Below are 72089 nucleotides of genomic sequence, written 5' to 3'. Positions count from 1 at the left end.
GCAGAAATAAATACACTGATAGGGAATTAGATGATAACATGCAACAGGTGACACTATTGTTAACACTATTTCCTTCCAACAAGTAGGATTTAATACTCCCATGGTCACAACACACCTGCAAGTACTGAAAATGAATTGAAAATGGATGCTAAAACCTTCATTTATAACATATTACAGACAAAAACAATGCCTCTACTTTATCCAGCTTAGGCAAGAAGAGGTAACATTGTTTGTTGGCTATGCACATTTCTGTAGACAAGTGACGGACATAAAATAGAACATAGGGGGAAAAATGATAAACAACTGGATTGCAGTGGCATAGCAAAGGCAGGTACAGAAAAGTTGGAGTACAATGTTAAACTAAGGATGTTTCACACATTGTATTAAAACAAAACACTTCTTAATGTTTAGTTCTTGTTCTGGGTATGCAGTGTAGACTTAAGCTAGAAGACCTGAAAGTTCACAGCAGTTCATACACTGATGCTAAGCCATTCAGTAACTTAAAGACTAACAGAATTGTTTTAAAGTCTATTTTCGAAGAATGGATGGAAAGAGCCAGAGTAAGGACTGTAGGACTGGGGAGATGTGCCCTACTTTCTTATCTTATTTGCAATGAGGACTTAGACATCAGAATTCTGGATCAGCTGCAATTGTCGGATTGTGTTTTCTTTTTTTTGAGGTACTTTACTCTTTTAGGACTTATGATGAAACAGTTACAGGAATTAATTTTACTAAAAATAAATATGTCTAAGTTCTTGCTGGGACAATGTTTTTTAATCCTAAAAATGCTCCTAAACTGATAAAAGGGAGAATTTGTTATTGGCATTATGTGCCAAGTCCAAAATTTGGGTCATTAGTTTAAATCTGGATAACTGAAGCTGGTGCTGACTTTTCATGGCTCCAATAATATTACTTCACTGCTGTTTTTACTTAGCTGAATAATATTTTTTAACATTCATTCATTCCTTCTATGTTCCCAGAGCTCAAATCATATTCATCGTTCATCATCACCTGGTAATATTGTAATATAGAGCTGTCTTTATAATTTTGGTAAGCTCATTAGCTTTTGTTATAATCTGAGCTAGGAGGAGCATGTAGATGTTGAATGTGCAGATTTCTGTGGTCTCTGAGTTAAGGTGAACTAATGACACAAAAGTCTCTGGCTTTCAAGTTGGAATTTAACCAGATGAGAGCCATACCAGAGCAGCTTATCAAGTTATTCAGGCACTATATTAGATAAAGGTGATCAGTTGTATGGAATACGACACTGAATTTTGTTTCTTATTGAAAAATTTTTTACAAAAACATTATAAATCTGTTTCAAGTGACAGCCTATGCATTGCACAAATATAGAGCTAACATTTAATTTCGGGGGAATCTTTCATTAAAATCAAACACATTTCTCTTTCTATGCATGTTTCAATTTATTTATTCTTGGACTGAATACCTTTTTGTACAAAGTGCTTACATGCATCTACCATTCTCTTTGAAATGAACATGGTTCTTGATTTTAAAATTGAAATAGTCTGGTCTTTAGAATTAGAAAAGATATATATTTTTAATGACTGGGGCTGAAAAGAGACTAGTCATTGCCAGCAACCTAAGATCAAAAAAAAAAAAAAATGAATAATTAAAATTAATGAGAATAATCATAATAATCATCACCCTAAACACAATAAATATAGAATGTCTTTTGTTTTTTTCAGTCTACATTTGAAAAAACTATACCAATTTAAAAAAACTACAATTATGAAATTTTTAAGTGAAACTTTAACAAATATTTTTCTGTGTAGTGTTTTTTTTTTTTTTTTTTTTTTACTTTTATCCAAATACCTTTTGGGCAATGTTTTTTTTTTTTATTCTTTTTTTTCCCAATCGCTTCCTCAAAGGCACTTCTCTTTATCACTGTCTAGCTTTGTATAGAACAGCTTTTGTGTCAGGCACAAAGAGCAGTACATTTTCTTGAAATCCTACCAATTTTACTGAATGTCTGAAAGGTTCATTAAGGCTGTTTATAATGACTTAAAGAAAGCAGCCCCCAATCCTATTCTTCTATGCCATCCTTCACTTTTTCTTTTACAAAACTACATAAACATTATTTTCTCAACCAGCAACCTTTATACATCAACAGGCTATGCTTAGATATATCTCCACAAACTGCAAGCAGTGACTTTAAAATCTTTAGTTTCCTCTGACTTTCAACTGATGACCTGGGAATGTCTATGCACCTTATTTATGTCAGATCAAGCAGAAGTCAGGGGTGTTGGCATGCCACTCTGCCAGCAGCTGCTAGATTAAGTCGTATCGCTGACATCAGCTTGGAACTGTTTCATGTCCTGAGTGTTAATGCACACAGACAAGGAAAGAGATACTCATCACTGTTCTACGTTTCATCCAAAACCAGATTGTGCAATTGAGCCTGTCTCCTGTTAATATTCCACTGTTCTTGGCTCACCTATGCACAGCATCAAATAAGGCGCATTTGAAAAGAAGAGATGTTTGGTTTTGCAGAGAAAGCAAGCAAGCAGCAAAATTGAAAGGCTAAAGTTTGTAAGGTGATGTGCAAAAACAGTGTTTATGTAAAGAAAATAAGAAATGATGCTAACAGCAGCAAGAAGAGAAACATTTTTATCTTTTACTTTATCTGTTTGCAGTCTCCACACATATTAAGGAATAAATTATTCACAAACTTGGACCACAGCTCCCTCTTGCATAATTGAGATGACTGATGCTGTGCAGAAGGATGCAACATTCTGAGTTTCATTAAAAAATACAAAAATCTAGAAAACACACAGGGGTAATAAGTAAAAGTGGCATCCCTGAAATATGACCAGATAGGTCCCTTGTTCTCCCTTAATTCCCAGAACAAACACTCATAAGTAAGTTATTTGCAGTTTTACCTATCTTTCACCTTTAATCCACAAAATAAAAGCAATACTTTTGGTTTTGCTACCTTTTTTTAAAGAGATAAACTCAAAGATCTTAAATGTTTTCATATACATAACATAACCATTCTTTCAAATATTGTTCAGAAAACAGTCTAAATTTGTGAAAATTAGCACTTCTGGTGTGCTGAGATAGCCCATCCCACCTCACAGGTGTGCCATTTCAAGATGGTGATTAGACTGAATGATTATTGCACAGGTGGGCCTTAGACTGCAGGAGGAAACACTCCACCTCATTCTTGTTCTCATCTAGTTGGGACTATCATTAAATTTCAGTCATTTACTGATTGACCTTTTGCTTTATCTGTTTGCAATTTAATCATTAGCCTAAACAAAAACTCAGCGAACATCTTAGTCCTAACCTAAACTTTAGCAAAAAAAAAAAAAAAGAAAGTGAGAGTGACAGTAATGTTACAATAAATCTCCCGCTTCCAAGAAAGCTTATTCAAAGTGACAGTTGTGATGACTATGTGGACAATGGTTTCACTTCAAACTTTTAGAAATGCCTGGGTCTGGTTTCTTGATCATGCCAGTGTTAACCCAGTCTGGACCCAAGTACATACCAGAGAACTGACACACACTGGAACAGTTACAACTGCAGTATGCATTGCATGCATTATCTGCACCCTGGAGTGTTTCCATTGCTGTGTGAATGGGAGTTGTGGCCTAGTGGTTAGGGCATTGCGCTTGGATCCCAGAGGTTGGACTGCCACTCTAGGTCCCTGAGCAAGACCCTTAACTCCACACTGCTTCCTCCACGCCGCACAATGGCAGCCCACTGTTCCCCAAGGGGATGCGTTAAATGCATCCCCTTGGGGAACAGTGGGCTGCCATCCCCTTCACTTTAATTTGAATGAATATGGTTGCTTTTTACTGTGACAATGTAATGACAATAAAGTTGAATTCTGTTCTCTGAATGCTAGCCAGCCAACAGCAAGAGGAGAGAATGAGAGTTAAGGGCAGGCACATTTAGTAGTAAAAAAAAAAGCAAACACTAGTTTGTATGTAAATAAGAAGATGAAGGTGGTTATAAATGCCTCACTGGACTACGTAGAGTAATAGAGGTGCAGGTCCTTAACTACATTTTGCACTAAAGCCACAACATAAAACCCATTAAGTTAAATAGCAATGACAAATAAACATCCTGAAGTAAAGAAAGTAACAAACCAAAACTCAACATCTAACCATTTAGTCAAGAACCAATATAGGGTAAATAATCTGTATATCAGATGTTTAATCAAATGTGCAATTTCGCTAGTAGGTTAAGACTTACTTTTATCCATAGATTATAGAACCAGAACTTTTAGGGTCACCAACTATATTTCTGCATTAAACCACTTTGGTGTTCTTGTGAATAAACAAATTTGCATACTAATGGTTGTTCATTCAAAAATAGACCCTGCGTAGTTATTAACAATACTGCATCCCTGCAGTCCAGGTTTCAAGACTCACCTGCTGCATTTCTCTGTGATGTTGGCATTCTATTACAGTTAATCTATGGATTCTCTCTTGGTGCTCTGTCTTGACCATTAGTCTGTACATTGTTGTTTTCCTGTTTGGTGTGTCTCCCATGTGGTAAACTTTAAACCACACTTTTTATGGATGTCTTAAAAAAATTGCCTCCTTCCATAAAGGCCAGATGTGTGCACTATGCAACTGATTGTTGTCCTATGGAGAGTCCCCCACCTCAGCTGTAGATCTTTGCAGTTCATCCAGATTGATCGTGGGCATCATGGCTGAATCTCTGATTAGTCTTCTCCTTGTTTGAACTGACAGTTTAGAGGAATGGCCGGGTCTTTGCAGATTTGTAGTAGTCTGATACTCCCTCCATTTTATTATTATCACTTACACAGTGCTCTTTGGAATGTTTAAAGTGTTTTGTATCCAAATGAGACTTTAAGCTTTAAGGTTCATGTTTTTCGTGATGCTCTCTTTAAACAGACTTCAGAGACTATCACAGAGCAGGTAAATTTATATGGAGACTTGATTACACACAGGTGGATTCTATTTGTTACCATCTGTCATTTAGGTCAATGTTGGATCATTCAGAGATCCTCACTGAACTTCTGGAGAGGGTAGCTGCACTAAAACTTAAAGGGGACGATTCATGTTGTACTCCCCACTCTTCAATTTTTTTAATTCTTTTTTTTTAGTTGGAAATGTCCAATAAATTTTGGTCCACTTCATCATTTTGCCCTACTTGTTGTTGATTATTCACAAAGAATTAAAATGTTAACGCTTTATGCTGAGTCCTGAAATTTGGCATACGGTCTAAAAGTAAAAGTTACTTTTGCAACGCACTGTAATTGCCCGGAAATGTAATTGCCACGGATTAGTGTAGTTCATTACTTGATTTGTGATAATCAGACTGACTTATTTGGCCTCACATTAACCTGACTAAGTTATTTGAATTTACACATAGTTAGAAATTCTGGGACAAGTGGAGGAATAGCAACAATCCAATAAAATTATTAATTGACCATTCAATCTATTGACTATTGATTAGTCGAGATATTAAAATTTCTCTACATATCAATCCGAATTTCTATTTGATTTGTTTATTAGTCCAAAGCCATAGTTTTAAATACCTAATTCTTAGTAATGCCACTCTGAAATGTAAAGCTCTAAAACTATTCGTTGTGTCATAACCTGAATCAGGCATACATTTTTAGATTACTCAGATCTATTTTGTTTTTATGCAAAATCTACATCATCTGGATGGTATTAATTTGGCCTCAGATATTAGATTAAGAACTCTTTATGCTATTTTGGGTCATAGCTTGCCATTAAAAACTCGGGTTTTTGTGAGTTTCCTTTTTCATGCCCCAAATTAGCAATATCTTGTCCAGAGGCTGTGTCGCAGTAACACGTTACAAAAGTGTTACTAAAGCAACTTCACTGGACCAGGGGTGATGAGAAACTAGTTTATGCTTTAGTTACTTTAAAGGTGGACCATTGTATGTATTACTATAAGGAAGTCCACTAAATGTAGTAAAACATCTGCAGCTAAATAAAAGATTCTGAAGCCAAAGTTCGGATGAAAATTAAAAGTAGAAATCATATTTCATATTTAATTCTGCCTTAAACCTGTACTTTTAGTAAAGCAACAACAGTTTGTAAGGAATAACAGGTTGTCAACAGCTGCTACATATGCAAAATGATTTGAATATTACTCCTACTATTTATTTACCTATTTATTTGTTATTTTTTTTTTTTTTTTTTTTTTTTTTTTTTTTTTTTTCTTCCTCGGTGGGGGGGAGCGGTTGCGGGCGGGTCGGTGTCTGGTGTCCGCTGTCGCATTGTGGGGGCCCCTTTTTTTTTTTTTTTTTTTTTTTTTTTTTTTTCTCTTTTTTTCTTTGGGGGGTTTGGCATGTCTGTTTTCTCGGGGGGCAGGCGGGCCTGCTGGGTGGGGGTCCTGCTGGCGGCGCGCCGCTGGTGTGTGGGGGTCCGGGCGGCTCCGGCGGGGGTAGTGTTGGGGGGCCGGTCTGGGCGGGCTGGCTGCGCTGGCTGGGTATTCGGGTGGGTTTTCCCTCCTGGAGGCATGGCGGGGCTGCTCTGTTCCCACTGATCGCGGCGGGTGGGGCTGCGGGGCGGGTGTGGGCCTGGGGTGGCTATGACCGGCGCGTGGTGGGGGGCCGGGGCGGCAGAGCTGCTCTGGCCGCGTGTCGGGGCCTGGTGCGGGCTGCGGGGGGGGGTGGCGGACGTGGCTGGGCTGCTTTGGCATCGTCCGGTGGGGGGGCGGCGCGGTTCGCTCCGCTCTGGCTTTGTGCTGCCCCCCTGTGTTTCGTTGCGCGCTGTTGGCATCGGTCTTGGTGGGGTGGGGCTGCGCTTTTGGCCGGGGGGGCGTTTTGGGGGGGGTCCCGCGGCGCTCGTGGCCGGTTCGCGGCGGATGCGCATGGGCCCCGGCCGGGGGCGGGGCCGTCTTAGTGTTTTCCTGGGTGGTGCGGTCGCGGTGGGTGTTGCGGCCGGTCGCCGGGGCTTGGTGCGGGGGGGCGGGGCGTGTTTCGGTGCTCTGTGGGGCTGGGGCGTTTTGGTCGGCGCCGTGGGGGGGCTGGTGTTCGGCGCCCTGCCCTACTTCGGGGTGGCCGGCTGCCGGCGGGGCCCGCGGACTCGTCCCCGCGGCTCCCCGGGGCGCCGGCATGGCGGTGGCTGGGGGGCTTCCTCGTGGCTGTCTCTCCTCCTGCCTTGGTGGGGTCTGATTTCCGGGGCTGGCCCCGCCTTGGTGCCTTCGCTTCTGGGGTCCCCTTGGGCGCCTGGGGCTTTGGGTCTCCCGGCGCTGGACTCAGTGCTCTGGGGGGTGTGCCTCTCCGGCTCTCCACAACCACTATTGAGCATTTTTTCTATGGTTAAAACTTTACATGCACAAGTTCACCCTCACAAACAACTACAGGTGCTAGGCTTCAGGTACTTAGAGATTCACTTCCAAACAGAAACCCCACATTTATATCTTCAGGTAACACAGAGTACATGTCAGACTTAATAATATTACTTTAGTGATAGTTTCAAGGTGTTTGCTTTATTGTATATCTCGTACCATGTTTTTTGGTTGTGCTGTTCTTTTTTCTTTTTTTTTTTTTTTTCTCCATCTCATTACAGGTGTTGAAGCAGACTGAAAATGTTTTGTCATTGTCTCCTTCCTATCTCCTCTTTCTTTCATCTTTTGTCCTGTTTTTTTCTTTTTCTTTTTCCTTCTTCTTCTTCTGTTTTTCTGCTCTACTTACATTGCAGTGTCCATATGAACTGTAAAACTCCCTGCATAATTATAATAAAGCAATTTATATACATGAAACAAGTGGAGCGGTATGGCAATTGCGATACCGCTACACTTGTGAAAGTAAAATCTGTTGGGCTCCTTTTGGCATCAAGACAATTATTCTTATTGCCACCTTGCCAGACAGGACACTGTAAAAAAAAAGAAAAAAAAAAAAAAAAAGAATATTACTCCTACTACAACAGCGTTGCATGCTATTTGTTTAGTAATTAGTAAAATGTCTTTTAAATATGAATATTTTTAAGATCTTTGAAAATTTTAACTTTCAAAAAGCAAATTCTACAATTACCTTAGGTAACCTTTCTTTACCTATTATTATTTTTATAGGTCTTACAGATTTTGAATTTATAAATTGAACTGATCCTTCATTATGTTTTTATTTAATAATGAAATTATACTTTACTCATAGATATTATTATGAGGAGAAGTTATATCAGAAAACAGTTACTTATATTGTAACTATCCCTGGTCTGTAAGGGAAGATTAAAAAAAGAAAAGTGGTAAATGATTTACACGAACACAGTTTACCTTTGAGTTACACATGAAGTCAAAGTGATACAGAGAAGGACAAGCGAAAAAGAACAACAAATACTACATTAAAAGCTATTTATACAGAGTTAACTTTCATATTATATATATTTACTATAATCTATCTCTATTTTCCAATTCTGCAGTTTTTGATTATTTAAACCCAATGTTAATGCTATCGCTGCTGTTTCACATTATAGTTGCTTCATCTGGTCAGGTCTTGTTTGGCTCAGACAATATCCTGGAGGGAAATGTTAGCGGGGCTACTGCCATCAACAAATCTGTATACAGATGATAGATTTGGTCCCATTTTTTTTTTTTTTTTTTGTTGTGCTCATTCCTTTTCACAAGAAAACTGATTCCAAGCGCATCTTCCTAACTGGTTATTTCCTAGACCAGAAATAGGCAATTTCGGTCCTTCAGTGTTTTTCTCCTGTAACTAATGCATGCATCACCTCTTCGACAGAAGTGAAACAAATAAATGGTTAATGGCCAGGGCTCTGCTAAATATACAGACATGCCAAGGACATAATTTAGCCTTTTATATTAGGTGTTGGTGTTGATGCATGCAAAAGTTGCTGGACAGGGGTACTTGAGGACTGACTTTTTTTGTGATAATTTCAACTTTTAGTGGTACAGGAAGAAGAGGCAATCAACATGATCCAGAGAAGCCATTTACTTTCATGTAGAAAGGCAAAGCCATCATTATCCATGTATTACACCACCTCTTGTTTGATGTCAAATTCCCCACCCTTTCCCAAACCCCTTACCACAGAAAGTAAAACCAACAGAAAAAAAAAAACAGAAACTTTCTCTCTGTTCTCCTCTAACTTCTGTTTGCGTGTCTTCTTCTGTATCATTGAAGCCCCTGCTAACCTTGGCAGAAGGCTGCTCACACTGAGCCTCATTCTGCTGGAACTTTGTTGTTGTTGATCAGAGTTTATCTTCTACACTATTGCTGCATGCGGTCTGAGGGATTGATGAAGAATCAAGATACAATGCAAGCGAAAGTCTATTGTTGCTACATGCTCACCCAGGATGAGTAAATCCCTCAATATCAATGCTTGTGGGTTTCCTTAGATATAAAACCTTCAAGTGATCTACGTGTGGCACATGTTGTGAATTGGCACCATATAAAGAAATTGAACTGAATCAACAACACTATTAGTTAGTCATTTGTCCCTTTGGTTAAATTAACTGTAACTTCCAACTTCAGTAAATGTTGCTCAACAGTTGAATTTAAATATTAAATATAGTTAACTCTGTATAAATAACTTTTAATGTAATATTTGTTGTTCTTTTTCGCTTGTCCGTCTCTGGATCACTTTGACCTCATGTGTAACTCAAAGGTAAACTGTGTTCGTGTAAATCATTTACCAGTTTTCTTTTTTTTTATTCTTCTCTTACAGACCAGTGATAGTTACAGTATAAATAACTGTTTGCTAATATAACTTCTCCTCATAATAATATCTATGAGTAAAGTATAATTTCATTAATTAAATAAAAACATAATGAAGGATCAGTTCAATTTATAAATTCAAAATCTGTAAGACCTATAACAATATTAATAGGTAAAGAAAAGTTACCTAAGGTAATGCAAATAGCATGCAACGCTGTTGTAGTATGAGTAAGATTCAAATGATTTTGCATATGTAGCAGCTGTTATCAACCTGTTCCTCCTTACAAACTGATGTTATTTTAATTCTAACATTTTAGTACAAATTAAATTTGAATCAATCAGACACTTCAGTTAAGTCCAGTGATATATGAACAATTCAGCTACAATCACATATTAGTGGGTGGGTAATAATCTTCCTAATAGGGACAATGGTAAAAAAAAAGTATCTTAATTAAGGCAATAAATATATACATAGTATTATTCCCTCTAGCTACTGGGTCTGAATTAGAAACACAGCAGGTATAGTGGAACATGGTCTATGCACATACAATTACAGGTTTAAACATTAGATAATCAAATGCATTTCTATATCTAACAAGGACAGTAATCATACTCTCCTATGGTGTAAGCATTTCTGAAAAGCTTCCCTTCCTTACTAATTATTTATACATTTCTGTCTTTCTTTCCTAAAAAGCTTTGACAATGTGTAAAGATAATCTGTGCCAATCTGACATAGCTGGCAAATACTTTAGCATCAGTTAAATAAATGGGCAAAGCTAGAATTCAATTCAACTATTATTTTCACACATGAAATAATGAAATTGTCAATAACAGTTTTTACTGAGGCAAGCCTCTTTTCATACAATTTTTTTCAAATGCACATAGTAATATTCAATATAGAAAGCTGGACTTGACCTTAGCCCATAGTGTTGCCACAGATGCACAAATATGGATGAACATGGATCAATGTTTAACTATCACATTAAACAGGAGAGTTATGATTTGTGGTAAGGCGTGACACTTATATCAACAGCCAGAAAGCAAACATTTGGGGGCCTTAGAGATGGCAATTACAGAGAGAAATTTTAAACGTTAATGAAATTAGAGCCAAAACTCTGTAGAACAACCTCGTTCTTGCAAAATAGCTCAACTACACTGTTCAACTCCTGCCATAGATTTTTTGATTAATTTAGGTCTGGACATAAATAACCTTTGATTTAAACCATTTCATCACCCACTCCTGTATTTTGGTGTTGTCTATCTGGAAAATAAGCTTCTGCTCTTGTCTCAAATCTTATACCCCATCTACAACATGTTCTATTAGGTTTGCTCTGCAATTAGCTCCACCCATCTTCCCATATCTGAGAGCAGTTTTTATTGCTGAAGATAGTCACTGGGATAATATAATGCTGCCACCAAGATATTTTGGCTTGTGATAGGACAGACTTGGCATAACTTGCGTCAAACTTGCATCATAGCATTCATCAAACTTCTTCTCTGTAGCTTTGACCTGCATGGTGTTTTCCTTGTGGTTTTTAACAGATTTGTCTTAATTTTTCTAATGCATTTTAACAAACTTCTGGATTATGCATTATTAATCTCAAGATTTCATTTCATGATGTGAGTGCAAAGGCAGCTAAATGCATAATATGAATTTCACTTTTTTTGTGAACTTTTTGAAAATCATGTACACTTTCTGTTCCTTTCCAAACGAATGCACTCCTTGTCATTCTATTACTTAACATCCTGGTACAAAATGAAAATTCTGTGTGTAACAAGGAAAAAATGGAAATAGGTTCAGAGGATACAAATACTTTGACAGGGAGCAGCCCATATACTGAATCAATTCAGTATTATTTAAACAGACATAGAAAGTAGGTTTTATGTGAATATTAAATAAATGCTATTAAAGCTACATGCAATTAAAGTTTAATTTTAGAAACTCTGAGTGAAATTTCTACAATTGACTAGCAGATGCAAAAGCTGCAAAACTCAAAGAAGATATCAGTTTTTCTAAGATAATAATTTGTCAACTGTAGAGCGGCTTTACAAGGTTGGGGCAATAAAAACTGTTAATCTAGGGCAACTGATAACCAAATATGGAAATCATATGGATTTTCATAGAAGTCTCCACGTGTATTCGAAAATATTTTTCAGTCACAACTATGTATTGTATAAGTGGATGTCCAAATAACATAACTTTTCTATAAATTTGCAGATTGTTAAAGTCAGCTTATGCAGAGAGGTTCTGCATGTTTGTTAGATATGGGAGCAATGCTAGTCACTCTCTGCACAGCAGGAAAAATCAGTCTAGTAATGTTTCATCTTGAAAGTACGTTTTGCCAGCCAAATTCAATAACCTGCAGTCTGCTCTTTCAAACCGCATTATTCTTAAGCTCTCTCAGTTTTTGCATGTTATTTCTCTACCGCTCTAATATTCTACAATTTGTACTTTACCAATCTAAGTTGTTTGTATGGATTTCTCAGTTTTCCTTTGGACTGCTTAAATGAAACACACTCTCTGCTATTAAGGAGGAGTTTTACTTGACACCGTACCAGTTTGCTGGTTGTAAGCTGAAGTTCATTCACTTTACTATTGAAAATGTACTTTAATTAGTACATGATTATTAAAGTGTCTGAAGAGTGTTATTAAGTAAACAAACTGATGACTGCAGGCAGTGTTTTTTCATTAGTAAACCCTTAGAAACATGTTAATTTATAGGCTTCATTATCAGCTGCCCAAGCGGCTGTAACTTAAACAATGTTATGATGAAGATGAACAATATCATAGGCAGACATTCAGATCATTTATACTGTACATACACCTTAGAAGTGAGCAGAGGGATTTCCCACATATTTACACACATTTTCGTTCTGAATGCAAATGCATGATGTAGAGTCACAAAATAAGAAATGATCTCTTATTTAATGATCATCATTTTGCTCCATGGTTATTTACTTTAGATAGATGATATTTTTAGTTTTAGAGCTGCTGAAAATCCCTTTATTTATTTATGTATTGCTGTGTAGAAAACTAAAAACTACTTATAGCATCATAAGTATATCGAAGTATATATATTTTTTTTCTAAGAGGGGCTGAGATTCAAACCCCACCTAAATAACAAACTAGCAAAGTTCAACTTTCACTGCCCACTGCTTGCTCTTCATTGATTTTATTCAACAAAGGCTCCAAGTTTGTTCCACATGGCTCCAAAAAACTAGAATAGAAGATCAGTTTCAATTGACCTCATTCTCTTTAAATGAACAGATTTTAATTATATTTGTAAATCGGTTCTGTCATTTCAATGTTACTTTCAACCTTTGCAAACCAGTTTTGATAAACTATCAAACAACTCACACAGGTTTCTGCACACTACATTCTGATACTCTGGAGAACAACATGACATACTCTGAATCAAGAATTGCTGTAAACCATAGGCCAAGTGGTCTGCTCCATTCAGGTCAGTGGCCAGTATTTCCCTCCAGCGATGGAATTGTTTAGGTATTCGCAACTGAATGACGCACAGTGTGCCCCTGGCACTTTTATAATGTTTATTCATGGCCAAGCCTAATATATTGTTGCACAACAAATATGACTTTGACCCCTGCAGCAATGTTAGTACTGCAAAAGAAATATAGGATTGGGTTTTAAATCGGTTTAAATTGACAAAAGGATGATCTTAAAATTCAGTTTTATTTCAAAAAATCTTTAGGAAAGGGTTTAGAAAATGGCAATGAATAATCTTTGTTTTATTAAAAAAAAAGATGTTCGAACAAGTGAGTGTAAAGTATTAACTCTTGGTTTGTCTTCACCAATACAAACCTATTTTCCTAATTTACTGAGACTTTGATGTGAGGCAGAACAATCTATTCAAAGAGTCTTTACTGAGTACATCCTTCACTGGGTATCCATCCACTGTAACACTTTATGAAGTACGGCTGCAGCTGTTGCAGTTAGACAACTTCAGAAGTGATGCAGCTTTTCAAGGTTGGCTGCTTCCTGGTTGAGGCGATATTAGCCTCTGGAGGGAGGTGGGCATCAATCTTACATGTCTCAAAGAACAAAAGGCTGTCTCTGCAACCTTGGAGAGTTTTCTTTTCCTTTATTTATATTCTCTTGCTTTTCTTATTTTATTCCTTCACTTACTCTCATCTGGCTTTCATATTTAGGATGCTTTTAAAATTTCACATTACATCAGAAGTAAAGCAGAAAAAAATGTCAAATAAAGTGAACATATTATCTGTATATTTGCACTATTTTTGTTTGTTAGTCTAAGATCCATTATGAGGTCTGCTTATTTTCTTTTAAAGTGAAAACTTGTATTACAGAAGATGACCAAATGATAAGACAACCATTATCAGAGAAATTACCATTTTTTAATTTCAATCTGAAGTTTATCTCACAAAAACATGTTTCACCTGGTTAATAAATTCCCAAAAGCAGTACTTCACTTTCAAGACCTTATATAAATATCTTTACAGTAATATCTGCTACCAAATCTGCTTTTCTTCAACATTTATAATTGTTATGACTGCTTTTGTAAAAACAACTTTTAATAGATTTTTAAATGAAGCTCCGTTCCTTCCTATTTCTAATTTCTACCTCTTGAGAGTGCCATCCTTCTTAGGCTTCTGTCTAATTACCCAGTCTGTCTTCCTTCCTTTAGGTTTAGTCATCACCTGGAGAAGGAGGGGTTGAGAGAATGAAAAGAGTCTGAAGGGAAGAAAGAGATGTTGAGGAGTACCTGGATAAAAGCACAGACGGTAATAACTAAATAATAAACCATGTGAGGAGAGGAGATATAAGGCAAAGAGTGAAGTTGTTGGTAATATGCGAAGAGGAGAAGAGAAAGAATGAAAGAGGATCAATTTTCCTCTTAAATATAATAATTTATGCTTTTTTTTTGACAACATTAAATGACTACTAGCAGAAAGATTCCTAAATTGTAACCTATTCACTGCACAAACAGTTAAACCAGTTATAGCCTCAGGGTTGTATCTCTTTAAAAGATTGGTATTTATTTTCATCTATAGCTGCTAGCGGTGAACTGTGTCTGATTTGGGAAGCCTTGCTATCAGCAAACATTTGGATTGAGACTTTCCCATTTTCCTCCTCCTGCTCCTCCTTGCACAAAGGAGTAGATACCGGTTCTGCTGATGGGTTGTAGACCTTCTACGGCCCTGTCCAGCTCTCCTGGAGTAACTGCCTGTCTCCTGGATTCTCCTCCATGCTCTTGAGATTGTGCTGGGAGACACAGGAAACCTTCCGGCAATGGCACGTATTGATGTGTCATCTCGGAGGAGTTGGGTTACCTGTGCAACCTCTGTAGGGTCCAGGTAGCGCTTCATGCTAACAGTAGTGACAAAGACCCTAGCTAAATGCAAAACTGATGGAAATTAGTCAGAAAAGTTGAGGAGGGGAAAAAATCTCAGTGGCCTCCACCTGTAAAACCATTCCCCTCTGGTACTTTCCTGACCAAATTAATATCCCAGAATTTTAATTAACTTGATGCTATACTCTGATTACAAAGTGTTCCTTTAATTTTTTTTGAGTAGTGTATTTGGAGAGCAAGCTAATATATAACAAGGAGTAAACATTGTAAAAGGATGGTCAAATTTTATATAGAAAAAACATAGTTTAGAAAAAATGCTTATTTTGCCTGGATTCGTTATTTTCAAATTACGTTTTTTCAATGAAATTCACTTTATTTATATAGCGCCAATTCACAACACATGTCATCTCAAGGCACTTTGAAATTCAACAAGCTCATACAGTCAAAATGATTCAAAGTATTCTTTCTAAGGAAAACCAGTTGATTGCATCGACTCAGTGACTCCAAAGAAATCCCTCACACTAAGCATGCTTGCAGCGATAGTGGAGAGGAAAAACTCCCTTTTAACAGGAAGAACCAGGCTTAGTGTAAGCGGCCATCTGCCTAGGCCGACTGGGGTTCAAAGAGACAGTAGCAGACCTACAGAAAGAAGCAGGGATACACAGAATGAAGCAGTTTGCTGTATTTATTTTATGATAATTATTAAAATAACAGGATTTCCTAATAACTACATTTTAGTCTGTCTAAAGTAAATCAGATATTGGGAATTCAGAACCTGAGTAGCCTTTTTCCAAATACTTTTTTGCTCTTGGTGAAGTACTGTAATTTCTTGAAAGGCTACTTTTTATTCTTACTTGAGTAAAGTAGTTCTACTCTTACCTTAGTTACATTTTTGGAAATTCTACCCACCTCTCAATATCCCCCCCAAAAATCAATTTTTTTAAAAGCTTGGATCAATATCAGGGGCCTAAAATCACCAATGTGTGCTTCAAACCATAAGAAGTGTTGTTTGAGGGCAAAGTGCTCTTTTAAGATAACAGACTCCTCCACTGAAAAGTATCCTCGATTCACCCCTGTCAGCATGTTCGAAATATTTCAAAAAATAGTTCTCATGCACCAGTGTCTTTAACTAGATGGAAACAAAGCAAGGCTGACAGTGCTCAAAGTATTTTTTTTTTCCTTTGAATTTGGTCATTATTCTGCACAGAGCTGAGAGGAAGCCAAGTGTGGCAGGTGAGAGCATCTTGACTCGACAGCTGTCAAAGCCACTCTGAATAGAAGGGCAGTGCAGGAGAGCAGTACCACCAGAGGCCTCAGGGCTCTGACTGGCAGGAAACAGGTACAGTTGCTGTACAGAAAGAGCACACAGAATGGAAACATAACACACACATGCACCTGCATGGGTGGTTTTGTTGCCATGGTATCAGGTGATTGATCCCCTGAGTTAAACAGAGAGAGAGAGAATATTAATGATGGGGAAGAAGCAGGGGTGGAGGAGGGAAAGCAATGGAATAGAGGCCGACAAAACAACTAATAGAGGCTCACATCCCTGTACCAAGGGAGGGATCAATGAAAACAGCATGTAGTGTGTTTTTTATTTGACTAAGTCTATGAGGACACATTGAAACACCATAGCCTTTTATTGCTTTTTTGTTGACTGCCCCTCTGAGTTTATTTTGTGGTTGACTGTAATTTTATAACCCAATATTACAGCTTTATAAGGTTTTAGATAAATCTATTCATTCTGGAAAAAAATACCACGTCCCAGAAGAGTATTTGTTTCCACATTGGCTTATGATTAAAGCCTATCTCTCTTCATTTTATAACGAAAACTATAATTCCTCATTAAAAGGGGAAGCATCGAGAGATGATCAGTTCTGTATCTAACACACAATAATTCATTGCAGAACTACCAGTAAAAACAATCATCATATACAGGCGAGATAGTACAGATATTATTGAAAACATGAAAGACAGTTATGGCACACATTATAGCCAACCATTCTGAGCTTCTTGAATGATTATGTAAAACGAGACAAATGAGAGGCCATCTTAATAGGCTTTTCTGTGTGCTACCCAGGTTGACTTTTCAGATATCACTACTTCCCCAATTCCCAGAGGTTACAAACACCGGCACACTAAACAGTCACCTTATTATTCCCAGCCAGTCCCTGGTTTGCAGGGAATTGTCAAGCTCACTTCCTCTTTCCTGAGTTGCATGGTAGAGAAGCTGAGAGCTGGAATTGCACAGGGCAAGCTGTTTGATTTGGGGGAGCTGGTATTGCGTTAGTCCTCAAGGGACTAATGGCGGGCTATGAACCCATAGCATGAGTGGACAGCATTACCCCTATATCCACTGGTCTGGTAGCAGACAGGTGTAACTTGTCAACTGTCCTGTACTTGCAATTCTCATAAAACACCACACTATATTGAATTTTTTTGTAAAACATTTGTATTTATAACTTACCTGCTCCTTTATTGTACTGACCGCTGCTCTCCAGTAGCCCTTCTTTGCTCTTCTGACATTCAATAAATTTGCCCATTATCAAATTAAATATTTATCCATGTAAGATAAAGAAAACAGGTATCAACTCAATATCTGCTATCTATGTCACTCCAAATTTGTGGTATTTATAGTATACATAGTAGATGGGTACAGAGGGAAAACATTTAGTTTTGCATCTACAGTAGCCAACTAGATGGGACAATAGGCAAAAATTGAACATTCAATCACAAGTTTGAAGTAAAGGTATCTCTGAGTCACATCCACAGAATGCAAAATTTGGTAAGTAGTAAGAAATTTTATCACAATTTACCTTCAAAGAGTTGAACAACCCAAAATGCTGAATGTGCTTTTTTTGGTGAATTGTATGTTAATTCGGTAAGTCAGCTTCTTCAAAGTAATTTATTCACCATGATAATAGCCAGCAGTTTGTGCTTTTCCACAAGAACATTTGAGGGTAGTAAAATAATACTACTTTATCATTAAATCTATTTTGTAACGTTTACATAAACCTACTCAGGTATTTTATCAGAAGGATAAAAATATTTCTATAACCATAATGTATCTTTAGTGTTAATATTCCTACAACAATGCTCTGCTTCCACATAATAGTCTAAAGAGAAACTGGTATTCTATTGCTGAAGATGTAGAATCTAGATTTTGCAGCAGTCCCGTTTTTACTCAGGGATTTTATATCTTTTAAGGCAGCAGAATGTTCCTTTCTTTTGCTTCATGTGAAACTCAGAGAATCTCCCTCTGATAATGCATACAAATGTAATAAAACCAGGAGGACTTAGAAGCAAAGATTCAAAGGCTTAGAATTTCAGGCAAATACAGTCATTATAGTAATGATGGTTATTGTGGCTGCATGAAGCCATACCTGTTATGGTGACAATTACCATGCATCTTACTGTTCTTTAGGGCTGTGTTGGATCTGCCCAGTAAAACTGATTCTGTATCTTAACTCATGACTTTTTGTACTTTCATAGTTTATATTCAGAATTTGGAGCTCAGTCGTTTTCTGATGTTTGAAAAATGCTGTCAACATATTTTGCAGCACATATTACAGTTCATTTTAACTTTTATGGGAGGCCTTTTTATGCCAGTGATTATGAGTAAAACCCTCTTTGACTGATGGGTCTTAGCAAATTGTTCTGATTTTATTACAGTGAATAAAAATGTATTATAATGAAAATAATCTAAAAAATTATTAAATTATTATTATTAAATTATCTAAGAAAATAAGAAACTTTGTAAATTCTTTAATTGAACATGTTATTTATGTACAGAGGTTATGATCACAATTTAAAACTCTACAAAAAATCTTCTAATTGTTGGACTGTTCCCTGATCTAATATACATGATTTACAACATTGTGGTTGTTTAATGCAGTTATTTTGTAGGTTTTATGTGCGACAGAAACAAAATGGCATTGATATTAATAATACATTTCCCTTCTGAGCAAATTCTGCCATGTCTGTCAATAATCCTTTGACTTCAGTTACATTTTGCTCGCTTATTTTGATCCCTGGAACAATATTGAAAAAATGAAGAAAAATAAACAGGTGGGTAGTAAACATAATCACATTTGACTGAATCTATTTTTGAAAACATTGTACTCTCTGTTCCAGGAGTGTCAAACTCAAGGCCTCCAGGGCTGTTTTTCTGCACCTTTTAGATATGTTTATGCTCAAACACACCAAAATCAACACAATGAATAACCTGCCCAGCATGCAGTCAAGTTCTTCAAAATCCTATAATTATTTTATTTAGTGTTAAAGCAGAGACAAAAAAAGGAACATACCTTTGACACCTGTGTTAGCAGTAGTTTTACTGTGTTAAACATCTTACATTTACTGGAGGGAAAGAAAATGTAGGGAAATGTTTTAAATGAAGAGTCTAATGAAAAATTGTTTTTTGCCTTTGAAACATCAAAAGGAAAATAAAGATGAACCAAACAAGCACTTTCTAGGAAGATAGAAAAGAAGCACTTGCAAACGGAGCCAAAGGACCTTAGGTGACAACACAGTCAGACATAGGGGACAGGTTGTAACTGCAGGGCGCGTATGACGATCAACTGATGACAGGTTGTAGTGACGGAGCATGACGAGGTGGCATGACAACAGGGGGGAATGACAGGTTTCAACAACATATAGTGAAAGCAAAATGAACAACTCATTGGACGTAATGATAAAAAGACAAATGTCTATTACTTAATCATCTTATATGTAAGTATGTGCTCAAATCGCACATGGACTCATGGCATGACATGGGCATGCTATATATGATACTTTAGTGCAACATTTTGGCAGAAAACCTTTGCTATGCCCACCATATTTGTAACTTTGACTTTGACATAATATTAGAGACCATTCATCCCTTTTATTGAAACCATAGCACAGCTAGAAATGTTTTATTTGAGGAGCACAACAAGGAATCATCAACAGAGTCTCTGTGTGATGTCTTCAGCAAACTAATCAAGTCTTTTAGGCTGATTTGTTATATTAGTTCACTTTTCCACTGAATTTTTTGTGCATCTTTTACATTTTTGGCTTTCCAATTTATTCTTGCATTCATTTACTTAAAGTTATTCATATCGGTATACTTTACTTCTGATATGTATTTCTGTCAGAAATAGATTTGAATCTTAGTTCTTTCTTTCTGTCCTGCTGCTGCTCCAAGGAGATATTGTGAAGTGCTGTAATGACTAGAATTGCTTTTGTTTGCACTGGAACTCAGGACACATGGATGACAGAGTATTTGTGAATAGCTGTTAGTCTCTGCCACAATGCTACTGCTGTACTGTCCATGTCTGTCCAGACATATTCCTGTTACAATTTTTTTTTTACCAAGACTGTTAGTTTTCTTTTTCATTTAGCAAAAATTCTCAACTCACTAAGTCAATTTTCCCTGGCTGTGTCACATTTGGGTCCAACTCCAAGAACTAAATCCTGACACTGACCTACAACTTGTATGACCTAATGATCTACTGCTAACAACCTGGTGTCACAATTTAAGGGATTAATTGGAGTTTACACTTTGAAAGGTCAATACAGTATTGGAAGTAAAACAGCACCATGTATAATGTTAACAATGGTATGTAAAACATTAGCATTTTTTACTTATTCTGAGCACAAACATGCATTTTTAACCTGTAATTATTAACTTCTCTTGTCTAAGGGTAAAGTATGAACAAATGAACAGTGTGGTTGTGCTTGAGTTCAAACCTTATATCAAACTTGTCCTTTAACCCTGACTCTGCTTTCTTCCAAATCAACACTATAGAAAGTTGTACAGAAATATAGTAAAAGTCAGCTCTCTACATTAAACCTAAAACCAACACTGGAAACCCTTTCTCCTGAGTAAACATAAAAACACTTAAAAGGCCAATAAACTTTATGTAGTAGGATCTGAGCTGCTTCTCCAGGGCAAAGAGTGAAGAATTTAGTTAATGTTCAATGATTCATTGACATAGTTAAATGATAGAAGTTTTTAACTTGTGTAACTAAAGTAATTTTAGCAACTGATCATTTTGTAGAGTTTTATTTTATATAGTCTCACACAGACAGTTTTACTGTTGTGAACCCAAGGTTGTTAAACAAAGAATGTGTTTCTCTGAAAGACTACACCCAATTTTGCATGTGTCAAAAGTGTATTCATAGATCCATAGATTTTTTTCTCTTTACTTTGAATAGAAAATCCTCTGTCACCCAACTCTTTTGCCTAAAAACATATATAAAATGGATGTATATGAATCTATTTTTACTAGAAGAAAACCTATCTCTAAAAAAAAGGTAAGTAGGTAAGCCTTATTTCTATAGCACTTTTCAGACAGAAAGTTAAAAAGTGTTTCAAAGTAATAACAATTTTACATCATCAAACATTAAAGTAGAACAAAAAACAAGGCAACAAAGAGTCAGTTAAGATTATGCTTGTCTTGACAAATAGGTTTTAGGAATTATTTAAACACATCCAGTGGGTCTAAAGGTAATGATCGAGAGGAGGTTTATTTCAAAGTTGAGGAGCTTTAAAAGTAGATTTCCTCTTGTTAAAACAATCAAAAACAGCTCCTTTAGATGCACAAAATGAAAAATGACTGCAGTTTGAAAAAGCATTCTGCATAAAAGGATTGAAAATATTAAATTCTTAAAAAAAAGAATATATAAAATGCATAAAGTAACATTTACACGCTCTAATTTCTAAACATGGTACAGTAGATCATAAATGATCAATATTTTGTGGCTGTGACAATTTTTGAGAGGATAAAATTCCTGCTGAAAGGATAATGCTTTCTTTTGTTTTTCTCCACCTCTGTCTTCAAGGCCAATGAATCTCAGCATGCTGAAGGCTGTCTGTCTGTGACTTTTGACCAAAAGCGGTGCCGCCCCACAGCGCCAACCTGGACAGCTGCTATCAAGCTAGACTATTTTCTTTTGCTGATGTTCTTACCCATGAAGATTGTTGTGCCCCTGATAAAGTGTTAAAGTTGCAGCAAGGTCAACCTTACTGCTGCTTTAGATAAAGCGACACACACTTCCTGAGAGCACAGCTGGTGGGGTTCTGAAGGTAGCAGATAAAACTGCACTGGAAAATGGATTCTTAGAAATGATAAGAGAGGAAAGAAATATGGGAAGAAAAAAGAAGATGGATCACCAGTTTCTTGGACCAACAGGACGTCATCTGTGATTGCTGCAGGCCACCCACACAGGAACAGCAGCAGTGACAGGCTGTTTACTTATCTGCCTTGGCCCACTGGGCCCTAGGGGTCGAAGATTATTACAGATAAATGTTGCATTTTTACTCTGATGTATGGTGGTACTGTGTGGTACTCCAATGTTTTACTGCTTCATTGCTAATTGTTTGGGTTTGGGTGCCTTTAGACAGACAGGTCTTGGGTCAGACGTAAAAAATGGGTAATAAATCAAGGAAACAAAAGCAAATTATTGCTAACTATACATCTAAAACAAGATCAATAGCATCAGGGGCTCTAATTGCTTCTAAATTGCAAATAAATGTTACAACTCTTAGTTGAGCAGATTTCTTTTAGGATTCAGTTTTGTTTTTATATTGAACTCTTTAGCTCTGACAGAACAACTCAACCCTGCCCTCCTCAGGCAAAAAACAAAACTGCACAAATTACACCTTGTGTAGACATAATTGAATAAACAATAAATTAGTTATCTTTTAAAAACGACTTTAACTTGTTTGAGTAGGAAGATTTACCTTTAATCCAACATCACTTTTGAGACATTAAAATATTCACTGTAATATTCCATTTGAAAGAGCTGTTGATGTACTAAAGTGTCCATTAAAAAAATACACTCATCCCTCTGTTTACAACTACTTAATATCAGTGGATAGGTTGTAAATATTTTAAGGGTGGCAGATAAGTAGAACTGGGCTTTGCAACAAAACAAACACCAAGTATTATTTACCATGTGTCATGTATTATCATTTTTAATTTAGGCTTGTGTTGCTACTGCATTTGATCAATTGTGAAACAGTACAACAAAGCAAGGTGGCAGTGACCTTATTTGTAAAGAACAAGAACACTTCATGTTGTAAAGTGATACAAATCAGAGGAAGCGGGGATCAGGAAGTGTCTAAGCATCTTCCAGGGGGGCTTTTTATTTGCCATCTTGTATGAAGAGCTCCGGGATTACCGTGCTCAAGGAGCTGTGAAATCTCCTTTGACACCTTGGGCGTCTCAAACAACTGGTGTCGCCTCTCCTATCACAGAAACACACACTGGTCAGCAACCACCCTGAATAGCAAGAAGGTAGAAAAAAACTCCCCCAAACCCCTCACACACAAATCATCTCTCAGGCCTAGCACACACACCAAGACAGTCTCTCACACAGAGTCAAAAAGAATCCATTCCTGTCTTTTTTACATTTCTATACCCCAACCTGACATGCCACCAATCCAATTTGTGTCAGCTGCGGTCCTTCCACCTATCGCTTCGACGACAAGAACAAAAACAGCTATTCGTGTTGACAGGAGTCAAGAGAATACTTACTAGCCTCACAGTCGTAACCTTCCCTAAAACAAATGTCACCGTCAATAGCCTGTCACATCTGAGCTGACACATGCAATGTCCAGTCTTTAAGCAGAGACATTTAAAAGCAAGAGATGACACATGAGTATGAAGGTAGCACGAAATTAATTCAAGTTCCGCACACAGAACAGGGGATTTATGTTTTCGATTTTTTCGTAAGTGCGTAATGCATCAGCATTTAAGCCCATTCTGAATTATACCTGAAGATAAAATTGTTGGGACTGATTGAACAAACATCGAACAATAGACACTGAACAAAAAGCATCATGAAACCAAAGAGCACAGAGAAGAGCTTAGAGTTAAAGTTGAGACGATTAGTTTCATTAAGGGTTTAGAAATAAAGCAACATGCCTAGCTTTGAACCTCTAACAGACCACATATCAGATATGTTCCAAGTCATAGCCATCCACTCAGGAGAGTATTTATTAAAGGGATAGTTCGGTATTTTTGACATGAATCTGTATGGCATCCCCATCACCAGTGTCATGCAATCACACTGACTTACCCCTGGCAGCGTCCTGTGAGCAGAGTTCTCGTCCAGTTTTGGTCAAGCCAAAAGTAGTCCGGCAGGTTTGCTAGAACCAGCGAAATAAAACGTTTCTCTTCCCAAAACATTATGTGTTCAAAAGAGTGATATTTTTGCATCCCAAAAACGTTGTAGTGGAAAAAGTCACACGTCGTTATCACTTGGTCCTATTTTCTCTCTGTTCGTATCAGTGCGCACCGTCATTCAGACAGCTAGGGCCTACTAACCTGACAACAGCCAGATGCATGTCTCCCTCCGCCCAGCTAGGAGCTAGGCGGAGGGAGACATGCATCTGGCTGTTGTTGAGCTCGCTGTCTGAATGACGGCGCGCACTGATACGAACAGAGAGAAAATAGGACCAAGTGATAACGACGTGTGACTTTTTCCACTACAACGTTTTTGGGATGCAAAAATATCACTCTTTTGAACACATAATGTTTTGGGAAGAGAAACGTTTTATTTCGCTGGTTCTAGCAAACCTGCCGGACTACTTTTGGCTTGACCAAAACTGGACGAGAACTCTGCTCACAGGACGCTGCCAGGGGTAAGTCAGTGTGATTGCATGACACTGGTGATGGGGATGCCATACAGATTCATGTCAAAAATACCGAACTATCCCTTTAAGGTAGCAGATGAGAGAGCCTTGGTAACTCAGGAGGAAGACATTTTTTTTAATAAATGGCAATGGGGAACATAGCAAACATACGAAAAAGGTGCTCTTGTTAGATAAGATTAAACCAGACTTTTTGTAGCCATCAGATGGATCGTTAAAGAAACACAGCATGTTAAATATTTTAGCTCAGCAAAACCTTTTTCTTCAATGTATTGACTGAGCATTATTCCGTTTTAAAACCGCATTTATACAAATATACCACAGGTTTTGTTGGTCAGTTTCATGAAACACAAATTAAATACATTTTAGTTTTTGCTTCAAATGTGAAAGGTCTAGCAATATTAAAGATTTCCAAGGAACCCTGTTATTGCCCACCACAGACACGCTATTTACCACCCAAAATAAAAAATAGAACAAAGAAAAAGACAGAAGGTTTGCAGTCACAGCAGATTTAACGTCATGTCTGCTAGGAAGTTTGTTGGTTGTAGTCTTGGGCATGAACATAGGGAGGACTCATCACACTCATTTTCTCGCTCACCCTATGATGAAGTCTGGAGGAAAACTGACGGTTTCCTCCTCTAAACCCCTTTTATACCAAAAGGCTGCCAATACGCCATTATACAAAAGCTAGACGTTGAAAACACATTTAGCAGTTGTCTGGAACACGTCAAATACGTTGATATGAGTCTGAGATAAGTTCTTGATTATGTATAGGTTATGCACAAGTTACTCATAGGTATTGGATAAGCTGGACACCATGACTTATGAGTAACTTAGACTTACAGTATGTCAACAATCAGATAACTTATGCTGGCATAGGTGCTCGACGTACTTGCCGTATGTCAACATATTTCAGCGTGCTCATAACTTATACAAAATTTACTAACTTATCCAACATTGGCCAATGTTTTGCCAGGTTTTTCCGTACGACAGGCAAATGCTGGTCTAAATCGTCAAGGTGTGACAGGGGCATAAACTGCTGTGAGCTTCAGGACTTTTGGATGCCTTAAAGAGGCTAGAGGTTCCAAAGCCCTTATATGTGGCCATAAATTAAAAAAAAAAAAACCTGATGCTAAATACCTAAGAAAAAAACTCAAGCCTTTCAAATGGAGATACAGAGGTTGCAGGTCTGGCAAACAAGTCAAAAAGAGTTTTTAGCTAAATAATCTGCTTCTTTAAAGATTTTTCATCTTTTTATGTGTTTACCGCTGAGAAAAGACACTATAACAGGTTGAACCACATGGTTCATATACTGATGGGTTTTGAGCTGTTGTATATAAAGCTAAAATCAGCTTTAATTCACTAAGGGTTTGAACAAGATAACATTACTGTCCAAATATTTTCACATTTGCTCATTACATTTATTGACCAAATTATGACCAAGTCATTCAACGGGAGTGTTTGCTAGCTACTAGCTCAATCAAAGAAGGTTAAGACTTATTCAAATAAATGTTATTGATTTCTCATTAAGCAAACATTTGAAAAAATATTATTTTCCAAATTATGCTTTATTTACCTTTGGTTTGTATTTTGAATTGATTTAATCACAGTCCAATTGCTCTAAATTAGTTAAAAGTTTGACCACATTCCAAATTCTTCAAGACAAGCTTTGGTTCTCAAACATAAAATGTTAAACTGAAACATCATTGCATAATTTTATTGAATATGGTTCTCAACCATGTTTTCCCTTCCTCTTTGTCAGTTTTATTAGTTTAATCAAGAGTTGTTGACTGAAATATGTATGACTAACTTATATAATTCTATACTTGCTTATTCAATGAAATCTATTCTTTATGTATGAAGAGTTATCTTTTTGACCATGATTTCAGCTCGATTCACACTTTCATTTGTTGTTCTAACAAACAGCCAGTCGGGTTTGTGTTCACAAACAATACAACATATGACAGTCTGAATATTATCTGATTAAATAACATATTTAGCACCTCTATGCGGCGGGCAATGATAAATATATTAAAGTTGCACAAAAAGAGGAAAAATTGAATGGTCGACCATCAAAAAAGGGAATAAAGTAATATTAAATTTCTTTGTCTTTATCCGTTCTATTACACATCTAAATGCATCAGATACAGTTTTTTTCCCTCACCATTGTTTGAGACAATAATGCCTGTAAACAAAACACATGCATGATTGCGCCCTGACAGCCAATCGGCAACCTGAGTCATGAGTGTAATCAGGTTGGCTGATTGTCCACTGGAGGAGGTGGAGAGGGGAGGAAAGAACATTGCTGCAAACACAATTCCTGACAGCCTCTCACAGGACTATGCTGCTGATTACAGCTCCAAGAAAATGCATGTGGCAAATACATATTACATCAGGAGATAGCAGCGTAGGAGCAAGCATGGTTTAAATACATGTACAGCTCGACCCTATATACACTGCAAATAGTGGGAGAATTACATTTCTTTATGGGCTCCAGATGAATTGGGGTTTTTTCTTTTCACTGCAGTTATCAACATTGATGGTCTCAAAATTTGTTTCATTGCTTCAGCTATTTAGAAAACCATTGCATTTTTAAGGGTAGTGGCTACTAGATATGCATTTATTATGAAAGAAATAAGGATCCAAGAAAATCATAACAGTCTAGGATGATTTTGAAAACCACAGCCTTTAAAAACCTTGATATTAAATGACATTCCCTGCCCAACAATAGAGAAAGATCTAGAAGCATTTTCTCATTTCACCCACAACCCTGTGTATCCTTATAGTGTCTTTGCTGCCACATGCACAAAGGTTGCTTCTGTTTTTAGCTGAATTTTAGACTGGTTCCCAGAGGAATCTCTAACATGTTGGCGTCAGGCTCATTTTACAGAATTATGTCACGTATTTGTTCTGTGCTTCTTGATCTCAGCTATTTTGACTTTCAACAGCTTCGGAAAAGCAAAGGTATAAATTACCCTTTTTCTTATTCGTCCCCAAACAACTCTTATTATTTAAAAAAATAATTTACTTAGAGTAAAACAAATTGTTGAACCACACTTTAGGCAGTTGGAGTTTTGAGGGATTTGATTGACCTTTAAAAAACTCTTTAAAATATTATAATTGAAACTCTCTGCCACCTAGAAACATTCAGCTATTCATACTTCTACTTTTCCAAATATGGGAAATTTTATATTTGTTTTACATGTGAAAATACACAGAGACGAACTAGAGCAAGCAGAATAAAGCCTGCTGAGACCAGCACAGGTGCTCTTGGACTCCATACACATATTGCTCGCCCCTTGGGCCTGGATGTGTAAACTTTGTCACTGCCTTATTAACGTTTTCTTAGACTCCCTTTGGGCAAAAATGATGAAGAGAAGATGCTGACCATCTTTCTTTTTGGTAGATTTTGACCATGTTTCTACCTTCTGTCAAATACTAGGGATAGTGGCTTATCCTTTTAGAATATGCTGCATCTACTGAGAGTAGATGCAGCATATTCTGCAGTAAATGCAGTAAATCAAAATTTGATACCCATCTAATATTGAAGCTTTGTTTACACAAAAAAGCTAAAGCAATATATTTTTATATTATAGTTTCATTTTAGAATCACTCAAATTCTCGGGGAAAAATACAGATATTCAACCCCCCACAAAATTAGTCAGATTGAAAATGTGCCTGTGTGGCTTTGGACAAGTCCAGAGAGCTGTCAAAGGACATTATAGGCATGGCATAGCACAACACTGTAATGCAATCAACATGAAGTATAATATAAATGTGATTGTTCATGTGAGTTTTATGAAATGGGAGATATGAATAATTAGCATCAGTTGCACTTAGTCTGGAGCTCCATCCAGGATCTCTCCTCCTGGCGGGGGGGATGGTTATTAAAGAGGTGATGGATCACTTGAAGTGCACCATGCAGTAATGGATTGAAATCTTATCTCTCCTTAGCAAATATGCAGGCATCATAAGCTTGCCAGCGAACATCTGTATGACTCATAGAAGCCTTTGGAGAGACCGCTCTGCTCATACAACACCAAGAAGAACTAAGAAGCGAAACAAGTAGCCTTTATTATAAAGAGCATAAATAAAATAAATCTTTACAGATTAATAGTGATAAAAAATGCTTTCAGGAAGTATATATATATATATATATATATATATATATATATATATATATATATATATATATATATATATATATATATATATATATATATATATATATATATATATATATATATAAAGAGAGAGAGAGAGACTCTTCAGACTGTATCATGTACGGTACAACAAGATATGTTCATGGATAATTTACTTGGTGACAGTTTGTTGCTTCTAAGTAAAGCAGTTAAAATTTAACGGAAGCTTTACACAATATCCCCTCTGAATGCAGAGCATTCTGTGCTCAATTTGCTGATTTATACCAGATTCTATAAAAGTCTCTGTGCCTCTAGACAACATTTCTGTACATAATAGAAAATGACTATAGAGACAGACAAGACCAACTCTGACTTCAAGTAATCTTTCAAGTTTAAAAGTTAATTTCAAGCTAAGCACTATTTTATTCTTATAAAGACAGACTAAAGTTTTTATATCCAACATGTTAATATATTTTATCTGTCCCAGGCTGCATTTCATTCTTGAACCTTTCAGGCCTGATTGGCCAAACTAAATTCAGTACCCTCCTGTCTGCAGCCTCTCCTAACTGGGAATATTAGCATCACATAGAAATAGAGCATCTTTATAATTAGAAATATGAACTTCAGTTAAGCTTCCCTTCCTGACTTAAACTTACAGAATGAAAAATTGCAGTGACACAACTTTAATGGATCTGTATAGCAAGCATTATAGATTTTAGTATTAGTTCATCGATAAACTGACCAAAAATGAAATATTATGTGCTCTACTAATTGCCTGTTAAGCGGAAACTCAACAGCATTCAATCAAGCAATGGCTAGAAGCTACACTTTGATCAATGAAGACTAGAACTGAGACTTTTCTTCAACCTTTCAGGCATGAAGGAGTGGGTAGCTGCAGGAAAGTCTATTATGTGTAGAAAAACACAAAACAAACCATATTAAACTCATCAGATTTTCCTTTCAAAATGTAAGATAAATTGATATTAAAAGGACAGGGCTTTTGCCATCATTCCATTTTGTAGATATGGAGTGTCAAAAGTATAAGAGACAATGTGGTAAAGTGTTCATAATGTAATATCACTTAAACAACTTAGATTTTAATCTGCACAATAAAACTTTCTCTAGATTAAACAAACTAAAGCTACCGGAAATTGAAATTAGTGTAAAAATTTAACTGAAGAACCAATTCAGAATAGCTTTATATAGTTGGATGAAAAATAATGGAAAATATATAGCCTTTGTGTCACTACCAACCTTTTTCTTAAAGGTATTGTGGAGAATTTTTTAAAAGACCCGCCCCTCATACACACTTCGCAGACAACTTTTTTTCTTACGACCCTCGGCCTTTTTCAAAATACTGCTGGGAAAAAGGTGAGCTTCAACGACTGTCTGAAACCGTAGCTCACCACATATTTACGATTGAAAGTGCACATGTGCACAAAAAAGATAGCTAATGGGGCAAGCACATAGAATGGCCTTATGTAAACATATCACCAGAATGATTGACAATTAGGACGACCGGGAGATGATCCACCCGGAAATAAAAGATCATCCTCTATAGCTTTTAACGTGAGGAGCCTTCTGCCTTTAGTCTTCTTCTGTGTCCAGCTGTATGTTTTGTCTTTTTTTTTAATATGTTCTAATAGCACAAGTTCCTTATTGTTTCTTGCTGTTTTCTTCATATGTTTCCATTACTGTCTGTCCCAGAGGGTGCAAGAGCATGTTTTTTATTTTCATGATAGGGCTCCAGAAACAGCTGCCTTCCCCTAAAGAAATTAATAAGCACATCAAGACACATACACACACACATAAATAAAAACATTAAAATATATAGAAGGGCACTGCTATAAACAACTTTTAACAACACTTTTAATCCATACCTTGAAACTGTTCAGTTTAAACAAATCAATACAATCTCATCAACTTTTCTTTTTTTCCAAAACATATTTACAAACATCAACATTTATGGACACACAATTTATATTAAATTGGACTTTGGACATTTGGAAAATATCCACACAGTTATGTTTTATCGCTAACTCCCTATGTCAGGCACTCAGAAAGTTTGACCCAGAATTCAAGCATATAGAACAGAGGTATAACAGGTCACGTGTTTATTAAATAATAAACATTTAAAAAGTAAAGAACAGAATTCAGACAGGTGGTTTCTCCACAGCTTGCGTCGGGAGCCGCCCCCAGAGTTTAGAGTGATGAGCAGAGCAGACTAATGAGCAGGCGCCGGCTGACGCCGAGGAGCAGAAGTATCCGTGGGGGTAAATCCAAAGCTGTCGTTGCAGAACCAGGTTTCCAGGCGAGAAGATCAGAGAGCCAAAGAGGTACTAAAAGAGAATCCAAGCCGAGGTTAAAAGACAGGTCCAAGTTCAGCAAACAGGAAGAAACCAGGAATTAGTCCAGAACAGATTAGTCTAGCAGAGCAAAACGGGCAGGCAAAACTTGGAAGTCAAAAAGCAGAAACAGGTCAAACTCAGAAAATCATATGTCACTGAATAGCTACACTTACTCTCAAACTAAGCTTGAATAATCTGGTGCCAATGGCAGGAAAACAGGAAGCATAAATAGCAGCTGGGAACAGGTGGATAAGATGAACGGTAATGAGCAACCGGGCAAAGACAAGTTGGATGGAATGAATAATTAAGCCAGCCATCAGCGTCAAGACCATGACAACCTGTACATTGGTGAAAAATGCAAGGCAAGTTTCTATATCTGTTGGAGGAAGCTTACCACTAAGATGTGTTGTCAAGTTTTCAATAGGAATAAGGTAGAGAAGCAGTATGAGTCACACTGGTTCAATCTTAGATTTGCTGGATGGCTGTAGGTCCCAGCATTCTCTGACAATGTTTGATGTAATTCTTTTTATGAAAGTGATAATCTGCTCAACTTTTTTATTCATTTTTTACTAAAGCATGGCTATTATGAAGAGCTATGGACATATTTTTGATTTTCTTAAGGTCCTGGTAGCACAGATTAAGTATTATTAGACACAACTGAATCCTCTTGCCTAAATGTAAAGCTTTTCTGCTATTCCTTTATAGAGCAAGCGTGTGTGGGCTTTTTCCAGCTATGCTTAAACACAAACGGAATCGAGGGAAATCAGTAAAATCAGAGGCCTTGAATTGCTGGTAAGATTAAATGTAGTCGGTATTTTATATTCAGGGATTGGCTCTGACCTCATATTACCCAGACGGGGAGGAAATGACATGAATAAATGAAATCCACTGAGACTTTGTGAATGTCTTTCAGAGGTTTCTACCACAAATAATGCAATCCAGACAAAGCAATGTCAACAACCCACCCAGACAGACTCTAATTTGTCACAATAAAGTATCAGAGCACTAATGACAAAGAGGTGGAGGATATAAATCCCTCTAATGACTCCTCATTTTTCTACAGACAAATTATCTACATTGGAAAGTCAATTTTCAGGGAATATTTTGAGTTCCTCTCTTTTCCTCTCCTTATTATCTTGTGCCAACAATTTTACAATGAGAGCCCAATAGAACGAACTCATTGAAATTAGATTAGCATTCAATATAGTATCTACCAATTTCTGATCAATTATGTTTCTTTCTGTTATTTTATTAATTATAGGTGTTTCTGTGGTGCTCATTGGTGCAAATCCATCTACAACGAATTTGTCACCAAATGCAACTTGTCAGCACTTCAATGCAGCTTGAAATGCTTTTTGCATGCGTCATTACCAGAGTGTTTTACAGGGGAACTGGAGCACATTATCCTGAAAGTGCTTTCCTATAATAGCATAGATTAAGTAAGACTGTTTTGCATTCACGTCATTTAAAAATGTTAAGTTCGATTAATCTATTTTCTCGCTGACAGTATTAAACATCATTTTTAACATGTCTTAGTACAGCTGTTGTAAAGCACTCAAGACATACAGTAAAAAAAAAAAAATCATTATGCCTCTGATGGTTTAATTGGTGACTAACTGAATAATTTTTTTGCCTGAAAATACACAATCGATGCCTAAAGCTTACATTTTAAGACTCGTGAAATTATCAAATTACATTGGCAACTATGTAGCTAATCAGATTACTTTCTAGGCATTTCTTGACTGAATTTGTTTTAAACATGATTCTGAGACTATGAGTGTCTTCTGTTTTTTTTAACAAAATACTGTCTTGCTTTTTGTTTGTGTTTTCTTTGTCTAGACTCCATGGCCCCAATTTATAAAGTGAGATTAGTGAGAACTCAAAATAAGTTTGGGGGTTAATCCCTGCATACTAAGCATTTTCAGTTTCAGAGAGACATATAACTCTTATACTGGATAGCTCAATCCTGAGAGTTACTCTCTGAACCTACTCTGAGGCCCGTAGCCCTTTGAACTGATCTTCAATCTTTGAATGAGTACGTATAAAGGTGCAGTTTCAAGGTAGCAGACCAATCACAGCCATGAGCCAGAAGGCAGAGCAACGTATTTCTCCTGTGGGGAATAAAAACTCATCTTACGGAAATACGAAAAGGAAAAAAACAGTGAAGAGGACTTGGAGCACATAGAAATAAAAGACATAAATATAATTTCCTCTGTTTAGTTGGACTTCTCAATTCAATATTGTTTGGACTACAATAAGCTGATGCCAGGATTGCATCATATTAAGACAAGCAGTGAAACATTCTGAATGGAATCATTCTACTTTCTGAGCTGTGACAGAACTCAGCTGGACAAAATCTACTCTGCTAATAAATGCAGCCCTAAATGTACAGAAATACCTCAATATGTTGGGGTTTTTTTCATAGTAAGGCCCTTTATTGATTATTTTTCTTAAAATCATATCCAGAGGTTCTAGAGCAGTCCCCACAGCTAAACTATAATTTAATGTTTTTCATGTAAAGTTCATGACATATGGGACAGAATAAAAACTTGCAGACCAGAGTATAATTCATTAGTAAGTAAATGCCTTTGGAGGTTTGAGACGGCGTCATCCAAGAGACCAAAAACTAAGAATTATTTATTATATATGTATTTGTAAGATTACCCTGTTGCAGAGGGCTGTATGTATATATTTGGATAGTATACTTAAGCTTATTTAAACATAAATGAAGGTTTTGAGAACAAAAAATATTGGATTGAATCTTTAATCATATTTTAAACCAAAAATCCAAATATTTTAAATGAAATTAGACAAATATTGTGCTGATATAGACATCAAGCTTAATAAACACTCTTTTGGCTTCTTTTCTGACCTAAGTAATTGTAAATATGAAACATATTTCTTAATCAAAGTGTTAAAAAACGAGTGTCCATTTCAATTCCTATTTTCTGAGTATTAGCTAAATATCTATATGAGAGCAGCTTTATCGAGGTTGGCAAGATATAGTGTGAGTAAAACAAATAAATAAAATATTCAGACAGCTGAAAAGGAAAAAGACAAAGACAGACAAGGCTGCAATGCAGAGACATTATAAGTTGTCTGATTTGGAACATCTATTTATTTATAAACTTTTGGAAGATTTGTAATGCATTTTGCAATTTTTTTATTATTTCTTTTCAATCAAATCATATATAAATCAAATCATATATAAATTAATCTTAATTTAAGTGACTTGAAATGTATATTATAGATCTTGTAAAATGTGAAGATTCAAGTGTGGATGGAAAGAAAGGCATTAAAAAAAGAGTAACTTAAGGCAGCGCAATAACAATCTCCTGAGCTGGTTATCTGAAAAAATGAGAGATGTTCTTAGACACCTAAGAACATTTAGTCAAATTTAGAATTGGATGAAGTAGTAATGAAATGTCAGAATAGAGTTACATCACAGCAATAGATCCAACTCATTTCCCTCATCTCTCAAAAAACAGAACAGAACATCTGAAGCAATCAACAACGGTGCAACAAAAGCTGCACCATTCTGATCATTATTTTTTGTCACTAGTCCCACATTAAAAAGGTTTACTAGTTCACTCACTATGAGATATCCTGTTTCTCCCTTATGTTTTGATATATATTATGTGCCTTGGACTGTAGGCTTAGTTGGAAAGAAGGTTTAAATGCAGATTAATTTAACCTTAGAAATTTTCAGAATAAACAGTTAAATGTTGAACTAAAGCTTGGTACAATATGTGGTGTAATGTGGAAACGTTGCACATGTAGTTTACATTTACATTTATTTGCAACATGTTTTGTGACTGAAATGTTGTAAAATAATACTAAATGGGCAACAGGGTTTTAGGAAATTTCCTGCAGTTGTTATGAAATACAAAAATGTTCACAATTACTTGACAGGTTTGAAGTATCAGGCAAATTATTACATGGTGTAAAATTATTACTGTACAATGAAAAAAAATCAAAACAATTGACAAACATTGAACACAGAAATACTGGTGAAAATAAACATAGGATTTAAACATTCAAAGTCCACGACGGAGTATTTCAGCTAAGTAAGAGATTTATTTATTTTTGAGAATAAAGTTGTAACATTACGAGAATAAAGTTGTAATATTACGAGAATGATGTCGTCATACAACAGCCTGTTTCAGAAAGAAATATTTTCTAATTTGTCAAACCAGAGCCAAAGTGTAACTTCACATAATGCTCGACATTTGAGCGAAGACAGTCCTTCTTGTAAGAGTTGTCATAACAAGTAAATTTGAGGGAAAGAGTATTATTAAAGAAAAATGTATGGAAAAATGACAAAAAAGGTAGGATGAAGAAAAAAACAGGAAGATGGTTTTATAAAATTCAGAAGATAGTAGGAAAAAGAAGAAATGGAAGACAAAATAGAAAGGAGGAGAGAGTAATAAGGTTAAGATTTGGGCATACAGGACTTAATTATACACTTTTCAAAATTCAAAAGTATACTACTGGCAATTGTGATTACTGTGGAAAATATGAAACAATAGAACATGAATGTCATAAATATGAACGCGAGAGAAGATGTATGAGAAGAGAGTTTGAATGTATTAAGACAAAGATAAATTTATTAGATATTTTGAGGAAGAATTTGGGGTGTAAACATATACAAATAATGATTCGATTTTTAAAGAAAACTAAATTATTTCATAGAATTTGATTATAGAGAAGGTGAATGTGTGTATGATATAGACTGGTAGAATACAAAGTTATGTATGTGTATATGTATATAAGTTTTATTTTTTTTTTCTTTATTTTTTTCCTTAGAAATTATATATATGTTTATTAGTAGATAGTCCATCACGAACCACACTCCATACCAGTAGGTGGCGGTAATGCTACTAAATGTTTGTTGTCCGTGAACGTTTGCTTCCCTTTCCAACCTGTTGGTGGCGGTAGTGAGCATAGATATCCATGAGCGCCTGCCAACACTAACCGAAGAAGAAGAAAGACGCTACATCCGGTCTTCACGTAAGGTGGGATTCTGATAAAAAAAACTGTGTCAACAAGGGGCAAAGGCAGATGGAAAGCCTTAAACTGTGTGGTGTGTCGCTCCAGAGCTGCTTATACACTAACCGCATGTTTCATTCGGGGCAAAAACTCGAGTCTTTACTCGCCGTTTGTTCTTTTTTCACCACATTCATCCGGGCAGAATGTCTTCGTAGGGTGGGCTGGACAGGCTGCAGAAGGTCATTCCCGCTTCAATATCAACCAAACTTAACATTTATATTTCCTCGTTTTAATGCTCCCTTTTTTAATGGTTTACTTGGTATTAGCAAACCATTCAGCAGCTTTTTGGAGATTGCTGTCAGAGACGCCGAAACTAGCTTTGATTCCTCGCTTTAGTCAGATTGTTAGTAAGGACGATGTTTAATTTCTAATTCGAATACAGGTCGTAAATGAGGAAAATAAGGTCTCAACTGTTGTAAAAGTTACTAATGTTCTGAAACACAGCCGGTGATTCTCACAAATGTTATTCTGGTTGTTACAGTATAAGAAACATATTTTCAGACTCAGACCACGTTACATAAGATCTTATAAAAGTGAAACACCACCTAAACCAGTCCCATGTGGACAGGACCGGATCACACTGAAAACATTTTCTTCTAAATATAGTTTATTAACTTTTAAGCGCAGTAATATTAAGTTTCACCTCAGATAGAGTACAAGTAGAGGTTTGAAAAAATCAATTGTTTATAGAATGTGTTTATTAATTAAGCTGCTTGTTTTAAAGTTTCACAAACCTGTAAATTGATTTAGAAATAATGTGAGCTGTGTAGATTAAATTAGACCAGGTCTGAATCCAAGCATTAAAGTTGAATTAATCCAGGATTGTCCGCTAACATTAGAAGTCATCAAATATAATGTTCTGAATTTTTATGAATAAATACTAAATGTTTAGAATCTGTTTTACATAATCTACATCCAGCACATACACTATATTGCCAAAAGTATTTGCTCACCTGCCTTGACTCACATATGAGCTTAAGTGACATCCCGTTCCTAATCCATAGGGTTCAATATGACGTCGGTCCACCCTTTGCAGCTAGAACAGCTTCAACTCTTCTGGGAAGGCTGTCCACAAGGTTTAGGAGTGTGTTTATGGGAATTTTTGACCATTCTTCCAGAAGCGCATTTGTGAGGTCGCACACTGATGTTGGACGAGAAGGCCTGGCTCTCAGTCTCCGCTCTAATTCATCCCAAAGGTGTTCTATCGGGTTGAGGTCAGGACTCTGTGCAGGCCAGTCAAGTTCATCCACACCAGACTCTGTCATCCATGTCTTTATGGACCTTGCTTTGTGCACTGGTGCACAGTCATGTTGGAAGAGGAAGGGGCCAGCTCCAAACTGTTCCCACAAAGTTGGGAGCATGGAATTGTCCAAAATGTCTTGGTATGCTGAAGCATTCAGAGTTCCTTTCACTGGAACTAAGGGGCCAAGCCCAGCTCCTGAAAAACAACCCCACACCATAATCCCCCCTCCACCAAACTTTACACTTGGCACGATGCAGTCAGACAAGTACCGTTCTCCTGGCAACCGCCAAACCCAGACCCGTCCATCAGATTGCCAGATGGAGAAGCGCGATTCGTCACTCCAGAGAACGCGTCTCCACTGCTCTAGAGTCCAGTGGCGGCGTGCTTTACACCACCGCATCCGACGCTTTGCATTGCACTTGGTGATGTATGGCTTGGATGCAGCTGCTCGACCATGAAACCCATTCCATGAAGCTCTCTGCGCACTGTTCTTGAGCTAATCTGAAGGCCACATGAAGTTTGGAGGTCTGTAGTGATTGACTCTGCAGAAAGTTGGCGACCTCTTCGCACTATGCGCTTCAGCATCCGCTGACCCCGCTCCGTCAGTTTACGTGGCCTACCACTTCGTGGCTGAGTTGCTGTCGTTCCCAAACACTTCCATTTTCTTATAATACAGCTGACAGTTGACTGTGGAATATTTAGGAGCGAGGAAATTTCACGACTGGATTTGTTGCACAGGTGGCATCCTATCACAGTTCCACGCTGGAATTCACTGAGCTCCTGAGAGCGACCCATTCTTTCACAAATGTTTGTAAAAACAGTCTGCATGCCTAGGTGCTTGAATTTATACACCTGTGGCCATGGAAGTGATTGGAACACCTGATTCCAATAATTTGGATGGGTGAGCAAATACTTTTGGCAATATAGTGTATGTAGATTATGCACTGCATAGATTTTAACCAGCATTCACTAGTGTCAATTTTTAATGGGAAATACAGCTCATAAAATCAGTTTTATACCTTTTCTTTAAATTGGGTGTCAGCTTTAGCTTTGCTGTCAACAATTATTTTAATTTTGCAGTTTTAGTAATTCACTTTTTAAACCAATTTTCCATTTACATATACAGTTTGCAGTCTACTCTAAAAGAATAGACGCCTCTTGGCAGTTTATGTATCAACCATTTAATGTATACGATAAATAGCAGGGCCCCAGAGTGGTCTGGATAGTGAACTTAAGTTAGCAGATCTTAATGAGCACTGATGTGCCAGCAGTGCTGTGAGGTGGCTAATCTGGGATTATCGACCTCTTAAACCTTACTGCAGTAGAAGAAAGGCTTTTGAGTAAAGCAATACTAGTGAATGCATGGTGTTACTAATGATAGACTATGATGGTTTGTTTTTTTATTTTCGCTCTTGTGCTTTGTCTTCTTTTCCTGCCCTCCTTCGGTTTTATCCCGTTTCTAAGGTCATTAAGTGGATTTATACCTTACTCTATGTGTTAGATCTCATAGTCTGATTGTTGCCCTTAATTTGTTGTTCTTTGTCGTGTTTTTTTCAGGATGGGGAATTTTACCTCCTCCAATTCTGGGGGTCTCACCAGCACAGCCTGTGTTCAGCTTGTTCAGGTAAGAAGATGTTTACAAATCTACCTCCTTCTTTGTTACAGTTAATGTAACGTGCAGTGGATGACAGCAGCCTATAAAAACTGAGAGTTTATAGTATTTTTAAAGACATATACGTTAGAGTTGTTTCTTAAGATGTATACCTGCTCTTGTAATAGTTTGTCTGGACATCTATTATTTTCATCTTGCAGGGTGTGGCCAATTTTTTCTTTCTTTTGAGTTTTCAATTAAAGCCATTATTGGAGTGAGTTGAAATCTCTCTCAAATGTTACTAGTCACACAGAAAAATGACTTAAATAAAATAGATTTTAAGATTTTGATTAAAGTGTCTAGTTTATGCTAATCTCTAGTTAAGGACCCCAAATATATCCTGGAACTGTTCAGTGAAATTGTTATAACAGCCTATCTTTTCTTAACCTTTTAGGAGATGGTGTCACAGAACTGTGTTGTCATATTTTCGAAGAGCACCTGCCCCTATTGTAAAATGGCCAAAAATGTGTTTAATGAAATTGGTGCCAACTACAAGGTGATTGAACTGGACCAACATAATGATGGCAGGAAACTTCAAGAGGCCTTGGCACAAATGACTGGCGCCAGAACAGTAAGTGTTGGATTTTAAAATCTGACATTTAGGGATCAGTTAGTTTTAGCAGAATTTTAGCAAACAAACAATAAAATAGGGAATAATTCAGCTGCAGTTGATCCAAAATGTAATCTTTCCCCTCGAAGGACTGTGGTTTTAAAAGTAATCTTATTATTTTATCAACATGTTTCTTGTAACTGAAAGAAGTCCTGACTTCAAATTAGTGGAGGCAATTTAACTTGGGGCACATGACTGTAAACACAAAATGATGGTCAGCAATTATAAACTTATTTAAAAAGATATGTGGGTGGAAAAAAACACAACTCTTTTAGACGTATGCTTAACAGCGTGCTTTAAAATGTAATTATATTGACTGATGAGAACATGTAATAAATAAAGCGGAAGCTCTCAAAGCAAATATTTTCTAAAAAAGAATAGAAGCCACGGGTTTGAATTAATTGAAAAGTGATTTTAATTTTTGGATTCTCTTTACTCAATATGTTGTCAAAATGATCAAAGTTCATTATCATGAGCTTTAGTTAGGGCTGGGTCATTAATCGATTTTATCAATTAACCCAGGGTTTCCACAGGTCATTAAAAATTATTTAAAGTCATTAAATTATTATTTTTTAAATTAAGGCCTTAATTGGCATTAAAATTCATTAAATGTGATTATCGTGGTATTCAAAATGCTTTATTTAAAAAAAATTATAAAGACAATTTTGTCAGATATATCAGAAATAACTTGTTTGTTTACTTGTTGATGGCATTAAAATTATTTCCAAGAGCATTACAAAGCATTCAGTTAGTTACTCATTCCTGTATTAACCCTGAAACCAATTTCACTTCTTTATGAAGATTTCAATTTAGTAAATTCTGGATTTTGTTTTGCCACCGATCCATTTCTTTGGGCTTTCATGTCTCTGAGTCACATCAGTTCATCACAGCTGATAAATGATCTGACTTTGTGATACCACTCCCTGCAAACATGTAGTGTGTCATACTTTCATTGTTTGTTTTTAAACATGACCATTTTACAAGCAGGCTTCACTGCTTAAATAAAATTTCTGTTCAAATTGAGGTAACTTCCCAGAAGGGATGATTGATATCAAAACTAGTTTTTGAAACAGTATATGTTGTTATTTTTTATTATGAAACATCGATTTTGTAGGAACAAAGTCTGAGATTGGATTATAAAGCCTTATTGCCCAGGCCTGCATTAGTAACTTTTCCTTAATCACACTTTTTTTTTTTTTCTGTAGCCACCAACAATTAATGATTCTGATCCGATGGTTGCCTTTTCTTCTTGGTAAAATTTGTAAAACTCGTCTTGCAGTTTTAGTTTTCTCACACAGTCTCCTATTTTAAACAGTTAGGTTTTCGATAGACCTTCTTAAGCTTTTCCAAAGCACATTTTGGTATTTTTATGATGATAGATGTCCACATATCAACTATTGGACTTGCATTGTTTCTGTCTATCAAAAAATAATATATGAGGATTAGGGCAGCATCATTTTATGGGTATTATGCAATAGGAACATTATTGGTTGTTATCTTAATAATGATGGATGCTAAAACCCCCTTTATTATGGCTTGCACAGTTTTTCCGTTGCTCTTTGTGATCCTTATCTTAGTGTATTCTGCTGTGAGAATCTATCCAACAAGGGAATTGTATATCTGCATATGGATCCTAAGCCGTAATATTTGGTGTACTAAGTAAACCTTTGCAACATTAATACTACAATGACTATTATTTGCAATGTGTAAGAATTGTGTAAGAAGTAAGAATGATCAGGAACAATCTAATTACAACCAAGGCTTAGACCGAATATAAACTGGAAGCTTTTGAAGCTCCAGTGACACGGTCTAATTTGATGTGAGTTTGAGATATTGCTAAGATATATTTAGTTCTTATATATATTATCCCCTAACTGCTAAACTGCTAATTATAGTTATTTAGCAGTTATCTATTAAAGCTTAATCCCTCTTTATTTTCATTATTGCAAACATTGATAGTCTTCTTTTTTTTCACATTGTTTATTTTTTTTAAGGTGCCCAGAGTTTTCATCAATGGAAGCTGCATTGGAGGCGGCTCTGACACCAAACAGCTCTATAAGCAGGGCAGGTTGCTGCCCCTCATCGAGCAGTGCTCCCCCTGCTGTGCTGCCGAAGGATCGAGCAGTGGACACTTTGAACCCTCTAAATGACTAGCCGTTTTAGTAGCCTTTTTAAATCCTCTTTTATTTAATTTTATGTTAAAATTTATACATTTTTTGAGCATGTCAGTGCTCTTTGTTCATCAAAACCAAGAAAATGACTGATGTTTATTTTCTTGGATTTTCTTAAATCAGTCTATTTTTATTGAAATTCCCTAAAAAAGCAGTAGACACTGGAAGGACTTCAGTTGTTTCTGCTTTTGTTGTAATACAAAATGTAAAGAAAAAGAGAATAGTCGTATTGCAATACCTGAAACTGTTAAAAGACTTAAATGTGAATATTTCACATGCACACTTCACTATACTGCTCTTCATGGAAATAATGAAGAGTAAAATATATTTAAGTAAATACAGTGGTTGGTGTTTTCTGTTTTGTAAAATTATAGCCAAAGCTGTGTCTAATTGAATGTTTACTAGAGGAATGCATGGCAAAGGGTTAATGGCCTTAGATGAGGCTTAACATAAGGAATTATGTTTGTTTATGTACATTATATGTTTATTGTTTAATAAACATGTAAGAAAGAAGTAGAATCTTGTGGTGAAGTTTTTTTTTTCAGTAATTAAGAGTCATCCAGGAGACAAACTATTTATTTTTCTAAATACAGAAAGGTCAGCCTACTGTAAAAGTATGTGATGGCACTGTACAATAAATGCATTAACGGCTGCCTACATTTGTGGAATAAAGGTTAAGAGACTACTGAGACTTTACGAATATTAATAGAAAAGCTTTCTTTCTTTCACTGTCTCTCATTTTTGTTTTAATTACAACACAGGTTTTCTCTTGAGGGAAAATAAGACACGATTTCTGATTGGTTTAGCACAATATTACCCTTGATATTAAACCAGGAATTAGTATCAATAAGTATTAGTACCAATACGTTATATAGTTCTTTCTAACAGAAAGAACTACATAACTTATTGATAGGGAATTGCTCTGACTTAGCAAGGCATGCCATATTGATAATGTAAAGCACTCAGATTTAGTTCTATATGTTATTAATCTGGGATTCCGTCAAACAAATCCATTTGGGAAAAGGAGGGTTGTTCAGTAGAACCTCCCTAGCTGATAAAGCGAAGCAGTTTGGCTTTAGCCAATCACAGTAATAGATGAAATGGCGTCAGACGGCATGAGAAACCACTACTTATCATTTCACATACAGTTCCTCTATTAGATATTGAATTTGGATCTCGATCAGGGCTGCAACTAACAATTATTTTGCATTTTCATAGATATATCAATTATTTTTTGATTAATCATAATTAAACCAGACATTGTACATTTTTATCTTAATTTCAAAATGTTTAAATATTTTTTACAACCTTTGCATAATTACTGTTCCTCAGTAAGCTGCAGGCATGTGTTAGAGTCTCTATATTACTCAACTTAACGATTAATCAATTACTAAATTAGTTGAGGATTATTTTAATAGTCGACTAATCATGATTAATCCGATTGTTTCAGCCCTAATCTGTATACAGATGTAATAGCAGCAGGTATCCGATGCGTTCCTTATCCTGCGCTGCCATGTTTGTTGTCTGCGATGTGTCCTGCAGTTCTTGGTTACTTCCCAGCTATATGTCCCGGCTTAAACTTTAGTACTGCAACAGGATTGGGTGATCCCAGATTTACTTTTCACAAGTTTAGCATAATGGCTTTCAATGTGACGCTCTACTTGATATACAGATATATGTAAACATTTATGAGATATTCATATCTGATTGACAGTAATGAAAAGGAAAGAGGCAAAACAAAGGGGAGAAGCTGATAAAGGGAAGAAGGATCAATAAAATACAAGATGACACACTAGGGGTCTGCATCTACACTTGCAGAGAGAGAGAGAACGATAAAGAACAATCAGAAAAAATATGACATTAAAAAATAACATAACTGCAATATACGCATTTTTTTTTATTCATACAAGATGCAATTAGGGGCAACCACAGCTTACTATGATGTTTGTATTGATGTGTATCAGTGATATCAGTCATATTGATTGATTTACTTTATTGATCTCACAGTGGAGAAATGTACTCGTTACATTGTTGGATCCTGGTTTTCCAAATGAAATGCCAAATTTGCTGTCATCTGAGAGCTTTGAACAGCAGATCAATAATCCAGTCCTTGTTCTTCTTAGCCAAGATATGAGTTTCACCCTGCCTCTGTTTCAGGAGTTAGTTTTACAAAAAATAATATAGAAGCTGAGTTCCGTAAAAATTCAAAAAAATTCAAAAAATATCCACTGGACTTGGTTTTCAAGATTTGAAGACGTTTCGCCACCTCTCCAGGAAGCTTTCTCAATTCAAATGTCTGGATCCGCAGTGAGTTTGAGTCTTATATGGACAAGGCCTTGTATTGCTTGGAAACATGCAATAAAACTCAGCTATAGAAGCTGAGGTTTTTTTAGTGGTGGGTCTTGAAGCATTTACTCCTAACAGTACATGACATGTTAATGTCATGCAGGTTCAGTGAACTTTGGCATAGATCCTCTTGTTTCCCCTCATACTTTTCCTCACACTTTTTATTTCCAAAAATGTAGTAACTTACTAACTTAACTTATCATTCCAATTAAGTTTGGAGGGTCATCAACTCCCTAAGACTATGCTGGATACAGTGTTGCTATAAACAAGTCTTGGATAAATAAAATTACAGGCTCTTGAAATTCCTCCAGTTTGATAATATATCTATTATTATTTAAATTCATGCATATGCATTTCAATATTTGACTTTTAGAGAGAATCGGACGGGTATTTTATATTTTAACATTCCTTTGCGGTGTTGTAGCACCCCGCCGGTACGTCCCCTACATCAAATCGCGCATACCCAGCTGGCCGACAGTGCACCGCATCGCAGTGAGGTCACTGTGCTACAATTAATTAGCCTAGCTAGCGCGTGCACTACTAAGCTATTAGCTTTTGATACATATTTATGATCTAAAGGTTAAACTGTGAGTTGGAAAAATGTCTGGAAGCGCAGGAGAATGGTGTCTGATGGAGAGCGACCCCGGAGTGTTCACCGAGCTCATTAAAGGTTTCGGTAAGTGTTTTCTCCGGAACGTTGGCAGCTCATTCAATGTGATGTGGCTATGCGTCAGCGCTAGCTAGATGTTGCAAAGCTAGCTTTTAAATTAGCTACTTCTGACCAATATCCTTCATTGAACGGACATATATTTAGCTGAGAACCTTATAGTCCCATCTGTTTTTCGGTTATTTGTCTAATTTGCATGCGTTGACTGTGTAACGGTAGCTAACTTCATTTTACAGTGTTGCATAGCTAGCATTACTCAGCTTTCAAAAACTACGGCGCGTAAAAAAAAAAAAAAACAAGCCTTTCTTAACGTGAGCCTGCTATCACTCAGGCTGGATATTATATCCACATTTTAAGCTAGGCCTTTTATCAACAAGCCAAATAACGGAATAATGTTGGTTTTTATTTGTTAGGCTGCAAAGGAGCTCAGGTTGAAGAGATTTGGAGCATGGAGCCTGAGAACTTTGAGAACCTGAAGTATGTCTGTCTATGTGTGGCACTTTTCTACCTTTAACACGCCTCCTCCTTGTAAGGACCTTTAATAACAGTTTTGTTTTGTTTTCCCAGGCCAGTCCACGGCTTGATTTTTCTCTTCAAATGGCAGCCAGGGGAAGAACCAGCAGGATCAATTGTTCAAGATTCAAGGCTTGATCACATTTTCTTTGCTAAACAGGTACAAGGTTTGGGCTTCTCAGTTAGACAAATTCACAGATAGAAAATATAAAGTCTTTCCATCTAATTTGCTTCAAACAAAAAAACTAAATTTTTTTTTTTTTTTTAATGGTAACTTGTTTGTCAAAAATAGTGATTCTGCTATGCATTCATTGCATAACTGCTAAGTTTAAAACATTACTGGAAATGCATTTCATTTTCTAGTTGTTAATAATTTAAAGGAGTACCTTTTTATAATCGATCCCGAGTCAAAACTATATGGAACCATTTGTTACAATTATACTCTTTTGAAGCTTGTCTTTACCAGCAATTTGATCTAGAATCTAACATTAGTACCTCTTTGCATGAGTTTTTTTTTTTAAAACATAAAATTGTAAATATTTGATTTTTAATTTGATTTAGGTCAGGACTTTGAACCATTTTAGTAACCAAAAAAAGTCATCTTGACTTGCTGGGCTGTGGACCTTTTTCAGCCTCTGGTGAAGATCTTACACTCTGCAATGTTTAGCAAATCACTTGGAAATTTTTCTGGCGAACTTTGAATTTATAATCTTAGGTCCAACGTCAAGTTTTGCATGCGCACTTTATATAAACACCCTTTAATATTAAATTGGTTACAGTGTATAAATAGTTGGGCCTCATTTAGATTTTAAGGATTCATCTAAACAATAGGAAAGTCTCAGGAAAAAACACAGAAAAACCCATAATGGTTGCTGTGCAATTTTAGAAAACATTATTTTGCAGCGTCTATGAAGCTCTTCCAGTATAACATTTTAATAGTTATTTAACTAATATATATTTCTAGAGCTACATGATTTTCATATCATATTTCTCTGTCCATTATTTCCTCTTTCAGAGTTTCTCTGCCACTGCCTCCTTATTTCGTGATTAATATTCAGTCATAGTTGTTTAACAAGGAAAAGGCACCAAAGCCTGAAAGATGTTGTTCAATATCACTGTAATAAATCAGTAAAAACCTTATAACTAGCTCTGAAGATAAAAATGAATACATACAGGTGAAACATCACATTTTTGATAAACCCTGACAAAAGAGCAGGCAGCTTTTAGCAAGTTTTGCTTTTTAAAATCATCTTGTTTTGATTTCTACTCTCAGTAATGGTGGAGCTTCCCTTCCTGCCCTTGTTTTGATTTTATTTGTTCTGTTTGTTGATAAAGTCATGGTTTATTTTGCTCTTCTCATGTTGAGTAAAATAATACAGACCTATTTAGGCTACAGGACTGGCTGTTGCTCGTTGCCTCTGCACCACAAATATCAGAATTAGAGTTTTTAAAAGGAGACGTACTCTGAAAAGAATTGATAGTCAAACGCTGTATCCAGATGCAATACTTGTTTTGCATGATATTGATATATATTTTTTTACATTTTTGTTCATTTACTTCATTCCTGCAAAATATCAGACTTTCCTGCTTACTCGGAATGGGTTCTGAAAAGCCAGAAATTAGGACATTTTACAAAACCTTCTGAGATGTTCTGTATAGGGCAGGTACTGGTTGACTCCACCTAAGCTTAGTATAACTGCAGCTAATCCAGAGTTAATAATAATTATTATTTTAGCAGTTCTTCCTGTGTGCTGCCCGTCAGTTTAGATTAGGCATGTCCGAAGTAGGTCCTTGTGGGCTGCTGTCCTACAGGTTTTCAATAGCTGTGTCCTAACGGCCATCCTAACCCCTCAATCACTAAATACAGTGGGTAAATATGGGGGACTTCATAGTGAACTCAGATAACTGGCCGTTCAGACAGATGATCACTACTTATTGCTCCCCATCACGTGACTCTGGCTCCCCGCATGATTTGCGATGAGAGCTCTTGCAAAGCATTCTGGGGTATATCTGCTTCTCTAGTGACCATGGATGATCACTAGTTTTCAAGATGCACTGTGGGAAATTTTCAGTCCACTACTTTTTCATCTACTAGACATATAAAAAGGTGTAACCACTATATAGGGGACGGACGTTTGGACACAGACAATGTTTCTCGGGTTCAGCACAGCTGATTCAGTTAATATTAGTTCAGTCAAGTTATTTTCATTTACATCATTAGTTTAATTCTTAGATGTTCAAAGCTTAGAACATTTATTTAACCCTACTTTAAGCTTCTTTATAACTCAGTCCTGGCCTGTTTGGTGTTCCTCTTTATTTACATGCTGCAGTTTGTTCCTGAAAACACTTCAAGGCCTTTAAAGAACAAACTTAGACTAAGTTAGACCCTATTTAGGCACCATTCAGAGCAGCCAGTTTCAAGCACCTGCAGGGTCTCAGTTGCTCTCCTCCTGATGCCATGGTAGTATGGGAAATAAATCTTTGTTATGAGAAATAGAAATGGTTTTGCTATGAAGGCTGAAACATGCATACAGAATCCACTCTGCTTACATTATGCACACAGTCTCTGCAACTACATGAAAGCCTTTAAGTCCTCCAACAAGGGGAAAACTGTGAGGATTCTGTAAAGGCCTGTTAATATTTACCAGAGGATGTTCTCTGGGTTTTTCAACTTGTATGATTTATACTCTGTTTTCCATTTCCAGGTGATAAACAATGCATGTGCCACCCAGGCGATCATCAGTGTTCTGCTCAACTGCTCCCACCCCGACATGGTGCTGGGAGACACACTGACGGAGTTCAGAGAGTTTTCCCAGAGTTTTGATGGAGCTGTACGTAAACGGTAGTTTTATTATTCTAATGGCTGTGTTTTTGTTTTGTTTTCGTGTAATGAAAGAAAGGATGAACTACTTGACCTCTAAGGCCAGAGTTCAGCTGGCCTTAGTTGATGATCTTCTCTCTTTGCTCCTCAGATGAAAGGTCTCGCTCTCAGCAACTCTGAAGTGATTCGACAAGTTCACAACAGCTTTGCCAGGTGAGTGCTTGCTTATTTAATTCCCAACTGGAGAAGCTGTGTTTGCTCACCTGATGTTTATTTTTAGCCACTTGCAATTTGGTAAATTACATTCTTATCTAGAGTTATTATTGACAAGACTTTCAGTCTACAATCCGTAACCCCAGCATCCACTTCAAGTTCTATTAACGGCAAACATTGCCCACAATGAAAACAATATTGTTGTAAAGAACAAGCCTTAGGTGGAACCAAACCTTAATTCTTTTTATTATTCTGAGGCAGAGGGAGGTTAGGGGTCAGCGCTAAGGGTCATAGCAGAGCATTGAATCATGAACACATTAGATTTTGATTAAAAACTAGGCACACTCCTACAAGTTGAACCTCATAACAAACCTCAATGAAGATGATTATTCTAATCTAAATATCATTATATGAGCTGGAAAATCTCCAATTAATAGAGAAGTATGCATGCCTATTATATGTGAAAATCAGGAGTATTCAGAATCAGAAATACTTTAATAATCCCAGAGGGAAATTACTTTTGTTACATGCTCCAGTTACAGTTTTATATGATATGATGATCATTGAGTGATTTTTTTTTTTGTGTCTAACTTAATGTTAGATTTGTCTGACTGGGTTTCATTGTGTTTTGAAGGCAGCAGATGTTTGAATTCGATGCAAAGTCTTCAGCAAAGGATGAAGATGCTTTTCACTTTGTGAGCTATGTTCCTGTAAACGGCCGACTGTATGAGCTGGATGGGCTTCGGGAAGGACCCATAGACTTGGGTAAACATAACTTTCCCCTTTCTGGATATTACAGTGATTGAGATGCCGTGCATGTGGTTAATCAATAATATAAATGAATAAACCTATGTTTTCAACATGAGATCCTGATTATCCTTTTCTTTGACATACTTGTTAGTTTCTAAAACTGCAGCTCTTCATAGTTATGAATGTACTTCTGGAAACTATAGGTTTTAATAGATATCACTATTATGTCACAGGAGTCTGCAACCAAGATGACTGGATCAGTGCAGTTCGCCCAGTGATTGAGAAGAGAATACAAAAGTAAACAATAATGTAAATCTGTTGTTTATTTACATATATAACTAAAGCTGAATTAATTCCATCAACGTTTGTCTTTTCCTTCTTCAGGTACAGTGAAGGAGAGATCCGATTCAACCTGATGGCCATTGTTTCTGACAGAAAGATGGTATATGAGAAGAAAATTGCAGAGCTCCAGGCTCAGCTCACAGAGGTAAGTCACAATGAGACATAATATTACTTTTCTGATTTTGAGGCCTTGATATAACTTTTTCCCCAGAAGTAAAGATATATCAAATAAGTCAGTCTTAAATTCAAAATGAGTAAAGCTGTGTTTACTCTGACCTCCTGTCTGCCATGTTCACTGTTTAGGTTGTTATTTTGTCTAATAAGAAAGAGTTTTGTATAAAAAAAAAAAAAAAGCAAAATAAAGACACAACGAGATTAGTAATAGTAAATTTGCCAGTTTTTGATTTATTAAGGTAAGAAAAACAGGATAAATGTTATCTCTGATTTGGATTTGATTTATTTAGTGGTCAAAATAATTTATCGTGAATTATTTTATTTTGGACATTATAGAGAACTCTGCATCACATGTATGCATACATAGCATTCACACAAAGCTATAGCTCAGATCTCCATTCTTAGGGTGTCAGTTCATACACTTGACTAAGTGGGTTCAGTTTCAGTGTTTAGGCTCTGCCTCATTTATCTTATTAAAAATGATTGGTCTACATAGCCGTTAAAAAATAGTATCAGCAGCCATGATCTCAGTTAGATTTAGGGCTGCATGATTGTGGAAATAATACAGCTTTTATTTTTAGCAAATAGATGAACATTTATTTATTGTGTTCCTTGATGTTGTGAAAAAATTACAGTATTTTCTGTTGTAGACCCAAAAATAAGTTTAAACATGAAATCTGGAAGGAAATCTAAAATGGAGATAAATTAATAAATCACAAAAACGTTTACATGATCAGAATTAATAGTACAATTTGAATAAACTAATGTGTTCACATTAAGGACATTGAGCCAATAAAATATTCTGTTCTTGTACTTTTATTTGTGCAAAATGTATTCAAGAAATCCCAGTTACTCTTTGTATAAGTTACTCACCCAAAGTTGAAATTGAAGTTTTGTTGATTGGCTTTGTTTCGACTTTAGATATTCTCACTCTGAACTGTTCAGTTTGCTAACACTGCGGCTTTTGTTTTGAGTGCTGATCATTTTGCTCCTTCAAGTTTTTGTACCTTCGCAGTTTGCGTCATATTTCTGTTTCCGATATGAACTGATTGCAGTAACATTCAGGAGAAATATTAATGACTTTGTGTTCATCCATACCTGCTACAATGCATATCTCAATCCCAGCCAGAATTGCTGTCTTTACTTCATTTTTCAAACTCTGCATTAAGAAACTGGGTTTAATGTTGTAATAAGACAGACGTGTGAATCAGACTAGAGCTGTTGCAGATTAAGAGCCTATTTCCAAAATGGTTTTGACCAAAATGCTTTAAATATATAGTTCATCGCTATATATTATATATAAATTGCTATAAACCATATATAGTTGATATCAATTAAAGCCAAAAACTCTAAGAACAAACATTTTGCATTTAAGGTTAGAGGTCTGAAAATAAGCTCTATCCAGAATTCACCATAGTTTAAGCTTCACCTGGTTTGATTTTTGTCAAAATCAAAATGGCTGTCAAATAATTAATTGATATTTTTTGTACTTTAAATGAACTTCAATGCTCAAAATTGCAATTTAGCGTCAGTCTATGTATGTATTAGTGGTCAAACTAGGACACTTAGGCTTACCACCACTAGAGGTCAGCAAAGCATTATTTTCATTGCTGACATTGGTATTAGCAAAGTTAAGTTTGCAGGGACAGATCAGTATTTTCTAGGAGGCTTATGCTAAATTATAGGGACTAATGATTTCATTTTGTTTTCTCATTTTATCATGTAATATTTTATGAAATACATTTCTATTACGCTATTTTCAGGATGAGCCAATGGACACAGACCAGAACAACACATTTTTAAGCACCATCCAGTCAGAGATTGCAAAGTACCAGCTTCTTATTGAAGAGGAAAACCAGAAGCTGAAAAGATACAAGGTAAGTCACTGTTAAATACAGTGAAATTTGCCAAACAAGAGATCATTTAAACTTTTCAAGTTTTAGTGCATCTGTATTCATTTAACGAAAAAGGTTGTTGTTTCTGTTCTGAAAAAAGTTAGCTATGCCCAGTTTAAAAGAAAAAAAAATCTGGTTTCTCTTAGGTTGAAAATATTCGACGAAAGCACAACTACCTTCCCTTCATTATGGAGCTACTGAAGACGTTGGCAGAGTACCAGCAGCTAATACCTTTGGTGGAAAGGGTAACAAATCAGTTTTCCAAACTCCTATTGATCCTGAGTGCCACAGGTCTAAGAACAAAAGTACCATGACATTTTAAAATGTGTGACATTAAACATGCTGAATAATTTAATGAGCCATCTGGGGGCGGCTTGTGTTTTTTTTTGAGCTCTTGATTTGGGATAAATAACTTTTTAAGAGATGTACAGATGGAAATTGCAAAAAAAAAAAATGCTTCAGTTTTTTCACTAGAGGGCATCATTGGTGAATATTATAGTTTCACCTGTAAAATAGGTCCATTTCTAAGAAAGGGTTCAAAAGTTTTCTTTACTGTAGATACTGTACCAATCTAAACAGCAGTGTGTGTGTGGGGTTTTCTCAACAGGCAAAAGAGAAACAAAGCGCTAAAAAGGCTCAGGAGGCCAAGTGAACAACATCAACATTCACCAGAAAGGTTCTGATCAGACGCAAGCAAGGAATCACCGTGAAAACCAGTCACTCTTTCATCAGTGAGCAGTGAACAGACTCTGTACTTCACCAGTTAACTTCATCACAGCGAGCATGGAGGGCGTCCTGCAGCACACTTTGGCTTCCAGTGAATTATTCAGAAAGAGCTGTGCGGCATTTGTAGCACAGAGACTGCCTGTCACAATGTCCCCATGTGTTTCTGTTGGCGCTAATGCATGTCTGAAGGAAAAATGTGGTCTTATTTTGTTCTTATTTTCATAATAAAATGTGTAGATGTTTGAGGTTTTTGTTGAAGGGATTTTGATCCCAGCATCCTTTTTTTAACCACTTCCTGGAAGTCAAATTTTTGTATTTACAGTGAGCTATGTTTAAAGAACTGTAACAGCTATGTGCATTCCATCCTAAAATGCCTCAGGACTTTTCAGTAAGTTTACATGTTTGATGTAAAGTATTTCATTTAGACATCTCTCAAACAGGATGTAATTTGCATACCTACGTCATCAACAAAATGCTGATTCATTTTGTTTTTTCATCATTGAGTGATTTATATCAGGTCATCGAGTAACATGAAATTACATTAAAGTATTGCAAAAGAGTGACAGAAATAGGCAGAAATAGGCAGTTAAGTTGCCCACAAACCAACAGTTAATTGTCAGCTGTATTACAAACGTGTTGTGGAACAACAGCAACTTGGCCACATAAACTGACGGAGCGGTTACTGAAGCAAATAGTGTGAAGAAGTCAATCACGCCTTTAAACTTCAAGTTCTAAAACAGTGTGCAGAGAGTGTCAGGGAGTGGGTTTCAGGAGAAAGGCACTTGTCTAACTGTATTGTGACAGTGTCAAGTTTGGTGGAGTGGGGGCTTATGGTTGGGGGTTGTTTTTCAGGAGCTGTACTAGACCCCCCTGGTCCAGTGAAAGGAACTCTGGATCTTTCAGCATACCAACACATTTTGTACAATTCCATGCTCCCCACTTTGTGGGAACAGTTTGGATCAGGCCCGTTCCTCTTGCAACATCACTGTGCACTACAGCACAAAGCAAGCTCCATAAAGACATGGATGGTAGAGTCTGGTGTGGATAAAATTGATTGTCCTCCAAAGAGACCTAATAAAACACCTTTGGGATGAATTAGAGTGGAGACTGAGAGCCAGGCCTTTTCGTCCAACATCAATGTGTGACCTCACAATGCTCCGGAAATATAGAATTCCCATAAACACAGTCCTAAAACTTGTGAACAGCTTCCCAAGCTGCCAACGTTGGACCAACATATTGAACCCCTATGGATTACGGCTGGGATGTCAATAAAGCTCAAGGCGGGTGAGCAAATGCGTTTGGCAATAGAGAATACATCGCTACATGTAGGATATGCAAGATATAGGCCAAATATCACCAAAATATTTGATGACAAATTATTCAGCATTTTGATTAGAATGGAAGCCTTTTCTCCTGCCATACAGCAAACAGCTGGAATTGTACTCAAAGCTGTGCAGACAAAAAAAAATTTAAAATAACTTATGTATCTTTAAGCATTACCTGTTTTACAGTTGTTAGTTTTCAATATACAATTCTGTAAATAATTTGGAATATTCATGCTTAAAAATTTTTTTTAGTCTGCTTTAAGATTTAATATATAACTATTGTACATCGAAAGATTTCACACCTTAAGACATAAATCAAAGAAAAGAAAGGAGATTCATTATCTAAAACAAATCAGCTCAAAGAATAAGCTAATAGATTTAGAAAGTCTGTTGTGTTGAACCTGTTTTTATAAAGCTTAGATTGAATCAGCATGAATGGAAAGCTACAGAGAAGCTGCTCATTTGCCTTAATTGCTGCTCCTGAACAGAGTGTTCGTCTCAAAGCCATTGCATTCTGACGCATCTGTAGCCTGCTGACCAAAGTGAGACGCAGCCTGTTTCTAATTTTAGATTCAGAGTTTACATATGCACCTTGAGTACTTGTTGGACCTGATCCCAGGAGTCTGTTGCCTGGTCTGTGCATGACAACGAATGAAAACCTCATTGATCTTATTACCAGCTGAGGAAAAAAAAAGACATCTCTTTTATATTACTCTGTCTCTCAGAATGTGGATGAATAACAAAAGTATAAAGCAGCAGGATTTATTTTGCTTACCCTCACCTAACTGCTGTATTTAGTCTATTTTTAAACACATTGTCTTATATTTTCTTGTAATATATATATTTTTTTGAGTTACAAGCTAAACTACAGTAAGCAGAAAGGAATCAAAGAAGCTATAAAAAAGGATAAAATCCTAAATAGCAAGACTGCTGCGTAACTGAATGGGATTTTGGTATGCCTACTTGGAAGGTCAGGAAAAGTTTATTTGTGAAACTCATTATCAAACACGGTGCTGAGAGCTGATATGCCCAATGCTAAAGACAGTTCTGTTTAGACTGTGTTACAGCTTTGGCAATATTAGCATCAATCACTTTATGAATGCAGCAAAACATGACTGGAGGTGCAAGCTTTATTTCTTTTATTTTGAGAAATCAAAAACTTTATTATCTGTTTTTAAAAGCTTCGTGTTAAATTTGCAGTAGTTATAAAATAATAAGAAACCCCTCTAATTTAGCTGGCCAGATGAAGCTTTAAGCAGCAGTAAGCACGTGAAGTAAAATGTGCATAATTACTCAGGTGACTGTCCTGGACACTCATTGAAAGCTGAAAATAATAGCAGGAGCAGAGCGCTTGATTTGCTGAAACAAGAGAAAACGTCTTTGCAGTGCATGGCACTATGGCACAGGTCTGAGAGGGGAGAAACAGCAGCAGTGTGTGTCCTGGATTCTGACAGATGACAGACAGGAGGAAGGCTTATCTCCTCTTCTGACAGCTTTAAATATGTTGTTATGATACTTGAACAAAGATGCTGTAGTGTAGTACTCCAATAGATTAGGAATGTTGTCGTGTGACTTAACACAGAGCAAACTGTTTCTAATACCTTTGTACACGCTGTACCTTTGTATGTGCTTTTGTCACATTTAAAAATGCAAGGCATTTAATTAGATCTTTCTAATTTAGTTTGAATGACGCCATTAAGAGCTTGCTGGAAAATGTAGACCTACTCTATAATTATTGAAATGACTTTTAGCATTATTTTCACATGTAGTGCTATATATAGAAATATTTATATCCCTTGAGGTTTTCAAAGTGTGTAACATTATAATTTTTTTTATTTTTATTTTTTATTAGGATTTTATACAGAGCATCCAAAAACTGTAAAGCAAAGAGTTAAATGTTTTTTGGGTTATTTTTTTCAACAAAGGAAAATCTTAAATGTTTTACATAGGCTACATTTATTTTCAGCCACTTTTACTTGTAAAATACAATAAACGATTCCTAAATCGGATATACATCCTTCACCTGCAACTGCTTTTATGAGAACATCTGTGGTTTTGTGGCGGATCATAACTGCTTAAAAAACAGCATGATGTCCAAGGAATAGTATGGATTTAAAGTCATAGTTGCTTTTAAAACTGACTTAGAATATAAAGCGATATCCAAAGCTTTTAGCATCCTACTGAGCTCTGTTGAGTCCCGAACTGAAAATGAACAGAATATGGCACAAGTTTCATCCAATAAAGATATCACTATCCACCTTAAAATCACAGGGGTACAGCAAATAAGTAATTAAGACCAATTTGGCCTTCATGACGCTCATTTTCCGAGGCTGCCACATAATAAATATCCATGTGTGGTTAATTTTAAGTCTAATATTTGTTGGTACTTATTGAGGATAAATTCACATCAGCTGTCTTGGATTTGGCAACTTTACTGATTACATGGCATCCATGGTACGTGTCAAATTATGACAAATACTTTCTTAAAATGTTGGTGCTTTAAATTATTTCTTGTTTTGTTTTTTTTTATCTAAATCTATCCCTACATTGCTAAAGCCATAGTCAAATCAACAATGTGTATATACCTAAAAACAATGAAGAACTAGTTTACTAGAAGGATATCAACATGTGGATGGAAGCTCTCACAGGCAATCTGAGATTCTAATATTTAGTTTTCTGCTTAATCTGTAAAGAAACACATTACAAGTTTTTAGCATCGTGGAAATAGTTTATTCCAAAGGCAAGCCAGCTGCCAAAAGCTTAAAATATACATGAAACATCTGGTGCAGGATCACAGTATTTACATTCTCACAGTCAGTTGCAGTGGAAACAGTAGACATTATCACATATATTAAACTTGCACATCTTATGTAAACAAGTGCAAATACAGAAGAATAAAAAAGTTTGGCTACATGGGAAGTTTAAGACCCCTATAAAAAATTCTAACAGTGGATTTTGACCAAAAATACATTCTTACAGTACTGTCGGTTTCAGGTGAGCAGAGATCAGTATTTCAGTGTTTTTACTTCTTAGCTCTAAACCAGTAGTCTTCACAACATTGTATTGTCTATAATTGCATAAAACCTGAAATAGCATGAATTTGTAATGGTACATCAAGAAAACTGTGTGCAATGACCCAGTGAAGGAAATGTAACCTTAATCCCATCTCGTGAAAATGCTCTGCCCGCTTCCTGCAGCATATTCATATTAACCTCACAGTTTCCTTGTTGAAATCAGACAGCTGAACTGTCTAAAAATGACTTTACTTTGCATTTTCCATTCGCTGCTGCTATTCATGCTCAAAATTTGCATTCAGGTCTGTTATCCTGATGCAGCTCCAGGAATGAACATTATCTGGACCCAGTGTGCAGTCACAGCGGTAAACAAATGACTTCAGGAGTGGGTGCGTAGTTTTACCAGTACTTAACGAGCTTGCTCTTTCCACTGGCAACTGCGCACAGTTCCTTGTAGAGGTCTGAGAGGATGAACCTCGGGTAGGAGTTATTCTCCATCAAGCTGTAGATTTTTTTCTGAGCAATCTGGAAGCTTGTGGCAGTGGGTGCATTTAAACACTGCTCAATGCTATTTTTTGTGTTGAAATCCAGGTTTATCTGTTGCAAAGAGAAAGAAAGAAATTATAAATGTTTGCTTTTCTTCAGCAAAAAAACTGCAAAGAAACATACTGTGAGAGTAAAAAAAATGTTTTTTTTTTTAAAGATCAAAGTTGTATTACCTCCTTCGGAGCTTCACTTTTAATGAACTCCTCATAGATGGTGTTGGCCTTGGACACCAGATCTTTTTGTGACGTAAGGGACTTGAAGTCCTCACATGCCGTCCAAAACTCAATGTTCTCCTCACAGAACTCGGACTTCAAAAAGATGTGGAAGGCAGCTTTCCCATCTGGGGGAGGAAGAAACAGAGGATTAGGATTGTGAGATGGGCCCAAGTGTCTTTCTCTTTCTCAGGCTCTCTGCCCATTAATGGAAAGTCAAGTAAGTCCAAAGCCATTACGAGCTGTGGTTTATTGAGGCCAATAAACTGCCTTTATTCAGCAACCAGCTACAGTGTGACCTTTGAGACTCTTTTATGTATGACTGCTGCAACAGAGGGATGAATGATACTTACATTTATGGGCGAGTAGTTTGTCAAGTGACTGTGCCCATTGGTTCACGTCATCAACGTTCGGCCTGAGGGTAGAGAACAGATCTCGCGTAAGAGATAATTATAGCTTAGACAACTGCCACTTTTATAGTGCAACTGTAAATCCTTGCAATTGATTACCTCAACTATAGTACTACAATTGACTGGCCGGTTATTAAATAGGTTTGATTGCATAGCCTTACTTGTTGCAGTTTTTCCAATATGCTGCACACTGTGATGTATTTCATTTTAAGACTGATTTATTTTTCATATTTAAACAATAGTTCATGTCAAAATGAAGTCCAACATAACATATTGCATTACTTTCAGACTGAATCTTGAATACATATCTATATACACATATTCTCGACCCACCTGTATGATCTATTTTTCTTTGGATGTAGAATTGACTTGGAAGAGTTTGTCCACAAACGTCTAAGTCTGGTTCTCCAGTTTTTCCTCCTATGTAAAGTACAGAGCAAATTAATCAGAATTAATTTGTGTAAAATGTCATTAAGAAAAGGAAAAAGCCATTAAATGTTACAGTCTCTTACTTTATCTCCTTTTTCCCTGCAGACAGGTCACTTGGTTTCATGCAGTCATTAACAGCCATGTTTTGGGATGACATACTGCTGAGGTTCTCTCTCATCGTGTAGTCTGGTCTCTTTCTCCCTCTTGGCTTGTGAGGCTGCTTTATACTTTTTTGCTTTGGCCAGGAACCCATGCATGACGGACGGGAGGCGGCGCCATGGAAGGAAGGCTCTAACCTGATTGGCTCTGAATGAACCCTGGTGTGCCTCTGCCTGTGATTTGGTGGAAGAGAGGCTGTCACTGCATAATGATCAACTCCCTGAATACACTTCTGGTTTCCAAAATTAGGAGTGGGGTCAAAATGGGAAAAACATATTAAACAGATTGTTTAAATGACACGTAGATGCAATGACTTTAACTTCTGTTGTCTGTTCTTTGCAACTTTTTGAATCATTTTTTCCAAAATGTTTTGAACAAGAAAAGCAAACTGCAAGAAGGTTTTTGTCAAAAAAGAGATTTTATTTTAGTTTCCCAACTTTACTTCTGCCTCTGCTGTTCTTCTTTCACTTTTTGTCCTTAACAACGTGTTCATTCTAACGTCAGAAATACTTCCTGCAGTCGTAGTGTTTAATGAATTACACACCCAGGGTGTGGAGCCTTGAAGACGTTATTGTCGTGATGGTATGCAGAGATATGACACGTTGGATCCGATGATGATGATGCAATATGCCATCACCTTTCAAGGTAGGGTGGATAAAACAAACATCAATTTTAGGCAGGAGAATACTTCCCTTATCTTCTGTTGGCCTTTAAAACAACTCTGACTATTGATTAAAAGCGTTAAAGGCTTTGAATTTGCTTCCTAAAATGTGTGCAATGTAAGACTGACTCCTCTGTTAAGGAATTCACCATTTTTAGGAAAAGGTTGCATCGTTATATTTAGTGGATAAGAGTTCAGCCTACTCCGGAAGCTCTCAAGAGAATTTAATCTGAACTGAGATGCTGCTCTGGGAACCGATCCTCCTCGGCAAACACAAGTTCAAACATTACATAGTATCAATGTCAACATCCCCAATATTGACCCAATGGGATTAGACGTGGACTAGGCTTGTTTAGAAAAGAACCCACATTCAAAACCTTTGCTTATCTTAACAGAATGGATCTTGACAGAAATCTGAAGATGCAAGCACTGAAATTATATATAACGTTATTTCTGATATGTAATGATATGTAACGTGGCGGCCTAGTGGTTAGGGCTTTGTGCATGGGATCCAGAAGTTCAAACCCCACTCCCACAGACTGCCACTCTGGCTCTCTGAACAAAGACCCTTAACCCTACACTGTTCCTCGGGCGCCGCACAGTGGCAGCCCAATGCTCTCCAAGAGAATAGGTTAAATGCAGAGAGTAAATTTCTTTGCGCTGTACTTATGAGAGTGCAATTACAATAAAAAAGCTGGAAATTTTGGTCAAGCTCTGTCAATGCCCCGCTTTCACCAACCATCTAATAAAAACACAGTAAATTGTTTCAGCTAAACATGAATTTGTGAAAGTTCCATGTTTCTATTTGGTCCAATTCTGATTGGCTCTTTCTAGTGAATTTAAGGTAGAATCTAATTTGTGCTGACTTTTAAAACACAGCATTCCTATGCTGCTAAGCTGCCCTGTGTTGCTTATGAGATAACAGCTAATTTTTAAGTCTGCTGTGTTCATGTTGACTTATGTGCATTTTATCTGTTTTTCTTTTTTTATTTCTATTGTAAGGCTAATGTTATTGTAATTTCTCAAAAAAAAAAAAAAAGTTTTTTTTTTTTTTTTTTTGACTATACAAGCATATACCACGCAGAAAGAAAGAACCCAAGCCATGATTCATACCCTGGACCTTGTTCTCTCAACTACCGAAAAAAAAAAAAGGTACAATAACACATAGCTTACTGTAAAAAATGGTTTAAGTTCCTACATCAACATTACCATAAACAACATCAAAATCCCATGCAGTTTTTGACAAGTTTATTTATTACTATTAAATAGCTTCAACAGTCAAACAAAGTATTTTGGGGGTATTTTACAATCATCCCCCCATTGCACGTATAGACCTGCATGAGTTTATAGGAACACAAGTTCATCAAGTTTACTTAAGCAAAGTATTTGATAAATCACAAACGTGATATTTTTTCAACTTAACCTGCAGGTCCTGTATTTACACACAATTAGGGAATAACCCGCATCATCTTCACAAAACACAAACTCTGCCATGTTTTCATTCCCTTTTTTGTCTGTTTAACTTTCTTGTCATTAAAATCATTTGTAATAAAAAAATAATAATAATAGAAATAGGAAAATCTCTCTACAATTGGTGCTAATTGTATTTTTGATGACCTTACACATTCAAGGTTTTAGTGCAATGTTTCAGTATATGTCAGCAGTAAGTCAGAACCAGGAGGCCCTTAACAGGCACAGTAAAAACCTTTTCCAGTAACATTATGGGCTTTCAACAATGACATCATATTCCCACAAAACTGAAAGGTCAAATCTACTGAGGAACACAATATCCATATATAAGAATTATCACATTTTGTTCTGCTATCAGCGCCATAGTGTATCTGCGTCACCTGTTCTACACTGTTGTGGTTATCCTTGGCCCCCCTCCCGTTTTCGCACGGGTTTAGAACTATGCTGGGTGAAAACATGGTGTTCGCCTCTTGTGTTTATTATGATGTGCAGACTGTGTGTAAGAAGCTGTCTGTTTATAAGTGGATGGAGAGCAGAGCCAAGTTTCCATTAAAGCACCCATTTTATCCACATAGTCTCAAACGGAAGGTAGTTCCCATCATTGCTTTGCAGCGTTTGTCCTCTCTGTGTTTTTGGGAAATTGCAGAAAAAGAAAGGACTTCTGTACTCCTTATATCCTTTTGGATTTGTTTCAGCTTGGACTGGTAACAAAGGGCATCAAAATAAGGGGCCCTATGTTAAGCTTTATGCTTCAGGAGTTTTAAGGCAAGCACCAAAGTAATCATAACACACACTCTTTTTTCATTTTTTGAATGGAAATCTTTCACTTTGATTGTCCATTCTAGCTGTTAATCGTGATTAGAGCTTAACCAATAAGTATGAGATGAAATCAGATAAGCTTCACTTCCCCCTCTGCTCAGTCTTTCAGCATTACACTTTAACACCACAATCCAGATTAAATGAAGATTGATAAAATAAGGTTATTAAAAAAGCTAAATTAAGTTTAAAATTGAAATTAATACTTTTTTTCGGTTAGGGCATTTAACTTCATAAAAGAATACCAACATGTTTGAAAAATAAGTTATAAAGATGTTATAAATATTACATTTATTTTATTTTCATTGGCTCAGAAGAGAAGCTATAAGGACATTTTTGCCATTAATTGAATTTTATCTGGACATCTACCTGAGCATTTGCACTGATTGACACAAACAGTGTTTATTTAAAACCGTGGCCTCTTTGCCATGATGATGTCTCTCACAAAAGGGGTTATAGGATGACTTTCCACACAAGAGTTAAGCTAATTGTTTTCTGACGTTCTCAAACAACTCTATAGATCCTACTATGGTATTCAATCAGACAACAGCCAGGAGCACCTTAAAACCAAATATTTAACATTTACACAGAAAAAAAACATAAAAAAGTAATGTTTTTATGATTTAAACATGTTCTGTTATGCTGGATTTCCATGATTTAAAGTAAAAACTGATATGAACAGTTCAAAGTGTATCATTATTTTATAGTTCTAGTTATTTGTTTCTTGTACCAAAATGTACATTAGACATCCAAATATGTAAAACAGAAAATGCAGAGGGTTTAGTAATACAGCTCCATAGTTTAGGGGTGGTCTTTCCAGTATAATTCAGTCGAATTTAATGGGTGTTCAGATTATCAGCCAGTGGAAATGTTTTCTTGTCTAAAGTGAGTAACATTTTTCTCGCATGAGCTGGGATGTTGAGAAATAAAAGTAGAGTGACAAGTTATGGCTTAATTGTGACATTTTTCTTGCATATTGTAATGCTGAACAGGTCAGAACCAGCTAAGAGGTGTTTATGTTTTGGTTAACTTTAACTCCTAAGTTGGCAGCACGTCTCCATGGTGCTGAACATCCTTTGGCACCATAACTAGAAAAACAGGTTAAAGCAATATCCAGGAGTAAATGAAAAAGGGAGGACTGGCATCCTTTGATGACACCGCTCAAGAAAAAATAAAACAAAATCCAAGGAAGGCAAATGTAAAATATAAAAAGAAAATTGAGATATTCTTTACATTTAGATTTGCAATCTTTTTAACAGTTTAATAAAATATATCTATTTTCTTTTTTTTCTTATTTATTTATGTTCAAAGTATCTGATAAGATCAACACCAAAAGACAGAAAAAAATAGATTGCGCTCTAACTGAAACTGGTTTATGGACTTTAAGGACACTGAGCCGGAAACGTTGTTGTCATCACCACAAAATAATTACAATAATTTATGGCATGTAACTTGTTGTTACTGGTGTCTTTAGAGCTGCAGAAATGCATCAGTTTAAGGAAAGCAGAAAACGTTGAGTTTTCTCAACCAGCATAACTCAGAGAACATTTTAGAAAACAGTTTTTGTGCAGCCTTTGTTAATTTGGAATTGTTCCTGTAAACAAATCTAAGATATACACAGTTTCAATTTGTTCATACATAACTATATGGATGCTATGCGTTTCAATTAAAAAGCTATTTGTCATTTCAGTCATAAGCGCTGCCCTTACATTTTGTACACAGTAAATATACAACTATGCATGTATTTTAATTTATTATTAGTATTAAATTGGCAAGAGCACAAATACATTCGCAAATACTATATATATATTCATATACATGGCTGTCTATTTGTCTGTCTCCTCGAAAACCCAAACTGAGTGCATTTTCTGAGAGACAAAAAAGCTTCTATGACAGATTTGATCCTACTCTTCACTTGGTTTCATTCCAACAGGCTCACCTTTACAAAGGACAAAAATAGGTTGTGAGTGTTAAAAAGGTCAACCATGTGACACTCAGCGTGCCGGGACCGATTGAAGTCTTTCGGTTTTGAGGCTCAGGAAAGTCACAGACATCAAAACGCTTCTGAAAACTCTCCCTTTCAAGTTCTCTAGCATCCTGTCTGACAGAATCTGTTCCTATTTTTGCTCACATGACAAAGGATGGTATGTATGACTGATTAATCAGTTTTCTCCCTGTTTCTGACCAAAAAACATAGCACACATTTTTGTACAGTGTGGTATGTCTGATATTCAAGTGAAAGATGATCTTTGTTTGCAAAATAAAAGGATTTTGTGTTTTGTTTTGCTCTATTTCCCTCTGAAGGATCCGAGTCTGGATAGACTCTGATCTTTCAGTTGCAGCTCATTGCTCTGTGGTTTTTATGATGTTTGAGCCTGTGACATTCTTTCTAACTCATGTGGTAACACACCTGAAACCATCAGGTTCCCCACAAGATCCTGTTCCTCCACTATTTTTTAGGGAGGTTTTCTCTTGCATTTTACATATTGTCCTTACCAATATCAATTGTATTCTCTGTTCTGGTGTGATCCCTACTAAACTTAAACATGGAGTAGTTACACCTCTTCCCAAGAAACCAGGACTGGATCAGTCTATATTGTCTAATTATAGACCTATTTCTCAGCTACCATTTGTTTTAAAAGTCTTGGAAACAACAGTTTTCTTTCAGGTTAAATCTTTTCTGGTGGAAAATTACCTCCTTGGAAAATCAAAGTTGGGATTTAAGGCTCATCATAGTACATAATGAGCATTACCATTAATTTTTTAGTTTCTCTTGGCTTGTGACCCTGATAGCTATAAGAATTTAGTTCTGCGGCTGCTTTTGACATGGTTGAACCTTTTGATAACACATCTGTAGGGATCCGGCACACTGCTATTTATTGGTGTTGATTATATCTGACCGACTCATTTTCCGGTGTCAATATCGGCAACGCTGAACCGTCTAGTGCTTCTCTATCTTATGGGGTCCCACAAGGCTCGATTTTAAGGCCCCTGCTCTATTCTTTATATTTGTTGCCCCTTGGCTCCATACTGTGAAAACATGGGATTGATTTCAATTTTTATGCTGATGATTATACCTCTCCTCTAGCCCATAGACAGCCAGAAATACGCACTTGCTCCACTGCGACCCTGACAGGGATTAAGCGGGAGAAAATGGAAGGATGGTTTGGTGGATGGTTGGATGCATGCATGTGTGGATGGATGCATGCTTGCAAAATGTATTTGCCCCTAAAGCAGGGAGATGGTTTTAGTCGACATTAAAGCCTGGCCTGCCCTGAGCTTTTTAAATTTTACGAGAAGAAAACTTATGTTATAGTGTTTGGATCCTTGTGACTCCATTACTATAGACCTAGGACCCCTGACACCATTGTTAAATTGGATGTCACATTTAAAGGGTTTTAATGTGGACAGTGATTTTGAATTGGGAAAGCAAATCGGAGCAGTTGTCAGATATTGCTGTCATCAGTTAAGACAATTGTCAAAACTAAAACCTTTACTTTCACAGCAACTCTTTGAAACAGTTATCCATGCTTTGTTTTCACTTTGATTGGATTGCTGTAACGGACTCTATTTTGGTTTGCCAGTCTTTTCTGCCTCGCTGGTCTGCAGAAACCGGGGTTTAAGAGCAAGCTCAGAGGGGTAGGAGCCTTCTCTATCGCTGCTCTTTGTTTATGGAATAGCCTCCCACTGCACATTAGGTAGGCTTCTTCTCTGCCTAATTTTAAAACCCAGCACCAGACTTAATGTGGCTTTTAATAGAAGCAAAGTTGATGATGATGATGATGATGATATTTATTTTCTTTCCTCACATGTCTGGGTTTTTAAGGAGTCCCATCCTATATTAAATTTAAATAGATCAAATAAATTAAGGATAAAAAAAAAGTGTGGATTAGTGGAACTATTTCTAATTGGAGAGACAAAAGCTTTTGACAAGTAAGTAAATTTCTGTTTTCATGCTACTTTAACATAGGACAAAATAAAAAGTACATCTTATTGAACCTAGTACAACTCCTTTTTGTAAAAGCCTCCGCATGGAACATTTAGATTTTTTATTTGGAAATTTGCAAGCAAAAAGGTGAAGATTTTTTTCCATCCCCCCCTCTTGGCCCCATCATCCAGCACTGTAGTATCCAGTTCTAGAGCTATGAAGTGTCACTTAGCTCTACAGCTCATGCAGACTACCTGCTACAGTCAACAACTACACTGGCTCCCCATCTATTCCAAAAATATATATAGACTACTCATCTTTACTTATAAGGCAAACCAGAACTTTGACTCTCTGTCTCAGTTTAAAATCTGCCACAAAAATAACATTTTTAAATTTGTGTATTTACTGTAAAACTTATTTATGATAAGTTGCTGGTATTTTGGTGATTTATTTTCCCTTTTTTGTTTATACAGTCCTTAATGGATATGAAAGACTCAAAATAAAATTATTTAATGTTATCCATTAAGCCTTTTAGCTGCTTCATAGATCAATGCTCCCTTTGCCTCTTAGTTTAGAAGGTGGGCCATGAATTGTTAGCAGCCCAGTTGTGCCTTATTGTTATCATTTAAATATCAGAGATTGAGATATGTTCAAAGTTTGAAATATTATTTCAAAACTTAACCTGGATTTTACTTTCCCGCAACTTTTTCTTTGACCTATCTGGAAGATTTTTTTTCCTTGTTCAGTAATTTTTATAAAGTTAGAATATGCTTGTTTGACAACATTTAAAGAGATGATAAACATATCTGTATAAAGTCCAATTTTCTATATTATTATTTTTGGGGTTTGATGTAAATACTATATGTTAAGTTTTGTTTAGCATTGAACAGAAAATATTCAGAATAAACAGAAATAAAGGCTTAAGATACAAGTTTGTGTATAAATGATCTTTAAAAAGTGTTTCACTTAGGATCTGTTTTGGACCCCCTCTTATTTATCTTGTAAATAATAATATGCATTTTTTTTTTTTACTGATGATACCATTATTTATTGCTTTGGGTCATGTCTTGAAGAAGCTATTTATTCTCTACAAAAATCATTTGTTGCTGTAGAGTATTCATTTATTAATCTTAAATTATTTCTTAATGCTGACAAAACAAAGTTAATATTTTCAATTAATAGGGAGGTGCCTCAAACCCTGCCAGTAGTGTCCACTCTGGAGGGGAATGTCATTGAGGTGGTACATGAATATAAATACCTTGGAATTGGAATTGATGACTCCCTCATCTTCAAATCTTTTATTGATAAACTTGTTAAGAAATTAAAAGCTAGACTGGGCTTCTGCTTTCGCAATAAGAAATGTTTTTCTTTTGGAGTAAAAAAGCGCCTTGCCTCTGCCCCGTTCTTATTGTTCTTAGATTATGGTGACCTTTTTTTTTTATAAGAAGGCTACTTCTTCGTGTCTTTTAATGTTGCACTCCGTTTACCATTTTTTATTTAAGGTTCATCACAAACTGTAGAGCCATGACACATCACTGTGACCTAGACCCTCAGGTGGGATGGCCTTCCCTCTCTATGAGAAGGCAGTGTCATTGGTACACTTTTATTTACAAGGCCCTTCTTGGATTACTGCCCTCTTACATTTGTACCTTACTTACACATAAAATCATGGCTTCTTATGCCCTGAGATCCAACGATGAGCTGTTGCTTACTGTTCCTTTTGCTCGCATAGAACTAGGGAAGAAAGCCTTTACCTATGCAGCTCCTTTTTTACAAAGAAACTGGAAGTTGACTGAGTTTTTATCTTTAAATGCTTTTAGTTGAAAGTGAAAGAATTTGAAGCAGCCTCAAAGATCTGTGATTGTTTTACTTAATATGTTTTTTTTTTATGTACCTGTCGTTTAATTTAATGTATTTTTGTTTCTTATGTAACTTTGCTGCATCTTGGCCAGGTTAAATAAAGGTTAAAATAAAAAAAGGAGATTCTGAGATAAATCAACTTTTGATTTCAAGTCTGATTTATTGAATATTCACTGTAGCTGAACTGAACCATATTAATGAAAGTTTTGTTCATTTTTTTATCTATTCTGTAGACACATTTGCAATGCACACAATAAAAAGCTCAAACAACCCATTAAAGTTCAGTCTTGTAATAAAAGAAAACAGGAATGATGGCTATCTGAATGAAAGAAAACTGAGGTGCAAATCTACATTGCCCAGTGGAATATATTTGAACTTGTAATATTTTCCATTTGTCCTGTTCTCAGCACTTTGTTTTCTTTCCGTATCTTTTTGAAGTACTTCACCACTAATATTTGCATGATGGCTGTGAGTGGAAAGCACACCTATTTGCGTATTCCATTTACAATTCTGTTGATTCCTGAATGGAAAAATCTGTTATTAGCACAGAACATAAACACGGATATGTTTAGTCTAAAACATCATGTTTTCAAAAAGTTATTTTGTAATCTTCAACATTAGCAGTAATAGTTAATCAGTTCTTTCTCTTACCGATCAAATCAGTTTTTAAGTCAGTTTTACCTCATTTTTTGTGATTTTGTGGAAACATGCATTTATGTAGTATACTGAAATTGCTCAATGATAAATTCCAACCCTGTGAGGGCCTGTGTAAGAGTGCATGGTGGTAGGCACAATGAGGGCATTGAGAAGGGAAACATGCACCTCCCTCTTTACTGATGGGTTTTTAATCCTGGGTTACTAGTGATAATGAAGATCATGAAAACTTAAGGGAGGTGTTAAGGTTTATAGCTGTCTCCATTTTGGCAATGTCTCATTAAGTAAAAGAGCAAAAAGGATATTTGATATATGATATTTGGAGCGCTTCTCCTTTAGAGTTTAATCTCATACAGCTTTTACTATCATCCCACTTATTCTGTATGGGTTGCGCTGGGGCTGGGGTCTATCTTCTGCAGTCTACGGGTGAGAGGCAAGCTACACCATGGACACGTCTCCAGTCTGTCTCAGGGTAACACAGAGAAACATGAAGACATACAACCAAACAAACACTCACAACTAAAGAATATTTAGAGATGCAAATTTACCTAACAGTCATCTTTTTGGACTGTGGGAGGAAGCTGGAGTACCAGGAGAGAACCAACAAATGCATAAGGAGAACATGCCGACTCCTTGCAGACAGACCCCAGGCTGGGAATCAAACCCGGAACCTTCCTGCTGCATGCCAACAGTGCTACTCACTATGCTGCCCTAATTAAACAAACTCTATGAACTGAAATGAGCAGAAAGCTATTTGTCTAAATATGCTATAAGCAAATAAAAAAGACAAGACGGGGTGAATGGGAAGCGGTTTAATCAATCACAGCACATACCTTTATAAATCATATGCTGCAGAGTCGACAATATTTGATGCTGTTTGACTGCACCAGGATACCTCCTGCAATTCATCTTTCAAAAGTATAAGGTTAGACATCAAGTTGGTAATGTTTTATTACATTTTCCATTGTTAACATTCCTCCACTGAAAATTTTTTTAAAACAGAAAAAGCTTTACTTGATTCTTTCTGCTTTGAGCTGTAAGGGATAAAACGCACAGAACTTTAGCCTGAAGGAAAGATCACTCACTTTAACTTTAGCTTTCTCTGGTGTGATTCCATCTTTCTTGGCTGTTTTAGATGGTAGAGGTGATGACTTCTAATATGAACTTTAGAGATCTAGAAATGTGGCTACCACCAAAAAAAGCTTAAAAACTAAAACCTGTAAAACAACCACACATTTTACAATTTTTTTTTTAAATCTACATCATCTATACCAATGCCCTTACCTTACAAAAGTACTTACCCTCTTAAACACATCTTGTCACATTACAGGTGCTGGTCATAAAATTAGAATATCATGAAAAAGTTGATTGATTTCAGTAATTCCATTTAAAAAGTGAAACTTGTATATTATATTCATACATTACATACAAACTCAAATATTTCAGATGTTTATTTTGTTTAATTTTGATGATTACAAATGACAACAAATGAAAATCTCAAATTCATCATATCAGAAAATTAGAATATTGTGAAAAGGTTCAAAATTGATGGCCCCTGGTGCCACACTCTAATCAGCTAATTAACTCAAACCACCTGCAAAAGCCTTTAAATGGTCTTTCAGTCTAGTTCTATAGGCTACACAATCATGGGGAAGACTGCTGACTTGACAGTTGTCGAAAAGACGACCATCGACACCTTGCACAAGGAGGGCAAGACACAAAAGGTCATCGCTAAAGAGGCTGGCTGTTCACAGAGCTCAGTGTCCAAGCACATTAATAGAGAGGCGAAGGGAAGGAAAAGATGTGGTCGAAAAAAGTGTACAAGCAAGAGAGATAACCGCACCCTGGAGAGGATTGTGAAACAATACCCATTCAAAAATGTGGGGGAGATTCACAAAGAGTGGACTGCAGCTGGAGTGAGTGCTTCAAGAACCACCACACACAGACGTATGAAAGACATGGGTTTCTGCTGTCGCATTCCTTGTGTCAAGCCACTCTTGAACCACAGACAGCGTCAGAAGCGTCTTGCCTGGGCTAAAGAGAAACAGGACTGGACTGCTGGTGAGTGGTCCAAAGTCATGTTCTCTGATGAAAGTAAATTTTGCATTTCCTTTGGAAATCAAGGTCCCAGAGTCTGGAGGAAAAGAAGAGAGGCACTTCATCCACGTTGCTTGAAGTCCAGTGTAAAGTTTCCACAGTCAGTGATGGTTTGGGATGCCATGTCATCTGCTGGTGTTGGTCCATTGTGTTTTCTGAGGTCCAGGGTCAACGCAGCCACATACCAGGAAGTTTTAGAGCACTTCATGCTTCCTGCAGCTGACCAACTTTTTGGAGATGCAGATTTCATTTTCCAACAGGACTTGGCACCTGCACACAGTGCCAAAGCTACCAGTACCTGGTTGAAGGACCATGGTATCCCTGTTCTTAATTGGCCAGCAAACTCTCCTGACCTTTACCCCATAGAAAATCTATGGGGTATTGTGAAGAAGAAGATGCAATACACCAGACCCAACAATTCAGAAGAGCTAAAAGCCACTATTAGAGCAACCTGGGCTATCATAACACCTGAGCAGTGCCACAGACTGATCGACTCCATGCCACGCCGCATTGCTGCAGTAATACAGGCCAAAGGAGGCCCAACTAAATACTGAGTGCTGTACATGCTCATACTTTTCATGTTCATACTTTTCAGTTGGCCAACATTTCTATAAATCCTTTGTTTTTATTGGTCTTCAGTAATATTCTAATTTTCTGATATGATGAATTTGAGATTTTCATTTGTTGTCATTTGTAATCATCAAAATTAAGCAAAATAAACATCTGAAATATATGAGTTTGTATGTAATGTATGAATATAATATACAAGTTTCACTTTTTAAATGGAATTACTGAAATCAATCTACTTTTTCATGATATTCTAATTTTATGACCAGCACCTGTACAACATTGTTGTGGTAAATATATTTTATCTGATAATTGTGTATAATAATGTGCTTTTTTTTTTTACAGGTAACATAAATCAAACTTACTCATTCCTACATTAGCTGTGCTCTAACATGTTTAAAGTTTTTGAATGTTATTAACTTCTTTATTAGAGTCCTGTCTACCGCGTTCCTTCATCTCCCTAATGCTGTTAGGTCACTAATGTTCTATAAAAACCGGAACATTACAAGCTTTCACATAACAGCTGGATTTATTATCAGATTAACTTAAACACGGTTGGACTCTTTTTACCAATTGGGAAATTCGGAAGGCATGGCACTGAATTTTATTTGGAGGTATTCAAGTAAAAAGGACAAAAATGAATTTTTCTTTAGAACCATTTTAGAAAAAAAATATTTCTTTGCACTTTATATCTGCATTGTATTCAATGCAGATATAAAGTGAAACTCTTTCTGGGTTACTAAAATTAAAATTTCATTAAAAAGTTTTAGATTAAATGTTGGTGCAATGAATATTATAGGGACCCCAAAAGTTTGCAAACAGCAACAAATTCAATACTGAATTTGTTGCTGTTTGTTGCTGTGTGTTTAAGTAAGATCTGATCTTTAAGGCAAAACAATAAATGTTTGCTTGCAGGCATTAAAAAGATAGCACAAAGTAAAACTAAGAACATTTGACAGAGAATTTGTCAAGAAACTGGAAGGTCAGCCTCTCCAGTAAAGGAGAGGGATTTGTAAACTTACTTAACTGATTTTAAATTTAACAAATTTAAAATTTTACTTAATCAAGTGTTATATGTTAGAATAAGCACAGATATCTACCATATGTGGAAGACTGTGTTCCCTTTTTGTGGTGTATCGTGTTAAGCAATACCACAAGCAGACCATTATGTGCAATCATCACCTCAGCCTTGACAGCCAATCTTTCAATTTCTGCATTTTTCTAAAAATGTGTTATCTTCTACAAACAAGCTTCAGGACTAAAATAAAGAAAGGGAAAACAGTTTAAACCAATTTGAAAGAGGAGACTGACAATTCGTCTTTGATTTCAAGCATTTCAAATAATTTAATATATTTAAATCCACTTGCTAAAAGAGCACTTCAACACTACAAACAAACTTTGCATTCAAATTGTGACAGTAAGCAATAAATAATACATGGTTCCAATTTAAGTTAATTCTACTATTAAAATTCCTAAAAAAGCATACATTCACTCTGTGTGCTTTGACAATCGGTAGTGAAGCCTATTAAGATAATTTGAAATAAGTTTTACCACATTTTCATGCAGTGTAACATGTCCTAATTGTATCGGTTCAATCACAATGTAAAACTTATTCCAATTTAGTGCCATAAGATTTCAGTGGGAGTTTTAGCAAGCAATCTACC

At 36.3% G+C, this 72089-nt stretch overlaps 3 protein-coding genes across 6 annotated transcripts; 2 read left to right on the top strand and 1 right to left on the bottom strand.

Annotated features, from left to right (window-relative positions):
* The first annotated feature begins 36060 nt into the window (after window positions 1-36060).
* glrx2 (glutaredoxin 2) lies at window positions 36061-42349 on the top strand. 4 transcript variants are annotated; one of them, XM_038308384.1, is made up of 4 exons: window positions 36061-36121; window positions 38956-39022; window positions 39444-39620; window positions 41654-42349. In XM_038308384.1, exons 2-4 carry the CDS (start codon window positions 38957-38959, stop codon window positions 41807-41809), a joined length of 399 nt encoding a protein of 132 aa, XP_038164312.1. In that variant the 5' UTR covers window positions 36061-36121; window position 38956; the 3' UTR covers window positions 41810-42349. The 4 variants fall into 4 exon arrangements, with proteins under 4 accessions (XP_038164312.1, XP_038164313.1, XP_038164310.1 ...); XM_038308385.1 differs by lacking the exon at window positions 36061-36121 and adding an exon at window positions 36165-36186; XM_038308382.1 differs by lacking the exon at window positions 36061-36121 and adding an exon at window positions 36196-36334.
* Window positions 42350-44649: 2300 nt separating this feature from the next.
* On the top strand, window positions 44650-52524 carry uchl5 (ubiquitin carboxyl-terminal hydrolase L5). The gene is made up of 11 exons (XM_038308408.1): window positions 44650-44852; window positions 45257-45320; window positions 45411-45516; window positions 48062-48187; window positions 48329-48390; window positions 49025-49155; window positions 49374-49437; window positions 49525-49627; window positions 51420-51533; window positions 51698-51796; window positions 52159-52524. Exons 1-11 carry the CDS (start codon window positions 44777-44779, stop codon window positions 52201-52203), a joined length of 990 nt encoding a protein of 329 aa, XP_038164336.1. The 5' UTR covers window positions 44650-44776; the 3' UTR covers window positions 52204-52524.
* Window positions 52525-56309: 3785 nt separating this feature from the next.
* On the bottom strand, window positions 56310-58446 carry LOC119798775 (regulator of G-protein signaling 2-like). The gene is made up of 5 exons (XM_038308389.1): window positions 58297-58446; window positions 58118-58204; window positions 57728-57789; window positions 57336-57502; window positions 56310-57213 (listed from the first exon to the last, which is right to left on the bottom strand). Exons 1-5 carry the CDS (start codon window positions 58389-58391, stop codon window positions 57016-57018), a joined length of 609 nt encoding a protein of 202 aa, XP_038164317.1. The 5' UTR covers window positions 58392-58446; the 3' UTR covers window positions 56310-57015.
* Between the last annotated feature and the right edge of the window lie 13643 nt (window positions 58447-72089).

This window comes from Cyprinodon tularosa, unplaced genomic scaffold (genome assembly GCF_016077235.1).
Source record: "Cyprinodon tularosa strain WSP-4 unplaced genomic scaffold, ASM1607723v1 ctg636, whole genome shotgun sequence".
Taxonomy (NCBI): Eukaryota; Metazoa; Chordata; class Actinopteri; order Cyprinodontiformes; family Cyprinodontidae; genus Cyprinodon; species Cyprinodon tularosa.
The sequence above is the reverse complement of the archived record's forward strand: the minus strand, read 5'-3'. Positions and strand labels throughout refer to the sequence as shown.

Excerpts from the sequence above, each read along its gene's own strand:
- uchl5 (XM_038308408.1), top strand. The coding sequence starts at position 44,777 with ATGTCTGGAAGCGCAGGAGAATGGTGTCTGATGGAGAGCGACCCCGGA. Across the intron at positions 45,321-45,410 it reads GAGAACTTTGAGAACCTGAA|GCCAGTCCACGGCTTGATTT; the intron begins GTATGTCTGTCT and ends TTGTTTTCCCAG. Across the intron at positions 51,797-52,158 it reads TAATACCTTTGGTGGAAAGG|GCAAAAGAGAAACAAAGCGC; the intron begins GTAACAAATCAG and ends TTTTCTCAACAG.
- glrx2 (XM_038308382.1), top strand. The coding sequence starts at position 36,225 with ATGTTTCATTCGGGGCAAAAACTCGAGTCTTTACTCGCCGTTTGTTCT. Across the intron at positions 36,335-38,955 it reads GGCTGGACAGGCTGCAGAAG|GATGGGGAATTTTACCTCCT; the intron begins GTCATTCCCGCT and ends TGTTTTTTTCAG. Across the intron at positions 39,023-39,443 it reads CCTGTGTTCAGCTTGTTCAG|GAGATGGTGTCACAGAACTG; the intron begins GTAAGAAGATGT and ends TTAACCTTTTAG.
- LOC119798775 (XM_038308389.1), bottom strand. The coding sequence starts at position 58,391 with ATGAGAGAGAACCTCAGCAGTATGTCATCCCAAAACATGGCTGTTAAT. Across the intron at positions 57,790-58,117 it reads AAGAAAAATAGATCATACAG|GCCGAACGTTGATGACGTGA; the intron begins GTGGGTCGAGAA and ends CTCTACCCTCAG. Across the intron at positions 57,214-57,335 it reads AAAGTGAAGCTCCGAAGGAG|ATAAACCTGGATTTCAACAC; the intron begins GTAATACAACTT and ends TCTTTGCAACAG.